The following is a 60948-nucleotide window of genomic DNA, read 5'->3' on the forward strand; positions in this document are numbered from 1 at the left end:
ATGATAAACAACAGCTATAGCTTATACCACTCAACAGTATCAGCACCGCAGTGCGGCAATATTAGCACTGCTTGGCAGCAATAACAGCACCACTTAAGTGGCTATAACGGCACCGCAAAGCGGAAATAACAGCACCGACTTAGCGGCTATAATAGCACCACATATGTGGCTAATATCAACATCAACTTAGCGGCTATAATCTCACCCAACTCAGCACAGCACAACACAGCACAACAATTCAACACACTTATTTCTCCCGACTCAGCCCAACATTCTATAGTTCCACTATACTATAATTTAACATTTTAATTCATCGATTCCAGCTCAACTATATACCTCTAATACAGCTAAACATTATTATCTCAGCTTTATCACCTAGTCAGCATGGCGTATACATCAAATACAACTTAGTTCAGCATACAACAACATTGATTAACAATCTCAGCGCAATTCAACATCCAACAGCATATATGTCAATATCTCCTTGCGCGCCCATCGCACTCGAGGTCGCGCACAGCGCGGCTCAACCCGAGAGCACAAGGGGCCAGCGCGCCCAGTGTAAGAGTACTCGCGCCTTGCGAGACTCAACCCGAGAGTCCAAGGCTCTCACGCGCCTGGTGCAATTCTAATTGCGCCCAGCGCCTACCAGACAGAGACTCTAAGGAGTCTCGTGCGCTCAGCGTGGCCTAACCCGCGCCCAGCATGGGGAAGGCAGAGACCTTCCAAGGTCTCGCGCCCGGCAATTTGCATTGCGCCCAACGCTCTCTTGGCAGAGACTCCCAAGGAGCCTCCGCGCCCAGCGAGTCCAAACGCGCGCCTAGCGTGGCACCAAAGTACCTAAGACATGTCACCATTGATATCACGCCCGGCGCGGCCAACCAGAGACTCCCATTTGTAAGCTCGCCCGGCGCACGCAGCTTTGCGCCCGACGGGCTTGCCTAAACAGAGTCCCTTGGTGGTCACGCGCCCGGCGCGAAGAACAACGCCCAGTGCGAACTCAGCAGCAACTCTCCCCAAGTTCGAAAATTTTCCAAATCCTGCAAAACTTAACAGCAAATCCACATGCAATCCAACCAAAAGTTCCCATTCTCATCAAATATCAATAAAAACAGCTTATTTTCAACATGCAAACACAAATCATCAAAACCCCAAAATTCCTTCAAAGTTCCAAATACCCCCAAAAATTCAATTTTAATCCATCTCAGCCAGAAATCATCCATTAACAAACAGCATAGGAGTATCGAAGACTCATTCCACGTCAAAAACAGCCAAAATAACTAGCTTCCCTTACCTCGGTAGAAGATTCCGAGCTTCGGGATGAAGAAAATGGAGAAGAGGGTTGAAGAAGAACTTGAAAAATCCGAAGGAGGAGAAAAGAAGATTTCGTAACTCAGCTAGGAAACCACAGCTACTCCGCACTACCACCTTGAATCAGCAAAATGAAGAGAGTGAAGAATGAGACCCAAGGTACAAGAGGGAGTAAGAGAAAATGAGAGTTAGAAAGTAAGAGAGTTGGGGAAAAAAGGAAGTCCGTACGGGGGGTCTCACACATAGATATCTTTTTAATTTTATTTTCTAAAAAAAACTATTAAATCAAAAGTGAAACATTGTACCACGCTCAAACTTCTGAACTTGCACTGCTTAATAATTTTTTGGGTTACATCTCCGTAAATAGGTAAAATATTATTTTAAAATGTGTTAAATTTTAATATGACAAATTTTGTTCCAAGAATGTTAAATTAGCATGTGTATGATGTGACAAGATAAGAATTTGACACATTTTCAAAAAAGAAAGAATAAATATCATTGTTTTAAAAATAAGAGACTAAAAATAAATTTTTACATGTAATATTACATGAACGATAAAATAAATAAATAAATAAATTGACCCTGATTTTATGTTAATGTGAAATTAATTGATTTAATCACAAAATTAAAAATACTTATAACTTTATTATTAATATTATTAATTAGGATGACACTAATTTTGATAATTATCTTTAATGTCCAGTTTTACGTGGACATATTTGTTTTTATTTTATTTTGAAATTATATTATTTTTTAAATTATTCATAAATAATTGTCTTACCTTTACTATTATTCAAAATGACTTTTCAATTAATATCTGTTTACTCATATTCAATTTAATTATTTTTATATTTATTTTAAAATAAAATACACATTCATAAATTCTCTCTTTTACATTCGTAATAAATTTAGTTTATACAATGTCATGTAAATAAAAAAAATTAATTATTGCTTTATTACACTATTTTATTTTAATGGATAATATCTTATTTAAAAAGAGATGAGTTATATTAATGCAACTTATATATTAGTACATTATTTATATCTACAAAAATACAGAATGTGAGAAGAGTATTCGAGTTTGAGCTATAAAAAGTAGAATTTGCAACCGACAAATATTATTCTTGTAATTTGTAAAGGAGATGTGACTTTTAATAAAATTGGACAATGTAATTAAATAAGAGAAAGCAAGTGATCCGGATGTGGCATCATATTTTTTATCTCAGAAAGTACTAGAGTTAACTGTTTAGCAATAAGCAATTGAAAGCCCGTTTCTACATTCCATTGTGCTAAGAATAGAATCACGTGATTCTAAGCAAATCAAGTATATAAAATGAACCACGGAATGTAAAAATAAAATTGGTAATAGGTCCTTCCCCAACGGAGCATACTCCGGATCTTAACATAGTAAAAGGTTCTTCTATGTGGATCACAAAACATAGACTTGAATCGGTTCCTACTTACTAAGATTATTTTGCTAACATTCCATGGAAAAACCATTCATAACCATGATATCTGTCTCATTCACAAATCACGAGAAGATAGTAAATCGTATAGAGGTATCTGTTTTTGTTTCTTGCTTATTCAGTAAACTTCTTACATCTTTAGTAACTGTTAGATTTATATAATTTTCAAAAACAAATCTTCAAAAGCCTTGTTACAGTATTTCATTTGCCTAGGATGGGAAATTTAATAACATTTTGACAAAATTAAGAGGTGTCATTTGATTATCACCATCAAAGTTTCTTTCTACAGTAGATAAATATTCAATAAAGTTTCCTATTCCTTGGAGAATACTAATTATTTTTCTGCATTTGCTCCCTAGTTTTCCTTCCTTTCTCCTTTTTTGTTGAACATTCTTTAGCAGTTTTAATTATTCAATTTCCCTATTCCTTATCTTGATGATCCATGAATTTTGGTAAAATTTAGGCCAGGTGGAATGATCATGCAAGATGCAGGTAGCATGGATCATAAACAGAAAAGAGAAAAAGCTAACAAGGAGGAAGATTGTGAAGATCTCATCAACCAATTGCCAGATGGAATCCCTGTAGCCATTTTATCTAAATTGCCAATAAATGATGCTGCTAGGACCAGCATCCTCTCAAGAAAATGGAGATATCTATGGACCTTTTTTTCTGGGACCTTAGAATTTGATGGTTCACCAATTATGAAAGACATGAAAAAAGACATTAAGAAGGCTTCAGGAAGACATTTGCAGATGGCAATGGAGATCATGTACGATGCTGAAAGGCAAACATATACAAGTTGGATCAATGAATTGTTGAGTTCACTCAAGAGTTCAACTCTACAAGGATTGAAGTTTTGGTTTCATGTGGGTACTGAGTGTGATACTGATAAGTGGGTTCACTTTGCCATTCAAAAGAAGGTTCAAAAACTTGAGTTGTATTTTGGGCATTCATTTGAATATGTTCTTCCGTTGCACCTGTTTAAAGTCGAAAGTTTTAATTCCTTGCATGTTTTGCGTCTGAAATTCATTACTGTGACCAAGGAGATGCTAGAGTATTTACTGTGTTGCTGTCCATTACTTGAAACGTTGAGCTTGGTTAGCTCAGTAGTTCCAAAAACTATTAAGGTTTCAGGTCCATCCCTCAAGCTGAAATGTCTAGAATTGGTAAGGTGTTGGGAGCTGGTAAAACTTGAAATTTTTGCTGAGAATTTAGTGTCATTCAAATACTATGGATCCCATTTGGACACAGAATTTAAGATCGTTCCAAGTCTTATGGAAGCAACATTTGGAGGATCCTTTGTGGAGTTCATTAAAGAAAGCTTTCTTCCACAAATAAAAGTCCTTAAATTGGATATTACACAAAACGTACCTGAAGTGGTAGCCTTTCTTTACCCTTACTTTCTTTAGGTTGCTTTGCTTGCCAACAAGAGTGGTATCATTTTTTCTGTCTTATTTTCAGATTTACTGGCTAAGTCAACTTCCCAGATTAAAAAGTCTCAAGCATTTGGAGTTGATTGCCTGTGTTGATGATGGCATCACACTTTGCGCTTGTGCATTGCTATTGAAGGTCTCACCTTCACTATGGAGGTTCACACTCAAGGTGAATATCCTTTGGCCTAGTTGCTCTAAAAAATACATAAACTCCGAACGGGATTCTTTAGTAACCTTTCCCAGTTCCCACGCATTCACACTGTATTTGTATCTGTTAGATGAAGATGAACAACTCGAATCTCAAATGTGTTTTGAATCTAATTTACCAAGACTAAATATGAGGCATCTAATCTTTCATTTGATCTTCATCCAATAGTTCCAAGTTGTTGACCATGTAAATGTTGGAAACGTTACAACAAGGAATCTAGATCCCTATGACTGTTTTGTGCATCAAACATGTTGAAAAACTAGGATAGTTGAAGATCTGAATTTGCCTTTTATGCATGTTGCAGATGCTAAATACCAAACCCAACTTTAGAACAGAACGCAAATTTACAATGGAATGTCAATACAGTCTCAAAGAGTTGGAATTGGTTGGGTTTTGTGGAGCAGCATGCGAAATTGAATTAGTTATGTACATACTTGAGAATGCAGTTGAGCTCCAGAAGATAACTATTGATACAAGGTTACCAACTAAACCGAAATTAAGACCACTAGGGGAGCACTTCAAAACTTGGGATCATGAGGAAAACAGAAAGCGGGCTAGGGGATTGCAGGAGAAAATACCACCTTGGATTGAATTTGTTTGTATTTGACGTAGTATTGGAAGCACAAGCTTCATAAGTACAGGTATTGAGGGAAAAAAAATTGGTGGATAAGCATCATAAATAGATTTGTTATTATCAATCGTTATTAAGAGAAGAACAGGTCAAGTGTTAACTGACTTCGCAAATTTTAGCTCAAAAGAGAAGAACCACTAAAGTGTTAACTGACTACCTACAATTTGCAATGCCAAACTAAAAGAGGGGTTCAATCTTATGTTAGTACATATGGACTAAAGAAGTAGGATTTTTTTTTTCTTCCCTTCTATACTACTAGTTTAGGGTCTGTACATATTTTATGACTTATGTTACTGCTTCCAGTGTTTCTACTACTACTACTCACCATAATATTAGTCAGGACAAACAAAGATTCTTTAGTGTTTGAATTTGAACTCGGGATGAATATTAAACATTATTCATTTTATTAGGATTACAGGGATCTACTAACAATCCACAGTAGTCTCTAGCTTCAATCCAACTTTTCTAAACAAGCAAATGGACAAGGAAATTCAGTACATATTGAAATGAAATTAACAATTAGATACCCTGCTCAAGCATTGCTCGGACCCTCATTGGAAGACCATAAAGTCGAATGAAGCCAGCAGCATCAGCTTGATCATATATCTGCCCACTCTCAAATGATGAAATGTCTTGCCTATACAGGCTGAAGGGACTTGCTCGACTGGTTACAGTAACAGAACCTTTGTACAATTTCAAAGTCACAGAACCTGTTGTGGTGTCTGTGATCTTCTGCATAAAGGCATCCATGGACTCCCTAAGTGGATCAAACCATCTTCCAGCATACACTAACTCTGCATATTTAAGGGCTAAGGAATCTTTGACTTGTATTGCTTCTCGATCAAGTGTCAAAAACTCCAACTCGCGTGCTGCAGCAAACAGGATGGTTCCTCCAGGAGTTTCATAAACTCCACGGCTCTTCATACCTACAAGCCGATTCTCAACCATGTCAATCCTTCCAATTCCATGCCTTCCACCAATCTCATTGAGCTCGGCAAGTAAAGATGCCGGTGAAAGCTTCTTCCCATTGATTGAAACAGGAAGGCCTGACTCTATCCCAATTTCCACATATCTGCAAGACAATGCGTTCTTTCAAAATGTAAAAGTACATCTTTATAAAAGTATAACAGAGACTTGGAGGCTATATTGAAAGTGAAATCACAAGAAACGAGCTTACTCTGCTTGATCAGGAGCATCTTCAGGGTCTACAGACATCATGTACATGTCCTTTTTAGGTTCATTAGCTGGGTCTTCCAAAATATCTCCCTTCAATGTCACAGATTGCAATTATCAAAAAACAGCAACATGCCATTTCCAAAATTCAACACAATAGAGCATGAGATTAAAAAATGGTGCATTTTGATTCCAAAAACAGAACATGACATTACATTCCATTTTATCCGCACAATAAGGGTGTGTTTGGAAAAGCTATAAAAATTAGATTATTTTAATAATCGATTATATGAATAATCAATTATTGCTATAATCAATTATAATCAAAACGGAATTCTGTTTGGGTAAGTTTGCTGATAAACAGTTTTAAAATGTCTAATTTTGTTTTGAACTTTTGATACAACAACAAAAATCAATTTTTATGTAGTTAATCAACCTAAAAGGAAAAGAGTTGTTGAGAAATAATCATAAACTTTAAATTTCAGCTTCATATAGACAGCTTGTTTTTCAAAAAAAAAAAAAACTGTTTATAAATTTCAGCTAATATCCCAAATAACCAGCTTTTTCACAAAACATTTTTTTTTATATAAAAACAGCTGAAAAGTGGGAAAATAATGTTTCCCAAACACACACTAAACATTAAACACTATCATAATCAACCACTCGCCCCCATAGTTGGATCTTCTCATGTTACATGACTCTCATTGTAGGAAATAGTGCTTTGTTGAGTTTGTTCTCTATCACCCCTCTTAATGGTCATGTAACATACGAGAATCCAAGAATCCAAATCCATTACTTTGAAAGGTCATCAAACTTTTACCTTAAATTCAATAAATGCTTAGGCCTAAAAAAATGACAAATCATTAGACATAAGCTAACTTCGACACTAAATATAATTAGAGCTATACTGAAGATAGCAAAATATACCTCATGGCTAAGGTGCCAAAGGTTCCTATCCCTGCTATATATGGAATTCTTTGTCACAGGAACAGGAACATTATGCTTTTTAGCATACTCAATAGCATCTTCTCTCCCTGTAATATCCCACTCCCTCCATGGAGCCACAATGTTGAGATTGGGGTTCAGAGCAAAGAAAGTGAGCTCAAAACGGACCTAAGAGTTTATATATAAATGTGTCAGCATAAAATAATTGACATGATTTAGTGTTAAGAACCTAATAGTAAGACATGCCTGATCATTTCCTTTCCCTGTACACCCATGGGCAACAGCATCAGCTCCAACTTCTTTCGCAACATCGACCATGGCCTATCAATCAGTAAGGGATCAATCAATATATGTTTATAAAAGGTAAAAGGGGGTTGAAGATAAGTGCATTCCACTATTATTATCACTTGATTCTTCTTCAATATACAAAAAAGTTAACACTGCATTAAGAGCTACCAGAAGAAATGGCTTTACCAAGGAAGATGTATATATTAAACTTCAAGCAGAAGTACCTTCGCAATTACCGGGCGGGCCATTGAGGTCCCAAGCAAATACTTCCTCTCATAAACTGCACCAGCACGCAGGCAAGGGAATACATAATCTTTAACAAATTCCTCCTTCAAGTCTTTTACCACTAATTGACAGGCCCCACTGGCTTTGGCTTTGGCTTCTAAACCTTCCAATTCTTGTATACCCTATGACATTTAGTATTTCTATTACATGCATGCAACATTTAAGCAAGAATTTGGATAAAGCAATTCCCCTGGTAGAAGTTTAAAATCTTAAAACACCTTTCCAATCACACAATTCACATAACAACAATCTTGGTTACAGAAAATGAATTCAAAAACGTAACATACTTGGCCAACATCAGCAGTGAAGCAAACTACTTCACATCCATAATTCTCTCTGCAAAACCAAAATCATTAAATAAAATATTATAACAAAAGAATACAAAATAACAGATAAATTGACAAGGATAAGATATAAGATCACCCATTTTAGCTTCCATGCTTTACTAGAAAACTAAATCATTTTTTATTTAAAACCCCACCAGGTCATCTATACAATCTCAAAATAGTCTCTGATCTGTATTTACCCCTTCTAATAAAAATCTAAACTTTTTTTTTTCTAAAGAGAAATCAGTGATTCTGTACCTCAGCCATGGAACAATGACTGATGTGTCTAATCCACCACTGTAAGCCAGAACCACCTTGTTCAATTTTCCGCGTAGGCCACCAGCCTTAGTGGTTTCAGAAACAACCTTTGTATCACTGCGTGCACCTGTGTTTAACAATTGCATGTCAAGTAACAAATTCGGAATTCGGAAAAGAAACAAATTCAAAAAAAATGGGCACCTGGTGTTTGAAGGGAAGAAGCAGTAACAGGAGAAGATGCTTCCAACTGAGCCATTGTTACACAACACAAGAACAAGACAACGAGTGACAGTGTGAATGTACAATGTATGTTAGAACTGCACCTTTCTTTTAAAGAAGGGTTTCATGTTATAGCTTTTTTTGTGTGTGAATTCCACGTCATAGCTTTATCGCAGTCATTTCACTATCGTTATTTTTATTATTTTTTAAGTCCGCTAATTTTGATTTACTTTAATTTAGTCGTGTTATTTATTTTCAAGTTCAAAACTTAAAATGTGTTTTTATATCGACATTTAATATTTGTTTTCAGTTTAATTTTGAGAATAATAAGCATGCATAATTTTTAAAAAAAAAATTACCCGACCGATTAGTAAAAAATTACTAGTAACATAATTTTTAAATAATTATAATTATTATAAAAAAAAATACAAATTTTATTATATATATGTTAGATTGTGATGGATGCGTGTTATCTCCATAAATTCATACATTTTACTTATATATACTAACAAATAAATAAATAACCCCACAAGAAAAATAGGTATTGTACCATAAAATAATTTTCTTTTAAATAAGCACAAAAATTTATAAAAGATAAAAAATAATAATAATAATAATAATAATAATAAATTTATTATTTTTAATCTTCAAATTTTATCATTTTACTTTTTTAGTTCATAGAAATCACAATAACAAGAGAGTTCAAACTTAAGGTTTAATACATTCTATTTCAATCTTTCACCATTAAGTTAACTTTAATAATTTTGTTTTATTTTTTAATATTAAATAAGTTATACAAAATTACAAATACACACCTCATTACAATCTCTAACAAAGAAAAAAAAATAGAAATCGTTGCTTTAGTCTTAAAACAGTCATAATTTATATAAAATAAGAAAAATAAATAAAAACCTATGAAAATATGTATTTTGTAAAAAAATTATGATTTTTTTAATATAAGAATATTATATTATAGACTTTTTTTTGTTCGCATTAAATTATTTTTCTAAATGCGTCACTTATTGTGATTAGATGATAATGTGTTCTTTTTCTTTAATTTCATTTAAAAAATTTATTTTATATGAATGTACAAGTACAGTCATTTTCAATTTAACTTCCATAGCGGGTTATTATTATTATACTTTTAATTCTTAGACTATCTCTAACAAAAATACATGTGAGGAGTGTATTTGACCATATTGAAGTGCCAGCGTAATAAGGACATGTAAGACACTAGATGCTTTGTATGGTGTTAATTGTTTTTTACAGGCATAGTAGAGTAGTAGTGTACTTTTAATGAAATAATAATAATAATAATAATAAGTTAGTAATAATTAATATTGATGAAATATAAGGTTAAGAGTTTATTTGTAGGACTAGTTTAATAAAGAAAATAAAATTATCGGATCAGAGAAAAAAATTTCTTGAATTATAAAAAGTGAAAATGAATAATCAAAATGATAAAATCCAATTAAAATGTATAAAAATAAAATGTTGGATCGGAGATGTTGTGAATAGTATTTTATACTAAATTCATTTCGCGGTACCATTTTCATAAATGCAGGAACGAATTTAATAATGATTATATGTATTTTAAATTTTATCAAATATAAAACTAGATTAAAATAAACATTGCGTCTAAAAAGAAATATATTATTTGTCTTTTTTTTTTAAGCTTTAGGTTTTACTTTTATGTTGTGATAAAATAGATAAATAAAGCTTTTACCTTTATGTTTTGGTTAGGTCCATGTTGTCTTGTCTAGCTATCTATTCTCGTTTGAATTGGGGACCTTACGGAAAGCAGGTACCATCGGTTTAGTTACAAGAGGAAAAAAAAATTAGGTGAAAAATAAGATAAAAAAAATTAAAAAATGTAAAAAATGAGTGAGTGAAAAAAGATAAGAATTTAAATAAAAATTAGTTTGTTTGGTTTTTGAAAGAAATAAATAAAAAAGGAGACTCATTTGCGGTTTTATTTATCTCTTTTATAGTAGTAGTATTGATAATCCAATTTTTAGCTATGGAAATCATATTAATTTTCATTTATTTTTTTCAAACCCAAAGTAATGTCTCCTTGTGGTTTGCTTTCGTGTCCAATTTTATGTAAACATATTAGTCTCTATATAAACAAGTTCAAATTAAAGTTGTGCTCACAATAATTCAGTTTAACTTTATTTTGAGTAATTGTCTTGACCCAATAAAAAGTAGCAATATAGTATCTTTTATTTTATTTTTAAATAAAATATTAAAAAAATGAAGTGTTTCTTTAATATTAGTAAATAATAAAGTGAATGTAAGCAATTACGAAATTCTCATAATCGATTACATTGGCTGTATTCATCAATTGATATTTCTTGACTCTTGTAACCGATTACAACAACGTGAACACAAACTAGGGACGACCATAGTAGTTCTCATAAAGCTTATGTTTAATCAATCATGGTTTGGAAGAAAAAAAAAGGCACAAGACAATAGTAGGTAGGCAAAGTAAGTTACGGGCTCAATGTCTCATCCATTTTCATGTTGAATAGCGAGAAAATAAAATGGACGTGCATCTCATGCATTTTAACTTTTTTTATTTAATATTAATTCGAAACATTTGGTATCTTTATATTTGTTTAAATATGATTAAAAAATAATAATATTTATTAAATTAACTAGTATTATTATCCTTATTATTTTGATGTATAGATTAACTAAACCATTATACCTGTTTCCGCACATCAGCCAGTGTTAGAGTAACCTAAGTAAAACACATTTGACTACAAACGTTGTTCTTACCATATAGCAAAACACATCTAATATGCCATAGAGATAGACTCTATAATACTTTTCCAGTGTGTTTGGAAACTCATCATTAACATAAAAACTATGTCCACTTGAAGCAATCTGAAGTAGCTTCCACATTTTTTTAGCTTATGGATATGGAAAGAGAGTACATATATGTACATTTCAAACATAGTTCCAAATTAACAAGCACTTTGTCAATTTAGAAATTCAATTCTCTAGATTCAACAGATATCTATCCATTAATTATGCAGAGTTATTTTTGTAACTATTAAATATATTATTAAAATAAATGAATAGCTATGATATAAAGAAAATATTTAATCTCAAATATTTACTTTTTTAATAAGTTAAAAATTACACTTTAAATCTCTTATTTGTAACTTTGATTCTCAATTTTTTACTTTATAATTTTAATTTTGTAAATTTTCTAATTTTAATCTCACTATTAAATTTTTCATTATTTAACCATTAGAGTTGTAACGTTCACAATACATACGTGATAATAAATTAAATAAATGGTATAATAATAACATTAAAACTAAATTGTAGTTTCATTTTTCACTCATGTTTCATTTTCTTTTTTAAAAATTAATCTACTATTTTTTTTTTATATTACTAGATATATCTATTTGAGTACAATGAAAGGCGAGTACATTATCTTTTCTGAATATATACCACTCATATTTTACTACAAGAATGGAATCATAGAGGTAAACCTAGCCAGAAGCAGAAAAAACAAAAAGACTCAATAAAATGAAGGGTGGCATCAAGTAAAGCAAAGTCCAACCAACCACAAACACCTCTTATCCAAAAACCAGCTTCTGTGACGCAAGTTAAGTTGAGCATTTATAATAAACATATAGTGGGCAGCACCAAACACAGCCTCGGCCACCATGAACGACTCCGTGGACAAACTGGTGATCTTCCTAGCAAAGCGAGACGGCATCGACAAGCTCGTGAAGACCTTCCAGTACGTGTCGAAGCTCGTAAACTGGCACGTGGAAGCCTCTCACCCGGCCACGGCGAAGCGCTTCAAGCAATGGGAAGTGGCCGCAGGCCTCAGCAGAAAGGCCTTCAGAACCGGACGCTTCCTCACCGGCTTCAACGTCCTCCGCCGCAACCCCGGCTCCACCCTCTCCCTCCGACTCCTCGCCGTGCTCGCTAACGCCGGCGAGATGGTCTACTTCTTCTTCGACCACTTTCTCTGGCTCGCCAGAATCGGCACCATCGACGCAAGCTTGGCCAGGCGAATGAGCTTCATATCGGCGTTTGGTGAGTCGGTGGGATATATTTTCTTCATCATAGCTGACTTCATCTTGCTGAGGGAGGGGCTTCGGGTGGAGAGAAAGATGAGAAGCTCCGAGGAGAAAACGGAGGAAGATGAGAAGGGGATTCGGAGGATTAGAAGCGATAGGGTTATGAGGCTCATGGCGGTGGCTGCGAATGTGGCGGATTTGTTCATAGCGGTGGCGGATATTGAGCCGAATCCATTCTGCAACCACACTGTCACTCTTGGGATTAGTGGCTTGGTTTCTGCTTGGGCTGGTTGGTATAGGAACTGGCCTTCCTAAACACAACTAACTATGCATGCTGTAATTTTTTACGTAAGTCTAATGGATGATGCATAAATACTTTACTTTAATCCTCTCTACCTTAATTATAAACTCTTGCATGCTATTTTCTTTCATCTGTTTTATACACATATTAGGATATATAAGTAGGAATAACCTTTATTTTACACTTAGTGATTAGTTTTATAAAGTTTAACTAAACTTAAATTTTAATTTCCTGAGATGATATACGTCTCTGTCGTAATAATTATTGATTATTATTGAATTTATTAGACCAATGATTATTAGATTATATACAAATATTTAATCTTTCAAATTTCATGTTCATAATGTCTAATTATATTTGATGTAATTAAAAAGAGTGTGTTATAGATTTCATATAATGCAATAGTTATAATAGTATATAAAAATGAAGAACTTTTATTTTACAAACAAATTTTATAAGATTAAATTAAACACATTTCTGGTTTATTAGGAGACAAGTTAATCGGGTCGCCCACACTTTAGCAAGGGTGTCAAAATCTTACGCTAGTCACCACTCTTTTGATTTTATTCCTCCATGTATTGTCTCTCTTATCATTAATGAAATGAGTTAAGTTCATTTGCTTCAAAAAAAAAAAAAATTAAACACATTTCTCTTCAAAGTTAGCTTAGCTGTTGCCCCATTGTTTATAAGAAGCTAGAAGTTCAACACAGTATATTTATTACATTACTACCATTCATGGACGTAAAAGGATGCATAGGAAACGGTACATTACTATTACTAACTATATAGGCACAGCAAATTGCACTTGGTAATGGAAATCACATGTGGCAACTTTAGACTCAACTTTTTTTATCTTTTGATTTTCACATATATTACATTAAAAGTAAGAGGAAGGCTAGTGTTATGTTATCGTGAGAATGAGTTGAATCTGAGTATGGTTAATAAAACTAGTACGTACACCGTACATGATAGACCACATGTTAGAGTTGTCCATCTTAGCATTTCTTTAACAAGAAATTAAAGAGTAGTGATGCATATATAAGAATCTTTAAAAGAATTTTTTTAATATTTATCTATTTTCATCACATCATTTCTTATATATTCAATTTTTTTCTCTTTCCAAATATCATTTTTCAATTAAATAACATATGATTAATTAATGATAAATATCACCGTACACTCGTCCCATGGGATGGATGTTAAGCCTTTCTCCGATATAGAAATCATTTAAATGAGTTTTATTGATTTTAACAAAATTATCTAACATGTATAGTCATTTTTCAAATTATGATCGTTATTTTAGCTTCATTCTCTAATTACATATGATGGCTAAACACATCCCTCTCAAGCATCGTGTGAATATGAGTAGTATATTACAATTCTACTTTGGAGTAAACTCTTGAATTAATTGGTTTCCAAAATTGTATGCGTCGAGCATTTAGTTATTGAAATATGAAAAATTCTTCGTTAATTATTCTGATTTTGAAAATGAAATTTGTTTAATTTGGTATCTTTCTGTGTAAAATGAAAATGACCAATAAGTTGAATGAAAAATATATCAAAGGCAAAGTAAAATGTCAATTTTCATAGAAGGATACAAATTTTTTAACTCAAATCACATGGCGAAGAAGACCTTGTTTTAAGAAATCCAACATGTATTACTTTGGTTAATATTTTTTTTATTTGAACACTTATAACAGATTTCAATTATTATCCCCCAAAAAAAAAATTAAAGCTCTTTTACAAGCTCGAAATAAAATGCTAACTTCTAAATTCTAAAAGAGTTTTTTTAGAACAAATTTATGCAATGGTTCGACTATTGCTTTGGAGTCCGAATAGATCAATTCTTTTGGGTCCGTCTTCAAGCATGATGCATTGTTTATCATAGGCATATAATTTAGGGAGACAGTCGTAATCTCAGGTACAATAGTAGTATCATGCAAAGAAGACAAATTCTTTTTTGGCGCGATACTATTGTACTCGTTTTAAGCTATTTTATCATTGACGTCAGTTTTAGCTTTTCAAAAATATCCTAAATCTAAACCTTATGTAGTTTAGATTCTTGACACATTTTACAGACATGAGTCCTCTCGAGTGACTTAATAAACAGGATTTTTTTTCATTCTATACTAATACTGTCACTACTAATAACAATAATAGTCAGAACAAAGACTTTTTGGAACATCAGAATGAATATTAAATACTAATTTTATTAGGATTCGAGAGATCTACCAACAATCCACAGTACTCTAGCTTCAATCCACCATTTCTAAACAAGCAAATGGACAATGAAATAGTACATGCTGAAATGAAATCAACAGTTAGATGCCCTGCTCAAGCATTGCTCGGACCCTCATTGGAAGACCATAAAGCCGAATGAAGCCAGCAGCGTCAGCTTGATCATATATCTGCCCACTCTCAAATGATGAAATGTCTTGCCTGTACAGGCTAAAGGGACTTGTTCGACTGGTTACGGTCACAGAACCTTTGTACAATTTCAAAGTCACAGAACCTGTTGTGGTCTCTGTGATCTTCTGCATAAAGGCATCCATGGACTCCCGAAGCGGATCAAACCATCTTCCAGCATACACTAACTCTGCATATTTAAGGGCTAATGAATCTTTGACTTGTATTGTTTCTCGATCAAGTGTCAAAAACTCCAACTCACGTGCTGCAGCAAACAGAATGGTTCCACCAGGAGTTTCATAAACTCCACGGCTCTTCATACCTACCAGCCGATTCTCAACCATGTCTATCCGGCCAATTCCATGCTTTCCACCAATCTCATTGAGCTCAGCAAGTAATGTTGCCGGTGAAAGAATCTTCCCATTGACTGAAACAGGAAGCCCTGACTCTATCCCAATTTCCACATATCTGCAGGGCATGATGCACTCGTTAAAAATGTAAAGTACCACGTTTTTAAAAGTATAACAGAAACTTGGAGGTTATATAAAAAGTGAAATCACAAGAAAGCTTACTCTGCTTGATCAGGAGCATCCTCAGGGTCTACTGACATCATGTACATGTCTTTTTTAGGCTCATTAGCTGGGTCTTCCAAAATATCTCCCTTCAATATCACAGATAGCATAACAGTAACAAGTCATTTCCAAAATAGTTCTTGGAGCTCAGTACATAAAGCACAGGCCTAGATCAAGATAAAGTGAAGCAACTTCTCGCAATAGAGCATAGAAATGATGCTGTGTATTCAATTTGATGATTCACAAGTTATAGAGACTTAAAATTATCGGAAGAAAAAAATGAGGGTCTGTTCAGGAAAAAAATACTCTATCTGGACTCAAATATAAGCAAAAAAAAAAAGTAAAATAATTCACACTAATTAAGCAAGTTAGTTAACATGATTTAATTTTGTTAATCTCATTTTAAAAATAAACTCCCTTCTAAATTGCCCTTCCTTGGAATTTGATATGAAGAATTTAAAAAGAATGTTAAAATTAGAATATCAATTAAATGAAGGATATTTTACAAACAGTATCGTTAAACAAGGGAATATTAGTTAAGAGTTACTTACATTTGACCACTATACATAATTTTTTGCTGCTTATATTTGGGTAGAGGGAGTACATGGAAAATGCATTCATAAATAGTCAACGAGGGTAATGTCTAGTCCTGGAATGAATATGAATGTTGGAGCACTTTCATACAATAAGTTGAGTTTAATTTTGAGCCATGGAATACTTGATAGTCTAGAAGAAATAGGAATGGAGACTTGATTTCAGATGCCAACATGAGACAGTTCAGTTATCAACATAAAGGTAGTGTTTAGTACTAGTAGACATGTGAGGTATTGCATGGTAAACATGTTAAAACAGGGAAACATTCTATGTTTGATGTATTACCATAATAGAACAAATAGAGCATGAGGTTAAAAAATGGTGCATTTTGATTCCACACAACAAACAGAATAATAGTAAACCACTCGCCTCCAAAGTTGGGTCTTCTCATGTTACATGACTATGGGAGGAGATAGTGCTTTGTTCTCTATCACTCCTCCTAATGGTCATGTAATGTAATATAAGAAGATTCAAATCCATTACATTCAAAGATCATCAATGTTTTGACCTTAAATTCAGTGACTAAATAGGCCAAAAGAAAATGACAAATCATTAGACATACCTCATGGCTTAGGTGCCAAAGATTCCTGTCCCTGCTATATATGGATTTCTTTGTCACGGGAACAGGTATATTATGCTTTTTAGCATACTCAATAGCATCTTCTCTCCCCGTTATATCCCACTCCCTCCATGGAGCCACAACATTTAGCTTGGGGTTCAGAGCAAAGAAAGTGAGCTCAAATCGAACCTAAAAGTTTACATAGTAAAGTGTTAGCATAAAATAAATGACATAATTAGTGTTGTGAGACTAATAGTAAGACATGCCTGATCGTTTCCTTTCCCTGTACACCCATGAGAGACAGCATCAGCTCCAACTTCTTTGGCAACATCAACCATCGCCTATCAATCAGTAGATATCAATCAATCTATGTTTATATAATGGGGAAATAAAGATAACTAGATAAGTATATTCCACTATCATTGTCATTATAATTCTTCTTCAATATAAAAAGAGGGAATACTGCACTAAGAGCTAACAGAAGAAATGGCTTTACCAAGGAAGATAAATATATTAAACTTAGAGCAAAAGTACCTTTGCAATTACAGGGCGGGCCATTGAGGTCCCAAGCAAATACTTCCTCTCATAAACTGCACCAGCACGCAGGCAAGGAAATATATAATCTCTAACAAATTCCTCTCTTAAGTCCTTTACCACTAACTGACAGGCCCCACTGGCTTTTGCTTTCGCTTCTAAACCTTCCAATTCTTTTATACCCTATTAAATTTAGTGTTGTTAAGATGATGCGGCATTGTAACAAAAATTGCATAAAGTAATTCCCCTCGTCAGAAGCTTATGACCTTAAAACACATTTTCCAACACAATTTACACAAAAATCTCAATTACAGAAAATGAATTTAAAACTCAGAACATACTTGGCCAACATCAGCAGTGAAGCAAACAACTTCACAACCATAATTCTCTCTGCAATGCAAAAATCATCAATAAAATATTATAATAAGAATACAAATATACAATAACAGGTGAAAGTGACAAGGATATCCACTGCTCAATATCCCAGTTCACATCCCAAATTCTTAAAAATAAGGATCACCAATTATAGTTTCCATGCTTTATTACAAAACTACAACATTTTTTAGTTTAAACCCAATCATATCATCTACAAAATCTCAAAATGGTCTCTGATCTCAATTTACAAATTCTAATAAATATTTAAACATTATTTTCTAAAGAGAAATCAGTAATTCAAAAAAAAAAAAAAGAACTCATCTCTAAGTCCCTGAGATTTGTCATTCAGATTTCAGAATATATGCAAAGAGAAGGAAATATCCAATATTGCAAACTTGCAATGGATGTCTGATAAAAAAAATGGGGTAAAAAGGGGGAAACATCTATACCTCAGCCATGGAACAATGACTGATGTGTCTAAGCCACCACTATAAGCCAACACCACCTTATTCAATTTTCCACGTAGGCCAACAGCCTTTGTGGTTTCAGAAACTACCTCTGTATCACTGCGGGCAGCTGCTCTAATAACTGCACATCAAGAGATTTTTAATATCATTACAGACACTAAACTTAAGTAGCAAATAGCTCCAAACCAATATATCAAGCAGTGAACACAAGGTGCCCCAAATGACCTCGTGTTTTCAACCCAAGCCCGACATATTCTAAGAAGCCACAAATTACCCCTTCAGAAACTATTTGTATATTGATGTTATGACAATATTTTGGTAAGGAATGCTGATTTTCAGAATAGAAGTGAAAACAGATGAATCAATTACAACAGATGAAGAGTACAATACAAAACACTTCATGTTAATAACTAACGCGGTTTTAATGAAAAGATTCAACTATAAAGAACAATGAGATACAACATCTTAATGACTAACACTAACTTAATTTAAAGATCCACCTTTATCAGACTGTACTATGTTGTTTACCCTGTTGTGTCAGTTTAGTTGAAAGATCAACAAAGATCTTATACTTTACCCAACATGAAAATTTAATTTAGATAAGCTCTTTTAAGCTGGGTTTAAAAATCAAGTGAATAAAGGTAATGCTATCCAATTACAGTTTCCAATGGGTAGGAAGGGGGGCTAAAGTTGGGACAAAATAATCTCACCTTGAAGTTTATTGGCACCAATTCTTGTTCTTAGCCCCAACTACATACAGCACAGAAATCCAAAATACCAAAATGAGGCCAACATAGCACCCATCAAAACACAAAGATAACAAAAATAAGAGAAAAGGGCTAGTAACACACTTTCTAACTCACTCTTTATTACAGGTTAAAATTTATTAGAAACTTACAAAATGAGTGTGACTAATGTGTGTTTGGGAAAGCTGAGAAAATTAGATTATTTCAATAATCAATTATTGTTGTAAGTGATTATAACCAAAATGAAATACTGTTCGAATAAATTTGCTGAAAAACAATTTTAAGATGTATAATTTCGTTTGGATACAATAAAAAAAATAATAAAAATAAAATACAAAATTAAAGTAGTAAATCAGCTTAAAAGGTAAAAAGTTGTTGATTTAAATTTTCAGCTTTAAAATAATCATAAAAACAGTTTACTTTTCAGTAAAAATAGTTGTTTACAAATTTTAATTGTTGTCACACAGCTTTTTTTTGTAAACAGATTTTTTCTCAAAAAAACAGCTGAAATGGGAGATTATAATCTCTCCTAAACACACTAATAATTAAATAGAAGCGAGACTCACAAAATTTTGTCAATTTCAATAAATTTTGGTCAACACTAGTAGAGACTAGAATGTGTGTTCAAAAGAGTGTGATAGACAATGTTCTGCTAGCATTTTTCATAATAAGAAATAGGCTCAAAGTACAGGCACATGCATGTAAAGATTAAATTTTAAGCTTTTAAAATGACCTCTTTGAACGTCGAAGGCTTTGCCTTCCAGAACTGATGAAACAGAAGGTGCCCTGCAAATAGAGATCAAATGAAACAAAAATAAAAAAGTAGAACCTTTAAGCATACACAATGATTTCCCTTTATTCAGATACTTCAAATCCTCTAAACTTGAGAAAACCCTGTCATGTCAATGAAAGTGAGTGAAGGGAAAGTTTCCCTAACCAGGATTCGTTAGCATTTAAAACTCAGGGGGTTTTCAACCTTTATCACCGTTCAAAACATGACATTTCAAGAAAGAGAGTGATACAGAAATCGGAATTCGAAAAAGAAACAAAATCAGAAAAAAGGGCACCACCTGTTGTGTGTAGGGAAGGAGAAGTGGCAGGATATGAAGACGCAAGAGATGGTCTCAACTGAGCCATTGTTGCACAACACAAGTACAGTGACAGTGCGTGGGTCAGTGAGAATGTATATATGCTTATTTCAGCGGCGTGTCTAAGGAAGAAAGGGTTTCAAGCGAATCAAGTCACACCTATTTTCCTAAGTTCTTTAAGAAGAAAAAAAATACATTAATTTTGTGTTGTTTGTTTTATAGGAGGAATGTCACCCATACTTTCTTTTAACATTTGCTCTGTTGTCTTGAATTTATTAAAAATTACACCTTTTAGTTAATATTGTGTCACTTTTATTACGTACATAAATTAAAACAATTTTTCTAATAAGTATTTTTTTTTAAAAGATTACTAGTATTTTAGTATTACATACTCGTTAAATATTTATTATATATAATTAAAATTTATAATAAATTATATATAAATAAATATTAGATAATATATAAATTATATTTAAGATTTATATAAATAAATAATTTTAAATATATAAATTAAGATTTGACTCTTTTAAAATGAAATAGTATATTTTAGAAGTATATTAAATTAGGATTTTAATAGACTTTTAAAAAAATTATCATAAAAAAATATTATGGTATTCAAATAAGATTTTTTTTAAGATAAAAATAGTTATGTGGTATTAAATTAAGACAATCAAACAAATTTAAAAGTCTATCAAAATATGGTGTATTCAATTAAGACTTTTTTTACTTAAAAAAAGTTTGTTAATATTCAAAAATATAGAAATTTTAATGGATTATTTTGAATAGATTTTGCATGATTTTTTTCCTTCTATTTTTTTTTTCTTTCTCTTAAATCTTTTCTTTCACATATTTTTTTCTCTACTCCTCTCCTTATTCTTATTTCTCTATTTTGTTTTTTTCTCTATCTCATTTTCACTCCTTTTTTTTATTCACCTATCATTTATCTCTTATTCTTCTTCATCTAATATTCTTTTTTATTTCTCTTTCTATCTCTTTTTCTTCTCTATCTTTTTCTCTTTCTCTTATTATTCATTTCTCTCATTTATCTCTTATTTTTCTTCTCTTGTCTTTTTTATCTATTAATTGATGTATAATTTATCAATATTTATTTTTTAAATTATTAAATATTTAAAATGATTTTTTGTATTATTAAATATTATTTATTATTAAAATTTTAAATTATTAAAATTTAATTGTTTATTTTTAATAAAAATTAATATTGAAATATTTATTAACCCTCAAAATGAAAATGTAGCTTTCAATTTATATCATGCATCATTTCTTATGATTGAAAGAATATTTAATATTTTTATATCATGTCTCATAATTTTTAAATCAAAGTCTCTATTTCTATGTAAAACCCAAGTTGAATTTGTATTAGCATATAATATACATAACTTTATTCACAAAAAATATCATTTTGATAAATTTTTAATTAAATTAGTAAACGAATCTTCATCTTCAATGTTACCAATTGATAAAAGTCATAATTTTGAACATATTATTTGATCTCAAGATATGTAAAAAAATGTTAATTAAAATAAGTTATTTGTCGAAAAATAAAAATTATTTGTTATAAATTTTAATTATAATATAATTTATATATCTTAAAGTATTTATTTGTTATATACTTTCATTATTTAAAAAATGTATATTATTTATGTTAAAATACTAGCTTAATGGTCAACCTAATGATAAAAGTTGAAATAATATACCCATTAATAATCATACATTTTAGTATGTCTCACATCTTAATTGATGAGTTTATACTCGATGGGAGTGGGACCTACCAAGACGGAATATGACTAGCATTTCATATTGTTTTACGTTAAAATCTATTTTTATATTGAGTTATTAGTTGGTTATTGTCATTATTGTGTTCTTAATTCTTATAAGTCAGGTTTTATTTTTAACATATTAATTTCATGATACTATTCCAATTTCGTTGATGCATAAAAGAGCTAATAGTATTATATATTTTTAAAATTAAAAATACAGCATGAAATTAAAACAAATGTTATGTATAAAAATGAGTTTAATGTGTTTTTTTTTTTTTTTTATAAGCTAAGAATTTATTAATCTCAAGAAAATTGTGTACAAGAAGTGCAAGTCATAATTATAAACAAGATGACCCAAAAATAAAAAAAAAATAAAAATTTAAGGGACACTTGCACAGGATAATGGGTTCATCAACCATTCTGGAAAAGAAGAAGACATCATTCTAGCAGCCGTACACCACTCCCACGATCTCAACTGTGCCATGAACACAATCTCTTCCACCTTAAAGAGTTTGTCTTTAAAAATGTTCTCATTTCGAGCCTTCCATAACTGTCATATACCTGCAAACCAAACTCGCTTAATACCCTTACTGCCACTCACCAATCCCATATATTGATGACAAAAACTCCTAAGTTCGTTGATAAGCACCCCTGACACTCCCCATCAAGCGTATAATCTGACCCAAAACGCGTCCACACAAGGAAGGTATCCACACCCATATATATGGCATGCTTCGTTCTCCTTCCTAACCAATGTGGGACTTCACAATCCACACCCACATCGGTTAGGAAGGAGAACGAAGCATGCCATATATATGGGTGTGGATACCTTCCTTGTGTGGACGCGTTTTGGGGTGGCATGCGTGCCATTGCCAGAAGCAAAACCGTGAGGGCTGCGGCCAAAGCGGACAATATCCACATGCGGGTTGCTGGGCTGTTACATTTGGTATCAGAGCCGGGACCCGGGCCGGTGTGCCAGCGAGGGCGCTGGACTCCCTTGAGGGGGGTGGATTGTGAAGTCCCACATCGGTTAGGAAGGAGAACGAAGCATGCCATATATATGGGTGTGGATACCTTCCTTGTGTGGACGCGTTTTGGGGTGGCATGCGTGTCATTGCTAGAAACAAAACCGTGAGGGCTGCGGCCAAAGCGGACAATATCCACATGCGGGTTGCTGGGCTGTTACATTTGGTATCAGAGCCTGGACCCGGGCCGGTGTGCCAGCGAGGGCGCTGGACTCCCTTGAGGGGGGTGGATTGTGAAGTCCCACATTGGTTAGGAAGGAGAACGAAGCATGTAACACCCAATTTTTTGTATTATTATTTTAATGGCATTTTCGTAATTTTAATAAAGTTATAGGGGTATTTTGGGTTCCGGAACGGGCCGTTCCAAAAGTGGAACGGGCCGTTCCAAATGTTGAAAATGTGAGGTTTTTGTAGTCCCAGAACGGCCTTGGAACGGGCCGTTCCGGTATGGAGAACGGGCCGTTCCGGAAGGAGAACGGGTCGTTCTGCTGAGATTGAGAACAGGCCGTTCTGGTTTTTTGGGAACGGGCCGTTTCGATTTTGGAACGGGCCGTTCCAGTTACAAATTTTGCTCAGATTTGAAGGATCCGGAACGGGCCGTTCCGAAATCAATACGGGCCGTTCCGGGTGCATCAGATTGCCTATAAATAAGGGCAGGGGGTGAAAATTTTTATACAGAGGAAGAAACTGAAATTTTAGAGAGAGAAAGAGAAAGAGAGAGAGAGAGAGAGAGAGAGAGAGAGAGAGAGAAAGAAAGAGAAAGAAAGAGAGAGAGAAAGGAAGAGGGAATCCAGAGGAGGAGGCTCTGCCTAAGTTTCAGCTCCGCTTATCCAGGTAAGGGGGGGAGTGAGAACCTCGCTCAGGGGTGTGGGGATAATTGTTGGATAGTTGTTTGTCGGATTGGCCCCAATCCTTTGCCGTTGTTCTGTTTAATTTTCTATTTACTCTACTTTGTTTTTGTTGAAGGTACCGTTGTTCTGTCCGATTTTTTATTTATTATACTTTGTTCTTTGTTGAAGGTGCCGTTGTTCTGTCCGATTTTTTATTTATTCTACTTTGTTCTTTGTTGAAGGTGTCGTTGTTATGTCCGATTTTCTATTTATTTTACCTTGTTCTTTGTTGAAAGTAATAAATGAATATGAAATTAATGTTAATAATAAATAAGTTTTAATATGAATAAGAATGCTCTCTGGATCTCTGTGAATACCTATGCGGACCTTAAGAGGAGTATTTATGACATGACCTTGTGAAATATGGACAAATGACATGAGACATATGAATGGACTATTGAGACATGATATGATTATGAGACTATGACAAATAATGACATGATATACTTGATGAAATCTTGTAATAAGTTAAATGTTGAGTTCATGAAATAATGAATGTATGACATGCATCATATGCATATATTACTCCAGGTGTGCCGCTGAGGCCGCATACCATTGATGCTAACAAGGTGTACCTTAGGGTCACCGACAGTTGATGATATGCTAACAAGGTGTACCTTAGGGTCACCGACAGTTGATGATATGCTAACCAGGTGTACCTTAGGGTCACCGACAGTTGTGCAGGGGTGCCTTAGGGTCACCAGTGATGATATGTGAAACTTCCTTATGGCGCCACATGCATGTATTTATGAGTTGAGTTCATGACATCCTAGCATGATAAATGAGTATATATGTGATATTGATTATTTATGTGTATTATTTACATATGACTTGTATTTGTTGTGTGTGTGTGTGCTATCTAACCTTTATTTCTGCATCTGAAACTGAGTGAGATGTTTCTCACTCCCTTGTTGTTTTTGTATATGTTTTAAATTATGTTGCAGATAATCAGCATCATGGGGATTTGGTGATGAGGCTTAAAGGCTTCAATTGGGCATGCTCTGATAGGATGTGACATCGGGGCATAGTTATTTTTAGTTTAATATGTTATTGTTTTAATAACTTTAGTTTCTCTTCTTTGTAATTTCTAACGAAGAGATAACGTAGATAAAGTTTATAATTCAAGGAAATTGTATGTTAAGAATTGTAATTTGAACGTTCTTGATAAAAGACCAGAATGAATATCTTTGTTATATTTTATTACATGATTTGGAAAATATAAATTGATTCCTAACTAGGAGGCACTGCCACCTTTACTGGAGTTAATTTATATTTCCTTTATTATTATTTGTATATATATGATTTCTTGTTTTTCACTAAATTGTATTGAAAATCTTAACTTCTTTTCTTTTATAATTTTTTTTACACTGGAGTTATGATTTATGAGTTACGAATGTGAATCTTCTACCTTGTGATATCTGAAATATTTGTCAACTATGAAAAATTTTATTTACCCAATAAGAAGAAAAGAACTATTTTATTGTTACATTTGTTGTATATTAATAATGGGGTAGAGGATGTCACATTTAGTGGTATCAGAGCAGGTCGATCTAATCGACCGTGAGTTATGAGTTTACTATGCTTATTTGATTTACTATGTTTATTTGGTACATGAATGATGGACTAAACTGATTGTAAAACTTGTTGGTATGCTAGTATGATGATTGATTATGTTTATTGATTGTATTATTTTCTTAGACTATGGCTGGTAGAAATGATCGTGCGATTGCCGATGCTCTTCAAGCATTAGCACAAGCTATGAATAATAACAATAGGACTGAAGTTACTCCTAACTGGTTGGAACAATTTCAACGAAATCACCCATCTACCTTTAAAGGAGGATATGACCCAGATGCTGCTATGAATTGGCTAACAGAGATTGAGAAGATCTTCAATGTCATGGATTGTCCCCTCACTCAGAAGGTGAAGTTGGCCACCTTCATGTTGACTGCTGATGCTCACTTTTGGTGGGAAGGAGCACTTCAGAGGATGATTGATGGAGGGGTGCACTTGAATTGGGACAACTTCAAGAAGGTCTTTCTTGAGAAGTATTTCCCGGATGATGTGAGAAGTCGGAAAGAAATGGAGTTTCTTGAACTGAATCAAGGGAATAACACAGTGGCAGAGTATGCTGCCAAATTTGACGCTTTGGTTCGTTATTGTACACACTACCATGGTGAGGGTGGTGAAAGAGCTAAATGCATAAAATTTGTAAATGGTCTGCGTCCTGAAGTGAAAACTGCAATTAACTATCAGGAGATATATCACTTTCCCACTCTGGTCAATAAGTGCAGTATTTATGATCGGGACAACCGTGATCGTGCTGCTTTCTATAAAGGAGTTGGAGGTCCTATCCGTGCTGTGAGTTCTAGTACTTCGGGTAGGAGTAAGCCTTACTCCGCTCCTACTAGATTTCAAGGGAATAAAGCTGCTGCTAATAAAAGCAAGTCATTTACTAGAGGATCCACTGTTAGTGCTACTGGAAGTGTTGGAGGATCTGTGTCCACTCCTTCAGGAAGATGTGGAAAGTGTGGACGTATTGGTCATAATCGGTCTGAGTGTAATGACAACGAGGTTACTTGCTTCAATTGCAGGGGTAAGGGTCACATCAGTACCCACTGTCCCGAACCACTAAGAACACGTGTTATTGGATCGAGTTCGCAAATTGAGCGTCCAAAGACTATAGGGAGAGTATTTGCTCTTAGTGGTGCTGAAGCTTCTCAGTCAGAAAATTTGATACAAGGTACTTGTTTCATAGCTGAGACTCCTTTTGTTGTACTATTTGATTCTGGTGCAACCCATTCCTTTATATCTGTCTCTTGTGTCCAAAAATTGAATTTGTCTGTGTCTTTGTTAGATTTTGATCTAGTTGTTGAAACCCCTACTAATGGTCCTGTGACTACATCCCTAGTGTGTTTGAAATGTCCCTTGACAGTTTCTGATAAGCAGTTTCTAGTTGACTTAATTTGTTTGCCTCTTAGTCAATTAGATGTAATCCTTGGCATGGATTGGTTATCTTCTCACCATGTCTTTTTAAACTGCTTTGAGAAATCTATTTCCTTTGGTGAATGTAAGAGTACGGAATTTCTTAGTGCTGCTGACATTAAAACTTGTTTAAAAGAAGATGAAAGAGTGTACATGATCTTAGCTTCCTTAACACTTGAGACTGATAGTAAGCTAGATGAGATTCCCTTAGTGAGAGAATTTCCAGAAGTATTTCCTAAGGATGTGTCTAGTTTACCACCTGAGAGAGAGATTGAGTTTAGCATAGACTTAGTACCAAGTACCTCACCTATATCTATAGCACCCTATAGGATGTTCCTAACAGAGTTAGTTGAGCTTAAGGAACAAATAGAGGAACTGCAAGAGAAACAATTCATTAGGCCTAGTGTTTCACCTTGGGGAGCACCTGTTTTGTTGGTTAAGAAGAAAGATGGGAGCATGAGGTTGTGTGTAGATTATAGGCAACTGAATAAAGTGACCATTAAGAATAAATATCCCTTGCCTAGGATAGATGACCTTATGGATCAACTAGTTGGAGCTTGTGTGTTTAGTAAGATCGATTTAAGGTCAGGATACCATCAGATTAGAGTGAGAGCTGAGGATGCTCCTAAGACTGCATTTAGGACCCGTTATGGGCACTATGAGTATTTAGTTATGCCTTTTGGTGTGACTAATGCACCTGGTGTTTTTATGGACTACATGAATAGGATCTTCCATCCTTACTTGGATAGATTTGTAGTGGTTTTCATAGATGATATCCTACTGTATTCCAAGACTAGGGAGGAGCATGTTGAGCACCTTAGGATCGTTCTTCAAACCCTTAAGGAGAGGCAGTTGTATGCAAAATTGTCAAAATGTGAATTTTGGTTGGATAGTGTGAACTTTCTAGGACATGTGATATCCAAGGGTGGGATAGCTGTAGATCCTGCTAAGGTAGAAGCTGTGTTAGAGTGGAGAACACCTAAATCAGTATTTGAGATTAGGAGTTTCTTAGGACTAGCCGGTTATTACAGAAGGTTTATAGAGAATTTCTCTAGGCTAGCTCTTCCTTTGACTAAGCTGACGAAGAAAGACCAACCTTTTGTGTGGGATTCTAAGTGTGAGGAAAGTTTTCAAGAGCTTAAGAGGAGATTAACTAGTGCTCCTGTGTTAGTGTTACCTAATCCTAGTAAGACTTTTGAGGTATTTTGTGATGCTTCTAAATTGGGTTTAGGAGGAGTACTTATGCAGGAGGGTAAGGTAGTAGCCTATGCTTCAAGACAACTTAAAATTCATGAGCAAAACTATCCTACCCATGACCTTGAGTTAGCTGCAGTAGTATTTGTGCTTAAGTTGTGGAGACATTACTTGTTTGGGTCTAGATTTGAGGTTTTTAGTGACCATAAAAGCCTTAAGTACTTGTTTGATCAAAAGGAATTGAATATGAGGCAGAGGAGATGGTTAGAGTTCCTTAAAGATTATGACTTTCAATTGAATTATCACCCCGGCAAGGCTAATGTTGTAGCTGACGCTTTGAGTAGAAAATCTTTGAAAGTGTCTTCTTTGATGATTAGGGAATTGAATATGATTGAGGAGTTTAGGGATATGAGCTTAGGGTGTGAGTTGACCTCTAAGAGTATTAAGTTGGGAGCTTTGAGAGTGACTAATAGCTTGATAGATGAGATTAGAGAAGGTCAGAAGATAGATCCTTTCTTATTGAGTCAGGTAGAGAAATTGAATCAAGGTGTGGAGAGTGAGTTTAGAATTGGAGTGGATGGAGTTTTGAGATTTAAGGATAGGTTGTGTATTCCTAATGTGTCAGAACTTAAGAGAGCAATCCTGGAAGAAGGTCATAAGAGTATCCTTAGTATCCATCCAGGAGCCACTAAGATGTACCAAGACCTTAAGAAGATGTTTTGGTGGCCTAAGATGAAGAGGGAAGCGGAGGAATTTGTGTATGCTTGCTTAGTATGTCAGAAAGCTAAGGTAGAACACCAAAAACCTTCAGGTTTGATGCAACCTCTAGATGTGCCTGTGTGGAAGTGGGATAGCATCTCTATGGATTTTGTAGTTGGGTTACCTAAGACTGTGAAGAACTTGGATGCTATATGGGTCATTGTGGATAGATTGACTAAGTCTGCCCATTTTATTCCCATTAATATTAGGTACTCTTTGGAGAGGTTAACCAAGTTGTACATCAGTGAGATCGTGAGGTTGCATGGAGTTCCTACTAGTATTGTGTCTGATAGAGATCCTAGGTTCACCTCTAGATTTTGGGAGAGTTTGCATAAGGCTTTAGGCACTAAGCTTAAATTGAGTTCAGCTTACCATCCCCAAACAGATGGCCAAACTGAGAGAACCATACAATCTTTGGAAGACTTGTTGAGGGCTTGCATCTTAGAACATGGGGGTAGTTGGGATAGTTTCCTACCTTTGATAGAATTTACCTACAATAATAGCTACCATTCTAGTATTGGGATGGCACCATATGAGGCTCTGTATGGTAGGAGATGTAGAACACCTTTATGTTGGACAGAACCTGGAGAGAATGTCATGTTAGGACCTGAGATAGTTCAACAAACTACTGAACAGGTTAAGATGATCCAAGAGAAGATGAGAGCAACCCAGAGTAGGCAAAAGAGTTACAATGACAAGAGGAGAAAAGACCTTGAGTTTAAAGAAGGTGATCATGTATTCCTTAAAGTCACTCCTTGGACAGGAGTAGGCAGAGCACTGAAATCACGTAAGCTTACTCCACGTTTCATCGGTCCTTATCAAATTCTTAAAAGTATCGGTGAAGTAGCCTATCAAATTGCTTTGCCTCCATCTCTTTCAAATCTCCATAGTGTCTTTCATGTTTCTCAACTTAGAAAGTATGTCCATGATCCTTCCCATATCATTGAGTCTGACAACATTCAGTTGAAGGATAATCTTACTTATGAAACGGTTCCTTTAAGGATTGATGACACGAGAGTAAAACAACTGAGAGGAAAGGAAATTCCTTTGGTTAAGGTCGTTTGGGGAGGAAATATTGAAGAAAGTGCTACATGGGAATTAGAAAGCAAGATGCAAGAAGCTTATCCATTTCTGTTTTCAGGTAAATTTCGGGGACGAAATTTCTAAAAGGAGAGGAGAATTGTAACACCCAATTTTTTGTATTATTATTTTAATGGCATTTTCGTAATTTTAATAAAGTTATAGGGGTATTTTGGGTTCCGGAACGGGCCGTTCCAAAAGTGGAACGGGTCGTTCCAAATGTTGAAAATGTGAGGTTTTTGTAGTCCCAGAACGGCCTTGGAACGGGCCGTTCCGGAAGGAGAACGGGCCGTTCTGCTGAGATTGAGAACGGGCCGTTCTGGTTTTTTGGGAACGGGCCGTTTCGATTTTGGAACGGACTGTTCCAGTTACAAATTTTGCTCAGATTTGAAGGATCCGGAACGGGCCGTTCCGAAATCAATACGGGCCGTTCCGGGTGCGTCAGATTGCCTATAAATAGGGGCAGGGGGGTGAAAATTTTTATACAGAGGAAGAAAGTGAAATTTTAGAGAGAGAGAGAGAGAGAGAAAGAAAGAAAGAGAGAGAGAAAGGAAGAGGGAATCCAGAGGAGGAGGCTCTGCCTAAGTTTCAGCTCCGCTTATCCAGGTAAGGGGGGGAGTGAGAACCTCGCTCAGGGGTGTGGGGATAATTGTTGGATAGTTGTTTGTCGGATTGGCCCCAATTCTTTGCCGTTGTTCTGTTTAATTTTCTATTTACTCTACTTTGTTTTTGTTGAAGGTACCGTTGTTCTGTCCGATTTTTTATTTATTATACTTTGTTCTTTGTTGAAGGTGCCGTTGTTCTGTCCGATTTTTTATTTATTCTACTTTGTTCTTTGTTGAAGGTGTCGTTGTTATGTCCGATTTTCTATTTATTTTACATTGTTCTTTGTTGAAAGTAATAAATGAATATGAAATTAATGTTAATAATAAATAAGTTTTAATATGAATAAGAATGCTCTCTGGATCTCTGTGAATACCTATGCAGACCTTAAGAGGAGTATTTATGACATGACCTTGTGAAATATGGACAAATGACATGAGACATATGAATGGACTATTAAGACATGATATGATTATGAGACTATGACAAATAATGACATGATATACTTGATGAAATCTTGTAATAAGTTAAATGTTGAGTTCATGAAATAATGAATGTATGACATGCATCATATGCATATATTACTCCAGGTGTGCCGCTGAGGCCGCATACCATTGATGCTAACAAGGTGTACCTTAGGGTCACCGACAGTTGATGATATGCTAACAAGGTGTACCTTAGGGTCACCGACAGTTGATGATATGCTAACCAGGTGTACCTTAGGGTCACCGACAGTTGTGCAGGTGTGCCTTAGGGTCACCAGTGATGATATGTGAAACTTCCTTATGGCGCCACATGCATGTATTTATGAGTTGAGTTCATGACATCCTAGCATGATAAATGAGTATATATGTGATATTGATTATTTATGTGTATTATTTACATATGACTTGTATTTGTTGTGTGTGTGTGCTATCTAACCTTTATTTCTGCATCTGAAACTGAGTGAGATGTTTCTCACTCCCTTGTTGTTTTTGTATATGTTTTAAATTATGTTGCAGATAATCAGCATCATGGGGATGTTGGTGATGAGGCTTAAAGGCTTCAATTGGGCATGCTCTGATAGGATGTGACATCAGGGCATAGTTATTTTTAGTTTAATATGTTATTGTTTTAATAACTTTAGTTTCTCTTCTTTGTAATTTCTAACGAAGAGATAACGTAGATAAAGTTTATAATTCAAGGAAATTGTATGTTAAGAATTGTAATTTGAACGTTCTTGATAAAAGACCATAATGAATATCTTTGTTATATTTTATTACATGATTTGGAAAATATAAATTGATTCCTAACTAGGAGGCACTGCCACCTTTACTGGAGTTAATTTATATTTCCTTTATTATTATTTGTATATATATGATTTCTTGTTTTTCACTAAATTGTATTGAAAATCTTAACTTCTTTTCTTTTATAATTTTTTTTACACTGGAGTTATGATTTATGAGTTACGAATGTGAATCTTCTACCTTGTGATATCTGAAATATTTGTCAACTATGAAAAATTTTATTTACCCAATAAGAAGAAAAGAACTATTTTATTGTTACATTTGTTGTATATTAATAATGGGGTAGAGGGTGTCACAAAGCATGCCATATATATGGGTGTGGATACCTTCCTTGTGTGGACGCGTTTTGGGGTGGCATGCGTGCCATTGCCAGAAACAAAACCGTGAGGGCTGCGGCCAAAGCGGACAATATCCACATGCGGGGGTTGCTGGGCTGTTACATTTTGTCCTTCTAGAGTAACCCCTCTCAAAAGGAGGTTATCCCGGGTAGGTAACCTGTCCGCTTCCAACTGCCACACTAAAACTTGAACCTTAGGAGGGATACCTTTGGCCCATATCGTATCATAAAAAGTGTCCACTTGAACAAGGTTTGACTTTGCTAAAATCTTATAAGCAGATGCCACCGAATATTTCCCTGACCTTAGGAGTTTAATGTGTTGTTAATATCTCAAATGTGATAAATGTGATTTTTATCCTTCATATATGACACAAATGCGATTTTTGTATAACAATTTTGAATCAGTGAACCACATTATTATGTTAAAGAATTTACATCATTGAGGTAAGAGGAGAAGTGAAAAAGTATTTCTTTATAGATACATACAAGGATTGTGAGTAGTGAAACTACTCTTAAACCTCTTAGATTATGTTGTATGCGATTGGAAGGTTATAAATATCTACAAGAATATTCTTTATTATATGTTTGATGGAATGAATTGTAATGTGTTTTGTGTATTGTGATTGAATTTGTTGTATACAAATTTATGATTTTGCATTTTGCCCATTTTGGTATTTTAGGGTTTATGTGTGTTTAATTGATATGCAAGAAATGTGTTTAATTGATGGTTTATGAGATAAAGATGTTAAATGGTGATATAATTTGTATTTAGAATCCCTATGTTGATTTGACAAGTTTTAGCACATTTGGAAAATTTGGAAAGGTATGAACCTCAAAAATTGCATAATCATGAAAGAGTTATATCATGAATTTGTATGAGCAAATTTAAGGCCAAGTGTCATGAGTAAAAATTTGCTTGAGCAAATTAAACTTACTTTAAAAACTAAATATTATCATATTAGGTTATATGGTTTTCATAAGATTTGTAATTATAAAGAGACTTGTGATATACGAAATCTTTTTATTTTTTAAGAAATCTTAAATCGAGAATTTTGATTTCTCATATTTGATAGATATAAAAAAATCTAAAAAAATATAGTTTATTAAGAATGATTTTAATCTTACTTTCTTAAAAAAAAACATTTTTATGGAGAGTTGAGAATTCAACTTTCCCAAATTAGGAGAAAGTATCCAATTTTTCCGAGTTATGAGTAAAGTTTTATGTATAAAAAATTATTATACGCATTTTAAAATAGAAAACCTAATTAATATTTTTATATTCATTCTCATTTGAACAATAAACACATTAATTTTATTAATTGATTAAAATATAATTAAATTAAATAATTCACTAGGCATGCTGTTTTTTATCACTGTTAATTATATTATTTTTTAAGAAAAAAATTGGTGTAATGTTTCATGTATAAAATTTAAATAAATTATTTTTTTATTACAAAATATTTTATTGCTATTAGGTTGGAATTAGTATTTTTTTATTTATCATTTTTCTCGTTAATCTAATAATAAAAATTAAATAATTATATAATTTTCATAAGATATAATATTTTATAATTATTTAAAATTTAGAAATTATAAAACTACATTACTAATTTCTTATTATAATTTTTAACTTCTAAATTTAACAAATTATTTAAGCAAAATATTCTTATATATGTTTTTTTTATTGTGTTATAGTTTACTTATATTTTTACTTTAATTGTTATTTTGATTATTAATTTAACTTTTCATCATTACGATATATTATAAAAACTATATTTTACACTTTAATTTACTATAATTTTACATTTATTTTAATCATATATAAATTTTTGATTTGTTATTTTAAGCTTAATATGATATTCTTTACATTAGAATATGTTACACCTTGCAAGGAAGAATAAATTCAATCTTTTGTAAAAAAAAATATTTATATAGCTATAAAAGTAATATTATAACTAAATATAAGAACCTTTATTATTCAAGAAATTTATATCAATATTTTTAAGAATATGTATGAGTAATCAAATGAATTTTAGTCATTATCAAAAATTATAATTTTCAGAATTTGTAATTTTCAAGAATCTTGATTCCCATATATATATAAAATAATAAAAATAAATAAAAATTCATACCAAACGATCCCAAAATTCCTAAATGTTAGACAACTTATGAATTTTAAATTACTTAAAAAGAATGTATAAAACTCAATATATGATCAAAATAGTGAGGAAAGGTTAAACTATTAAAGCTATAATAATATTTTGTATTTGTAATTTGAGTTAAGAGTAGTATCGAAACATCCTACGCTAAAAATGGACTAAAATTAGATGAAACTAAATTAAAAGTTAATTACTTTTATAAAATTTAAATACTTACACAATTGGTCATATAGAGCTACTAAAGTGTAATGAAAATGAAACGATTGCCTATCAAATGATGCACAATTATAAGTAAGGCAAGTATCATTGGTCTTGATGGATCTTTGTCTTAGTGAAGGTTGATGTGCATGGTTACCCATTGTGTGGTTATCAATATTTTTCATGTATGCCTAAGTTTCTTCGTATGTGTTTTACGTGCTAAGAGTTACTAATGGCATTAAATACATATAGAATTAAGAGCATAAAAGTTCTCATGTCAAGTTTCTTTAACTGTTGAATAAAAGTGCACTTGTGTAATGTTTATATATGCATGTTAAGTTTTACTTTATCTTCCTCTTGTCACTCATTTATTAATTGTTTTGCGTTAGGTTAAATGTCAACTTCCAGGTGAATACGTTGAGCATGCAAGATGTGAAGTTTAGGTTTCAATTTTTTATCTTTAAAGATTGCTTTGAGAACATGTGACATTCTCGAGGCATGACTATTTTATGTTAGTTATTTTAATTTGGACTTTATATTATTTGGTTTCTTTTGATTTTGATAACCTTTGTGAAGGTTGTTTGAGTGTTTAATTTCATTTCTTAATTTATATATTAAAGCTTTGTATTCAATTAAGTTATGATGTGAATCTTTTATCTATGTGAAAAAATTTAGTTTTATTAAATTAATTTCTGTATTTTTGATAAATACAAGAGAAAACATCTTGAGGTAAAAGGGAGTCACAATAACACTCATAAAAATCAACAAAATATTACCTTATTTTAATTTGCCCAATTTGAATATGAAAGTAATATGTTTTAATATTAACATTTATTGTATCGTTAATAAAGTAATAAATTACATATTTACTTTAGACGCTTGATTTTGTTTTTATGTGACCTGGCTATTTTAGAACTATAATGTTCTTCGTTATTGTGTAATTTATTTTGACTTATATTTGTTTATTTAAAATTGTAATTTTGACATAGCTTGATTTGTTTGAAAATGAACAACCAAGTCAGTTGTGTAAAATGCACTAGCTCCGTGAATGTGATTGAAAAATACTTTTTTCAAAATTATTCTAATTAATTATGATATAAAATCACACATGCCCAACAATCAATATGGAAGAGAAGTGATCCATGCAATGGTGAAAACTGAGTAGTCCATTTCCACCAAGAAAAAAAAATACAATGTCAATGAATCCATGAGATTTATTTTGTTCTCTTGTCTATTTAGTAAATAACAAGTTATCATATTTAATTATTTTTTCACTATTTCCCAAGCTCTCCTCATGTTTCTCATATATTTGCCTATAGGTCGATTTTCTATAAAGAGTAATTTATTATCTATTTAATTTGGCTATGACTTGTGAGACTCTCACATCAAAAAAAGTACCTAAAAATTGATAAATATATAAATTCATATTACAAATTGTCGTTCATTATTCCCTTATATGGTTTTATATAAAAACAAAGTTAGGTACACAAGGCCGAAAGTCCAACAATGACTCAAAACATATTTGGAACATATACAATATGAAGCAAAGGTCTATTTTTTCCTCTTTTTTTTTAGATGAAGACCTTGAATTTAAATGCTGCGTACATAAGGAAAAGTACAAATGAATCTAAAAATATATTTAGCTATGGCTTTAGATTTTTCTCTTCCCGTACCAAACTTTGAATTTTGAGTTTTTTTCTTCTAGTTTTATGTGTGTTGATGATGTTTGGACATAACAATCTGTGTTGTATAAAGTTCAATAGTTGTGATTGCAACTGTTTGTTTATCACTGTAACATGCTCTGCCATATTTGTCGCCAATACATGATTCTTGATACTTGTTTCCACTTTCATTTGTATGGTCATGGACATAGGCACATCTGCTTTCTGCCCAAGAGAAAATAGTAATAAAGAACAACATATTTATAATTGTTGGGAACATGTTTGTAGATATAAAGATAAAACGCACAACAACAATCTCTTGTTGCCTATATATCTAAATATACAATTATTTTTATATTAGAAAAAAGAGAAAACCTGTGAACCCCCAAATTATTATGTGTTGATTTGGGGTGGGGTAAATTATAAGGGATCTGACGTTCTTGAATGTTATTTATGTGTAAATTGCAAAAACATTTTACATGTAGGTTATACTACCATGTGTCACATAAAATTATTACGTGTTGATAAATGAGACTATTTAGAAAGAAGAGAAAACCTGTGAACTTGAAATCTTCTGTCTTGATAAATCACTACTTCTCAAATCAATGCAAGTTTGGTTTCCTTTGTGGAGTGGGCACAAGGAAAGAAGAGTAGTAGTTCCCTTGAATGAGTTAATCAACTGAGGATACTTGTCAAGTGGAGAAACATAATACTTATTGGAAACTGTCTCGTACTTTGATGCAGAAACCAATGCGGACCGTGAAACTATCACAAGATTAGTTACTTTCCCTGCTGTTAATATAATCATCAACTTAATATATGCATATTGGATTTTTTCCAAATATCATTTTGTCTCAAGAAATATTTTATACATGCTCAAAACGACTACCAACTTCTTCTACCATAAATGATATAAGAACAATAATATAACTAGACAAGTCATATTACCTTTTTGAAGATTAAACCTATGAATGACTTCCCAGTTGAAGATATCCCAAATATAGATCGTGCAATCTTCAGAGGCAGATATTAGGCATGCTCGAGAGCATGTTAAGGCACTAATGGCTCCGCTACACAGTTGAGTATTTTTAAGTCGATTACATTCAACCTCATTATATGAACTTAACTCAAATTGTGTAGAAGTTATGATTAATACTTTATCACTTAATTAAAGGAGGTTGCTCTCTATTACTAAACAAGTTGATTATAAAACAAAGCATTTTAAAACATTACAACGCCTACATCTAACTAATTTTGGAATCTTGAAATTTACATGTTTGGAAAACAATTATGCAATAATGATTCAATAACCAAAGGTTAAAAAAATAACTTTTTATTTTTACTTTATTCACAACTTCTATTATGAGGGTGAAATTATATTCTCAATAAATATTATGAAATGAGAAGCTTCAAGGAACATATATTACTTTTGTCCTTTCAATTCAAGTGGTTGAGCTACTGTACCCATGGAAGGACCTTCTTTCAAACCAATGTCAAGCTTGTTGACAATTATTGTTCCATTTTCCATTCCACAAAACAAAAGTCTTTCTCTTTGGTGGAGGGTGATGGAGGTTATTGCAAAAAGATAAACTTGAGTTTGCACGAGCCTTCCGTAGATAAAATCCCAAACCTACGATAAACATAAAATCTCATTTTAATATAAAATAGTATAATGAAATTCGTACAATGTAGGAGTAAAAATTTTAATGCAGATTTTCATCACCTTGCATGTACCATCAAGGGAGCTTGATACTAATATTGAGTTCGGTATAGTTAAAAGACCTGTTATGGATGACGTGTGTCCTGACAAACAATGTAATGAAGGTGGCGAGCTTGTTGTTTCTTCTATGTCTAACAAACTACCATCAAATTGAGTAAAACAAATGCATCAAAATAAAGGTGTTTAATATTTGTTCTATTAAATATATACTGATGAGGCCAAAAAGTTTTCTAGTGAAATAAAATTCATATTACCTAATCATAGACCAAACACAGATCGTGCCATCAACTGAACTGGAAATAAGAAAAGAATCATCATCTGAAAATGCCATACAGTTTAAAGATTTATTATGAGCTCTCCAAGTCTTCAATAATTTTCCGTTGGTCACCTACAATTCATCATATATAAACATATCAAGATTTTAACATTAACAAATATTCATCTAAACTTCATATAAAAGCCCAGAAATGAAAATTTAAAGTTCCTACACATACATTCCAAAGATAAGCAATTCCTGACAGAGCTCCTCCAACAAGGTATATGCCATCATTTGTACAACAAAGTGGTCCAACAGCCTCCACTGTGTAATTCAAAAGTGGTTGTTGAGGCTGAACAAAAACAAATAAGTAAAAATGTTTTTTTTTTGCATAATAAATATTTTTATTTTTTAAAAGGTAGGATAATAAGATACTTTCATTACATTATTGAATTGTCATAATAATCATAACGTGAGAGAAATAAGCACCGTTGTCGCTTGCCAATAATTCCTTCATTTTATATGGGGTAATTAATATTTACTAATTAGTCATATCCAATTATCTAATGGCATATATGGTCATTATATAACAACAACATTAAGTTCTAACCATTTACCTTTTATTTTGCAACTATTAAAACACGGAGAATGGATTTAGGCTTAAACTCCTTAGGGTCGAGCAAAAGTTCATAAATAACCTCGAGAACAAACAGTTAAAAAAAAATAATCAACCCTTATATATTAAATAAAAATCTTTATCTTATACAAAAGTATTTTTAAGAAATTTTTTCAATAAAAAAAATTTTAAGAATTTTTTTAACTTCTTATTTAATTTAATTTTTATTTATAATAATTATTTATGAATTAAATTTTAATATTTTTAAAATAAATTATCAATAAATAAAAATAATATTACGCTATAATATAAATTCTTTAAATATAATTTATACGTTTGAAATATCTATTTCTACAAATTTTAAATATGATATTTTATATATTCAAATACAATATTTATTTTTATATATAATTTATTATAAATTTTAGTTACATATAATAAATATTTAACATTTACAATCTAGTAAAATTAATAAACACTAACCAAAATCCAATGAGTGAAATAATGTGATCAATTGATATCTTTTTAGACTCATATTTGACTTACATTGTATTTATACTAAATGTTAAAGGAAAAAAATATATTATGATCAAAATAACTTTAATTTTCATTGAAAAATTTTAGAAAACTAGGTTTAGTTATGTTGAAACCTCTAGAGGATGAAATTTCGTCATGCTTCCCTAAAAATATTGTGTTTTGCTACAACTAAGCTTAATTTAAAAATTAAAAAAAAAAGATTGTGAAGTGATTTATGAAACACAATTAAACTTTTATTTAGTGTTTTATTTTTGTCTTTATAGTTTTTTATCCTTTTTCAAAATATCACCTCTAATTGGTCTACTAAATTAATATTTTCACAAAATATCCTTAAATAGAAACATTTGTTAACTACATAAAATAAATTAAATATTATAATTTTAATATATAGTTTTAAAGGTCTTATAGGAAAATTACACCAATTATTAACAAATTTAATATTATTAATTAAAATTTTCAATTACTTTGAGGTGGTTAAAAAGGTCTTATATATTTTTTTACTAGTAAAGTTTAGCTTAGCGTAATACATGACACCATCCAAGACAGCTAACCATCAATATCTTTTAGGATTTTCTATGAAATTTTGAATCCCTTACATTATTTTTAGTGCAAATCCACATAATAAAAGGATATAAAAAATAAAAAAATAAAAAAAAGTCAAATTTAATCTTATACCTTAGTTAACAGAAATAAAAAGACTTAATTAGTTGTGTCGCCCTTACAATATTAAAGGTCTTATATATTTGATGAAAGATAATGTTATTTTATTTGCATGGTCAAATAATTAAGATAATGTAATGCAACTCATTATTTTCATGATGTGTCTCAAAAGTACAGCAAGATTAGAAATTCAAAAATATGAAGAGAAAAAAAAAGATACGTTTCAAACAATTTTAGTTTGTATTAATTATAGTTGACTATAATGAGGGATCTAAATTAGATAATGGGAGTAATACTTTTTCATATATTTATAGTATTAAAAATTTTACATATAATTTTTAAAAGTATAAATATATATCATAATTAATTTTTACAAACTTTTATATCTAATAATCAATGATAAAAATAAATTAGGTCAGACTATGTTATATTATAATTTAGTTAGTTTAAATCTATTTTTTTTTTTAAATACATGTTTTAAATATGACTTATTTATCTATCATAGACATTTTTTATGTGTTTTGTTAGAACTACAATCCTAAAGATCTATTTTTTAATAATTTAATACTAATAAAAATATTAAAAATAAATATGTTAAATTGTATAAAAATTAAGTTTAATTTATTTATGATATAAACATGTTTTTAATATATAATATAAATTTTTAGATGATAATTTATTTTAAAACATATTTCATAATAAAATTTTTAAATAGAACATAAATCTTCCAATCTTTCTTGTTTTTGATTTTTTTAACCAACATATACAATCTTACAATATTTACTATTTTAAATTTTTTAATCAATGTATAAAATAAATAAAAAGCACAAAAGGTAAACATACATGTTGCAAAATTTATTTTTATCAAAAATTCACTTTTTTAATATATTACATTATATATGTGAGCATTAATATATATATATATATATATATATATATATATATAAATTAGTTAAACTTTTTTAAAAAGATATTATTTATCACATATGAGAACTAATCTCCTTCAAAAGTTTGACAAATATCAAATAAATCTTTCAAATCTATATTTTATACATATGATAATTTATATATATATATATATATATATATATATATATATATATATATATATTATAATATAATTCTTATTTTTTAAAATATACTATCTTTTTGGATAAATAAATATGTATGTATAAAATGGTTATCCCCACTCTCCTCCATGTAGATCTATCCTTGATTGACTTTCTCAATAATAACATTAGTTATATTACATTTTTTTATATTAAATCTTTTAAACTTCAAAACAATCGTTAAAGTAAGATAAAAATAATCCATTAAAGTTGAAGTAACTTGATAGATTACACAAAGTCTTATGTTTGATTTGATTTATAATAACATCAACTTGCAAAATGCAACTAAATAAAAAGTATTCACTAGTCATTATTTCCATGTAGTGTCTTAAAATCACAAACATGTTTAAAAATTCAATAACACAAAGAAAAATAAATATGAACATTTTAAAAAAATTATCTTGTATTAATTAGAGTTGACCTTGCATGCGCAAAAACAATATTAGTTATGGTGCGTTAATTTTATATTAAATCATTTGAAATACAAATGAATTCTTAAAGTGTGACCGAAAATATAACTAAGAGTTTACCTAGTGATAGGACTTTGGTAGCTTGTATAAAGTCTTAGGTCTTGTTTCAATTGATTCAAAATAACCTCCATTCAAAATATGTTGTTTGAAAAAAAGTATTCACATGTCATTATTTGATTTGAGAAGTTATAATAACTAGTTCGAATCAACTTTTAAGAAACTTTAGATGTGTTTTTGTTAAATTTCCCATTATAGTACCTATAAAAGAATAAAATAACAAGGTACAATCAATTAAATTTCTCTTACATGTTAAAATCAATTCATGAATAAGTTAAAATCAAAATTTAAAAAAGTTAAATAAGATGTATTTTTATATATATAAAAACTAATTGCATAAATTGATTTTAACTTATAAATAAAACTTAATTTATTTTACCTTCTTATTTTATGTCATAAGTACTTACTAAGAATTTTTTTTATAATGTATTAAGAAGTTTGTTTATATAAAGTCTCAATTTTCTCTAAAAAAAAGTCTTTGTTTAAGTTTCTTTTATATATTTATTTGCTACTCTACCACAACAATTGCATCAAGTACATAATGGTAATATCTGGTAAAAATGCTAGAACAAGATCATGCTTAGAAACTTGCAGTGTAGACAAACTTAGATACCAAAAGACCCCGATATTTTTAATTACCGACTTAAAAGTCAAATATAAATATATTTTTTTTATAAATTTTTTTTAATATATCTTACTTAAAAAAATGATTCAAGAACACTTGGTGCTCATATATGCCCCTATAGAAGAAAAAAAAAAGGTGTAGATGTGATAGGTAAATATGATACTACAAAAACAGAAAGTTAGAAAAAATAAATAAATAAAAAGGATCAACGGAAACAAATGTTCGTATATCATTACTTATTTACTAACCAACATAAAAATCGATTTCTTAGTGATGGGGCAAAAACAAATATCAAAGACTAACCTTTTTTTTTAGATACAAAATTCATTAAAATCAAAATATTACTCCTATATTTTTATGATCTTCTCCCATAAGATGACTTGCATTTCAAATAACTTTGGAAAGAAATGAAACAGACAAAACAATTCCAATTTCGTCCCAAATTTCAACAAAACGAGATCAGCATTTTAACAAATATAATTCATTTACTTGTATTATTTTCTCAAATTTTAAAAGTTTAAATATAATTTTTTTCCTATAATTTATCACTCGTTCACTTTTAGTCTCTAAATTTTTGTTGTCGTTTCATACCCTCTTCAAATTGCGAAACATCATTTTTTGGTTGTTGCTGGTGGCAAAGCTAAACTACTAGTATCCCTTCTTTAATGAGGTGTCCCATTCGTCGCTAATGCAACAGTCATTTTAATAGTCCAAGCACACTAGAATAAGAAAGATCCAAATATTGTATAGGTGTGAGATTGTGTAATTGAGAATGACTTAAAGGAATTAATTTGTACTATATATACTAACAAGATGTATCTACTTTTCGATAGTTCATCACATAAGAATTTAACAATTATGTGTGCTTGTCTTGGAGTAATTTAGAGATTGATGAACCTTTTGGAAAGTTTCCTAAAAAGCATGCAAGTGAGAATAAAAACACACTGAAAAGTCTTATGTTGATTTGTGAGGATGATCGTTAATTATAGAGGCAACCAAATCTATCAAAAAGAACTATCCATGAAGGGTTATGACTAGTAAAGGATTTTGACCAACAAGAAGTTATGTGAAGTATTGTGGAGTGAAGTCGTTGAGATGTCAAATTTGAAAAGTGTTACAAATGTTAGCAAAGTCCTCTCTCCCAATATGGTGTGGTTTGGGGATGAATCAGGCAAAAGTTGGTGAGTTTGTAATAGTTTGGATACACCAAAATGAGAGAAATTCAAAGATTTGTACAAGTTTAGATTATGTAATTGATGATGACTTAAATAAATTAATTTTTACCGCCTATACTAATAAGATTCATCTACTTTTCAGTAGCTCATTGCATAAAAATTTCGTAGTTAAGTGTGCTTAGCTTTGAATAATTTAGGAATGGGTCACCTTTTGAAAAAGAGTACAAGAGAAAACAAAACACATTGACAAGTCTTGTATTTTGTGGACATAGTTGTTGATTTTAGAGTCGACCAAGCCTCTCAAAAAGGGTTATCCACGAAGGCTTTTAATTGATGAAGGATTATGACCAGGGATGAGTTGTGTGAAATGTCACTGTGTGAAATATCACCATGTAAAATATCGTGAAATGGAACTACTAAAACGTTAAATATAAGGAGTGTTACAATCGCAATGTCGATAGTCTTGATGGTTTTGATCAAATCAACATAATTCTTATTAGTCTTAGAGAAGGCGACATTGATAATGATGCAACAAAGTGGACGACATTTTTGTGGCACATGAACTCCTACACAATGGAGGAGTAGTCAAGCGTGAGGTCAAATTCCCTCATGGTGAGATAGCGACCTCACAACTACAGTGGTCATTAAGGATGACCTCAGTGCTATTGTCAAGATCATGAATTGTGAGAAGATGTTCTTCATCGAGGGATTAGGCTTTGAGTTGGGATGCTTAGGACCTACTTGGTTTCATCATTTTCTATTTTCATTTTCAAATAAAATAGAAAATAAGTACAAAGACATGTTTACTTTTAATTTTAGTAAATGTTTTCTTTGAAATTTTTTTCAAAAGAATCCCAAAATTGAAAATGAAAAATATCATTTTCACTATTTTCTATACTTTTGAAAATGAAATAACATGCGATAGTAATTATTAAATTTATTTACGAACTTACTTCTAAGCTTGCATCTTGCACACATAATTTAATAGACTTATTTTTTTTATACATGTAGTTTAATCGATTCGTCTTACATTTTCTTTTATGTGTAAAGAAGTTTTGTTTAATACTTCTATATATATTATAAGTTTTATTAGATATATTTATTCTATAGAATTTTAATTACATATGTTGTTTATATTATTTACTTATCTTAATTAAATATATTTTATTAAATATAATTAATATTTAGTGTGATTAAGTTTTGGTTAATATATTTTAATATAAGAAATATCGTGTGTGTATATATGTGTATATATATATAAAATAAATATAAAGTATATTTTATTTTGATATATAATTATTACTTGTTAGATAATAAATTATTCATTTGATATAAAAAAATATAGGAGACATTTGCGTCCTTTGAGAGTAAAATTCACTTATTATGAAAAAAGAGTATTTAAATAAGATTAAACATAAGATAGAGTGAAAAAATATGAAATATTTACAAAATAATATTATTCTAATTCATGTATAAAGAGTAATTTTGATTATAAAATTTATATAAAAAAATACTTTATGAACTTTTATTGGAAATAGTCAAACCAAACATGTTTTATAAATATTAAAATTTAAAAATAAAAATTATTTTTCTGAAAATAAAAATAAAATATATTTTTTAAAACCAAACATACCTTTAGGATTTATAGTGTCAAGGTGCATTTTGAAAATTTATATTAAAAAAATTAATATCAACCTACCTAAATATATTAATATAATATTTATTTCATTTATCATATGAATTTTTTAATGATAATTAATAATAAAAATTATTTTTTAAATATTATAAAAATTTAAAGAAGAAATAAAAAAAAATATTGGAATCAAAAGTGAAAAAAAAATATAAAAACAGAAAATTATAAAGATGAAAATTATATTTAAATCAATTTTAAACAATCAATTTCTTCATTTGCAAAATTGTGGATATATTATAACCATGTGATTTATCACTACAATGTAAGAATCTGGATCCTAATTCCTCAATCCAATTAATCCACCCCCACAACAGACATTAAAAATCTGAAATAAAAAATAAAATAAAATAAAAAAGTATTTACCTTGTTGAAGGGCCAAACTAGAATGGCTCCATCGCCGATAGAGCCGTGTTTGTTAATTTGAGATGCGACGAGGAAACGGTTTCTCAAGCACAAGAAGCCGAAAGGTGGCGAGGCACAGGTTGGTATGTGAAGCAGTTTTTCTCCCGTTTCCAAGTCCCACATCGTGGCCCCAATTTTCATGCTCTTGTCGCTGCACGCCACCACTGCCTCTGCTTCTCCTCTCACCATCTCTTTCTCCCTCCTCTGCTGCATATTGTTATTGCACGCTACCTTCCTCAACACTAATCACTAATCACACACCCTTCTATTTATTTACTTTATTTATTTATTTTATGTCTCCAGTGGGAACAAAAACGACAAATGCAGTTGAAAAGTGATGATGACAAGTTTTGGTATTCTTCTGTAATTACTGTTGCTTTCCTCATCTACTGAGTTGGATTTGGATGTGCATGTTTCATGCTTAGTTGGTAAAAATATTTTACATAAAACCTTTACGAGTCGAGTCACAACTATTCCAATTTTACTATTGTTTTTAAATTGAAAAATGCAATTATTTATCGTGTGAAAGTTAATTAATTAAAATAATAGTGAAATAGTGATTTGAGATTATGTAATTTTTTTTTTTTCTAAGAAGAAAATGTACCTAATAAATCACTGTTGTGATATCAATTAAGGTGGAGAAGTAACGCGGTCAAACATTAAAAGGGAAAATAACACTGAAATGTATAATAATGACTAAAGTCAATTTAGTTATTTTTAAATAATTACTTTAAAAATTTATTATTATAAATATGTGAATTTATTCTAAAAATTCTTAAATTAAACATTATTATCTATTTAATAATTAGTCCATACTTTATATGAATTTATTATATTAATTAAATTTCATCACTTTTAATACTTCATAAGAAAATAATTTCAACATACAAACAAATTAAATATTTTTTTAATTGATAAGACATATTACATTAACAATAAAGATTATAACTAAGTCACCATATGTCTATTTTAAAATGACTATTATATTGACCTAACTGATATAATTTTTAACATTAAAAACATTCATGAATAATAGTATTTACATAAAATATAATATTTTACTTTCATTACTTCGAACTAAATTTTAATGATATAATTTTCATTAGTTTATACTAATGATATTTCCAACAGATAATCAGAAATTAATTTTTTAAAATCATATAATTATTGAGGTGAATTTTATCTTTGTTAATTAAAAAAATTCTCATTCACATAGTAAGATTTAGTTTCCTGCAACATAGTTAATAGATTCAACTATTTATCAGATATGTCTTGTTGGTGAAAATTAAAACGTTTTTTTTTTTATAATGAATTCTTATATATTAAATAAGAATCATTATTTTGAGCGAAAGTATGTTAAGAAGTTTTCTTTTAAAAAATATATATAAATTCTTTTAACTTTTTATCTAATTAAGTTTTTATTATTATGATTATTTATAAATTAAATATTAATATATTAAAATAAATTATTAATAAATAAAAATAATTTTGTGCTACAATATAAATTATTTATCATAAATTTAAAATATAATTTATATATTTAAAAAGATATATATTTATACAAATTTTAAATATAATTTGTATATTCAAATATAACATATATGAGTAAAAAAAATGCAATATATGAGTAAAAAAATAAATGTAATATAATAATTAATAGATTAAATAAATGCAATATAATAAATATTTAATAGGTTCAATAAATTATCTTGTCCTTGAAATTTTTGGAAGTTGTTGCTTAGATCTCTGCACTAAAAATTTTGAAATTAGGCTTTTCATCTTTAAATATATTTTTAAAATTTTAGTTTCAAGGATTAGAAATTCATTTATAATTTATGAATTATGTAAAAAAATTCTTGATACATATAGATGATGACATAAAATAAAAATCTAATATGATTGTTCATGTATGCGAATATACACAAATTAATAATCTAACATGATTGTCCATGTATGTGAATATTAAAAATATTTTATAAAATTCCATAGATTGTAAATAAATTTCTAAAGACTAAATTACACAAAAATATAAAAAGATAAAAAAAATTAAATTACTGTTTTTAATTTAAAAAATTAATTAAAATTTTCTAAAAAATTTAGAGAACAAATGATATATTAAACCTATTTAATACAATAGATTTTGAAATTAATAAGGACAGATTATAATTAAATATAGGTATTTTCTAAGATTTTTTTTCTGTTTAATAAGAAAGTTTAACTCTTTTTCATTGGTACATTATTTTATTTGTTGGAATTATATTTAATTTTTTAAATAATGTTTTTTATTTTAACAACAGTGTGATTTAAAGTTTCATTTTTAGTTTTTTATATTATTAATTAAATTTCTGTAAAAAATAATAATAATTAAATTTATTTAATCTATCTTCTAATTCTATTTGATGTTAAGTGTTATCAATACAATTATGTTTTGTTTAACTATTAGGATAAAATAAAATATATATTATGAGAGTAAGATAAAATAAGAGTAAAATATGATAAATTTTAATATTATAAAATATTTGATGCATACTAATTAAGATATCAATTAGTAAATTAAATAATATTATTATATTATATATTTTGTATTTGACATAGACCAGAAAGATAAATAATAAATTGTTTTTAAATAAAAAAAAAGGTTTAAATAGTTTTTAGTTTGGGTAAAGAGAGTGAATTCTGATTTTTGTTCGATCAAAGTTTTTCTTTATTTTTCATTCTTCTAAAAATTTTAAACATTATTTTTAGTCATTATAAAATATTTTTGGTCCTTGAAGATTAATAAATTTTAGTTTTGGTCCTTGAAAAATAATTTTCTATGATTTTCATGTCTCTAAAATTTAAATTCAACATTTTTTATTTCTAACAAAGACTTTAAGGCATGTAAATAATATTTATTTTAGTGACCTATAAATTATTTTAGAGGTGTCATATTCTAACATAGAATCACTAACAATTGTGGGAAATACATTAGATAGTCACTTAGCATTATGAACAAATAAGTGGTTAAAATGATTACACGGTAATTGAGACAAAAAACAATAATTAAAATTTTAGAGTGATAAAAAATAAAGAAAAAATTTACAGCGAGCAAAATTAAAGCTTATTCATTTTACATGAAGTAAAAACATATTTAAGTCGATAAAAATATTGTTTCTTTAAAATTACATATAATTTTATAAAAAAACAACTTTTTATATAATTTTTTCAAATTTATAAATTATAAAAAAAATATTTTTAATTATATTAGACAAAAATATTTTTTGACAGCCGTATTGATTGTCACAAGTAATAAAATGGATAGAAGTCAAAGTGTCAAATCTACATAAACTTGTGTAACAACTAGTTTATCTAATTCAACGTTAATTAATTTTTTTTATAAAATATTGTTTAAAAGTCCATAAAAAAGTAGATAACGTATTTTAAAGATTTTAAAATTATGCAACAAATGTAAGATACAAATTTAAATTAATTGATAAAAGTTGTCAAAGATTAATTTCATTAATCTTCCCATGTAAATCCTTTCAAATTCTCATTCAATTTCATAAATGAATCGGTTAATTCATTAACTCTCTATTTTACTTAAACCTTAATTTCTTAAGCAAAAAATTATGAGTTCCTTAAGGAAAATCTCAAATTGGCAAAGTTTGTTTAACAACTTACATTAAGGTTAACGACCTAAAAAATGATTAATAAGATTTATCTTATTCCTAATAATTATTATTATTAACATTTTTACCTAAATCATAACTCTAAAAGCATTTCCCAACCTCATAAAAATTGATAAAATCATGCGATGGATGATTAGACCATAACAAACATCAAGAGATATAGTTGCTCATGGCTAAAGCTTTTACACAAATGAATAAAAGATTTTTTAAGGATAAGTGATTACAAGATTGCTTCCACACATACTCTTTCTAATCTCTTTAAATAAAGACAAAAATATACTTTTCGTCCCTTATATTATTTATTAGTGTCAATTTAGTCTTACTTTAATTAATTGAATCAATTTAGTTTCACATCTTTAAAATGTATCTCAATGTTTAACATTCAGTTTCCTCCGTTTAAATACTTAACAGATGTGACATGTGTCATGTCACGTGTCATGCTATCATGCCACGTAACATGATACATGACATGACACGTGGCATTATGACATGACACGTGACATGATAGCTTGACATGTGGCATGGTAGCATGGTACATGTCATGTCATTATGCCACGTGTCATGACACATGTCATATCTGTTAAGTATTTAAATGAAAAAAATAGAAGGTCGAACATTGAGATACATTTTAAAGATGTGGAACTAAATTGATCCAATTAATTAAAGTGAGATTTAAATTAACACTAATAAATAATATAAGGGGTGAAAAATGTATTTTTACCTTAAATAAATCTAAATGTAAACGTGTTCTTCCCTCTTTTATAAGCCTTAATTTTATAGTATTTGACTGGGCCTTCGTCCATGTATGCTCGTTTAGAGTTTTAAGATTGACTCGCTTGAGCAAACTTTGATAATATGTCACTTTAACTTTATTGTGTTGATTCACTCAAAATGCCAAACTAATTTGCTCAAGTTAGCATGATTCTCTAAGAGTTATTGTTCATTTAGCTCGCTTAGAGCATTCACATAGTTCATTTAAGTGAACTTTTCATTTGATTCAATGTTGTATTTTGAAGTGGTTCGCTTTGAACATTCAAATACTTAGTCTAAGTGAGTTTGAAGTGGCTTGAAGTCTTTTTCTCGATGTGTAGCTTCATTTGCTATCTTCATGAGTAGTTCCTTTCTTCTTGTATGTCAACATTATATAAAAAAAAAACTAATAAAATTACTTAAGATTGAACAATTTCATTAATTAAATCAAATTAACTTAAAATATTACAATGTAATAAGAACAAGACTCTAAAATATAAAAACATATTCAACAATTGTCTAGATTGTATATGTACCGGAGGGATCCTATCGGTCACGTGGACCAACACGTGTCGTTTTGTTAGACACCCACGCAAACTGAACCACGCCCCCACGAACCTTAACGTTAACATCGGCTCGGCATACAGCCGAAGGAAGAGAAGAGTTCGCTAGTAACCTCGGCTCGGCTGAAGACCGATAAGAATAGCACCACGATGCGTCTCCATACGCTATGTATCGGCTCGGCCGAATGCCATAGAGCTTGGCTAACCGAACAAATGCCTGTCGGCCCGGCCAACGACCGAAGACACCCAGCAACCCAAGCATTTACCTGTCGGCTCGGTAATGAGCCGAAGGATAAAGCAAGGATTATGCCAATGATCACGATCAGCAAGGACAAGTGCATGATTAAGGCATAATCAGCCGATTAACATCGTATTACCTAATTCGGTAAGTGTCAGAGAAGGCCCACCATGTTCAGGCCCATGTCAGGTATTATAAATAGATCACACGTAACGAGGTATATCACTGTTCAATTATTACCCTAGAAAATCGTGTTTGTCATTACTTGAGCGTTGGAGTGCCTTTTGCAGGTACCTCCCTTCTCTGAAGAATCTACCTGAAGCTCTCGTTTGGCCCTTCACCACAGAAGATTATGAGTGTGCCCTCAGACAGGTACATTTTGGCGCCCACCGTGGGGCCGAACCGATAGCTTTTCAAAGACAGATTGAGCACTACGTTGAAGAGAATCATGGCAAAGACAAGGAGAACTAACGTTGAAGACCACTAGTCAGAAGATGAGCATCAGTCCGGGGCAGACAATGCCGAGATGGTAGACGAGACGAACCTGACCGAGATGGTACGCCAAATGAAAGAAGAAATGGCCGCCATGAAGCAGCAACGGGAGAAGGATGCCCGCGAGATGGTTGTGTTACGAGAGGAGAATGCTGCCCTCAAAAACCAATACCGTGATCCCACATGGAAGCCCTCTGAGACGACACACACTCAGGGGTTGTTTCACTCTCTCGGCCATCACACCTCCATCCCACACCACTCTATCGCCGCCCCAGGCAATCACACTTCAGTGCAGCCACCTGGCCGACCTGTACATGTCGTCCCGACCGGCACTCACCGACACCCGTTCACCCCAAACATTATGCAGTCCTCACTCCTTGACCATTGGAAATCCCTGCCATTGGACAAGTATGACGGGACGACCGATCCAGATGAGCACGTGGATGTGTTCCTAACCCAAGTCACTTTGAGCACCACAGACGAAGCGACACTCTGCCGAATCTTCCCGACGTCACGGAAAGGACGTGCGCTAAGCTGGTTTACTCGGCTTCTTGCTAACTTGATTGATTCGTTCAGCACGTTAGCCTCCCAGTTCACTATCCAATTCGCTACGAGCCGACCCCACCAGTTGACCTCTTTGGCGTTAGTCAGCATTCGTCAAGAGAAAAAGGAATCCCTTCGGGCGTTTATGAGTCGTTTCAACAAAGCGGCGCTCAAAATTCGGGACCTGAATCCTGCTGTAGCTCTGCACCATCTCACCACCGCCTTGAAACCAGGGCCCTTTGCCAACAACATTTGCAAGAAACCACCCACCGACATGGACGATTTGCGTCGGCGAGCCGACAAGTACATGCAAATGGAGGAACTAGCTGAGTTCCATAACCAGGCTAGGGCGGAGGTGGCGGCTAAACCTGAAAAGCCGGTCGAGAGTAGTTTTTGGAGCCGTCCGAAAGAACTGGTCCCCCGCGAGAAGCCCCCTCTAGGCCGAGGTACTCACAGTATACGCCCCTCAATACTAGTAGATCGGCCATACTAGAGCAAGCACTCGCCTCAGAGGTGCTAGCCGTCCCGAAAAGAGCTTCGACCCCTCCCAGGGCCGATACAACCAAATCCTGTAGGTACCACCGTAATCGAGGACATTCAACAGAGGAGTGCTCGGCTCTGAAAGATAAGATTGAAGATTTAATCAAGCAGGGGCAGCTGCAAGGTTTTGTGAACCGACAGAGCTCATCCCGATACGCTGATCGGTCCCGCCGACATGATCAGCCTGAACAAAGGACAAAAACACGCTCGTACAGGGAACGCAGTCGGTCAAGAGATCGAAGAGAGGAGGAACCTTCAACACAACCTCGGCGAGTCATCAACACCATAGCTGGTGGATTCGCTAGCGGCGGTTCCTCCTCGTCGGCACAACGGAGGCACTTGCGAGCCGTTCGGCACGTACATGCAGTGGAGAAGGCCCATCGCCGATTGCCTAGCATAACCTTTACCGAGGCAGATTTCAAAGGTATCGACCCGGACCAAGATGATCCGGTGGTAATTAGCGTGGAGATTCACAACTGTATTATGCGTAAGACTCTAGTTGACCAGGGGAGTTCAGCTGACATCCTTTATTGGAACATGTTCAAGCAGTTAGGCATCCCAGAAACTGAACTAGTTCCTTACGATGAACCTTTGGTAGGATTCTCGGGTGAGAGAGTCAAGACGAAGGGTTATATCAAGTTGTCGACCCGGTTTGGGTTTGAAGGAGCCAAGTACCGGGACGTTTCGGTTAAGTATGTGGTGGTTCACACCAACACGTCCTACAACATTTTGCTCGGCCGGCCGTCCTTGAATCGGCTCGGTGCAATCGTCTCCACTCCACACTTAGCTATGAAGTTCCCAGCCGACTCAGGACGAGTAATCACTGTCCATGCTGATCAAAAGACCACGCGAGAATGCTATTTTGCTAGCTTGCGGTTGCCAAAAATGAAGAATGAAACACCAAAAGAACCGAGAGGTGTGCACTCGGTATCACAGCAATCGGCCATGGACCTCGACCCCCGGATAGATCAAGATGAGAGGGTTGAGCCCATCGAAGACAAACAACCAATCCAGATGGGAGTGTCCGAATGCCAAGTCACTTACGTAGGAACCAACCTCTCCGAACAAGAACGACTGGCTATTAAGCAAGTGGTCCTTGACAACAATGATTTATTCGCTTGGCACCCGTCCGACATGCCTGGCATCGACCCTAATTTTCTTTGCCATAAGCTCTCCATAAGCAAGGAGGCAAGGCCAATCGCTCAACGGCGCCGGAAGGCCGAGGAAGAAAGGAAAGCATCAATCGAAGTTGAAGTAGGCAAGTTATTGGGCGCTCGATTCATCCAAGAAGTGCATTATACAACCTGGCTGGCCAACGTGGTCATGGTTAGAAAATCGAATGGAAAGTGGCGCATGTGCACCGACTACACTAACTTGAACAAAGTCTGTCTGAAGGACGCCTACCCGTTACCAAACATTGACCGGCTCGTTGATGGGGCATCCGGTCACAAATTTTTGTCTTTCCTCGACACATACTCTGGGTACAACCAGATCCAGATGCACCCTCAAGATGAAGAAAAAACTACATTCATCACTGAAACGGCTAACTACTGCTATCGGGTGATGCCGTTCGGATTAAAGAACGTCGGGGCCACCTATCAACGTCTAATGAACAACATCTTTAGTGACCAGATTGGCCGGAGCATGGAGGTGTATGTTGATGATATGGTTGTAAAGTCGAGCGATGTATCGGCGCATGCGCGCGACTTGATCGATGTATTCCAGGCGCTTCGGCGACACCAAATGAGGCTCAACCTCGAGAAATGCGTGTTCAGGGTCTCAGGCGGCAAGTTTTTGGGGTTCATGTTATACAGCCGAGGTATCGAGGCAAACCCAGACAAATGTCAAGCCATCCTGGATATGAAAAGCCCAACTACCTTGAAGGAGGTTCAGAAGCTAGCCGGTCGGCTTACCTCGTTATCTCGGTTCCTCCCTCGCTTAGCCGAGATAGCCAATCCGATCCTACTTCTGCTCAAGAAGACGGAGCGGTTCAAGTGGACCCAAGAATGCGAAGAATCTTTTCAACAGTTTAAAGAGCGGCTTAGCACGCCTCCGATACTGTCTAAATCGGCCGGTGGCCTAGACATGATTGTCTACTTGGCGGTATCAAGCAATTCTATAAGTGTCGTCATGGTACAAGAGGAGGACCAGGGCAGTCAACAACCAGTATATTTCATCAGCCGGACGCTGCAAGATGCCAAGTGGCGTTACCAGCTGTTGGAAAAGGTGGCCTTAGGGCTCATCTATGCCGCCCGACGGTTAAGATAGTACTTTCAAAGCCACAAGATAATCGTCCGAACCGACTGCCCAATTTCAAAAGTGATTCGGATGCCAGAGATTGCCGGCCGGATGATGGCATGGTCGATCGAGCTCTCAGAGTTCGACGTGTCTTTCGAGCCGAGAGTGATAAGTGTCTAATTAGTTTGATTTAATACTCACTTGAGACACTTATCTAGCACATTTTGTGTACATATTGATATTATTTTGATCTATATATACTTAGAATCAAAGAGGTGCTTTTGATTAATGTTAGTACAGGGAATAGGAAGCCTTTGATCCAATTTGGTGTTATTTTGTAGGTTTTGAAATCTGGAGGCAAACGGCTGAGCGCCTTGAAACGGCTGAGCGCCTTCAAGCCAGAGAGCTCAACAAATGCAGCAAAAGAGAGGCGCTCAGCCACTATAAGGCGCTGAGCGGATTTGGCCCTGGAAGAAGGAGTGCTCTCTGCCTCCTAGGCGCTGAGCGGATATGAAGCGCCCAGCCCCTTGTGCTTGCTTAACAATGAAGAATCTCTCAGGCGCTCAGCGGATTTGAATGGCTCAGCCATTCAGATTACTTCATGGTGAAGAATTCTTCAAACCGCTCAGCCGTTTCAAGGCGCTGAGCGGATTCTTCTCTTTCCTGCCTACTCTGTTTTAATTCTAGCAATTATAAAAGGGCAGGGGAGAGAGAAAAGGGGGAACAGAGACGAAAACAACGAGAAAAACAAGAGCTGGGAGCACAGGAGGAAGAAAGAACAGAGTGGGAACGAAGATTTGGAGGCTGGATCACTTGGGAACGAGGATCAACTCCTTTTCTTCATCTCTTCCTTTGTAATTTCTTCTTCCACTCCTTTGATCTTGTAAATGGCCATGAGGGGCTAAATCTTTGAGGATTGGTCTAGATGTAACTACTAACTCTTCTTCTTCTTAAATATATATATGCATTTCATTTTCATTACTTGTGTTTGATTCTTCTCTTAATGCTTATATCGGCTTGATCACCTGTTGTATGATTTTTGGTTTTTGAATCCGGTTGGAAAACGTTTTTGAAAACCCGAACTGAATCTTGCACCTAAACATCTCTTGCTCTAGGAATAGACTTGATTTGTTTAGTCACCTTGTTCAAGTCATTGCTCTTAATGCAAAGTGTTAATCATAAAACATAGAGGAATCATGTTTTAGATTAATTACTTTATGATTCAATTTTGAGGGATCTTGTTGAATTACTAAATGAACGTGGAAGTCATGAAGATGAAATCATATTTATTTTAAGGAAATTTAGGAGTTAGCAAGTGCTCTAGGGTCCAATCCTTGTTTCATATAATTGTTCTTATAACTTTTACATTACCGTTTTAATTTTGCCTCACATTAGCTCACTTCCAATCATATTAACATCTCTATATTAATCATTAGAGTAAGAATTACTAAATTCTCAAATCCCTGAGGACGATACTTAAATACTACATCGAAACTTGGTCCGCTTGCCAAGTGGAGAGATTGCGAAAATCTTCATCAGCCCCATCAAGTTGCAACACTTGGTCGATTTTGTCAACGAGCTCACTCCTCCGGGACGTTTCGAAGACGAGTCGTGGACCATGCATGTCGATGGGTCCTCCAATGCTCAAGGCAGTGGGGCAGGGGTAATTCTTGCTAGCCCTTCAGGCATCACAGTTGAACAGTCTTTGTGCTTCGACTTTCGAGCATCCAACAATCAAGCGGAATACGAAGCCTTGCTAGCTGGGATGTGGTTAGCAACCGAGATGGGTGTGAAAAAAGTCATATGCTGGACTGACTCAAAGATCGTGGCCGAACAGGTCAACGATAATTTTCAGGTCAAAGACTCGAACCTGTTGCAATACTACCACTTATTCCAGTGACTCAAGGATGGCTTCAGTGAAGTTCAGGTATGGCACGTCCTGCGAAGCAATAACGAACGAGCCGACCAGCTAGCTCGGCTCGCCAACAGCCGAAAGCCGGGGCAACTACGGACCACCATTCATCTTGAGATTCCCTCCCCAAGTGTAACGGCCGAATGCATGACAGTAAATGAAGCACCCTCATGGATCACCCCCATTCGGAACTATATAATTAACGGCGAACTGCCGACCGACCTGATGGAAGCAAAGAAAATACGAACGCAAGCGGCTTGGTACTCCATGGTAGCCGATGAGCTCTACAGGCGAGGATTCTCCACCCCGCTGCTCAAATGCATTGATGACCTACAAGCCGACTATGTGATGCGGGAAATCCACGAAGGTATTTGTGGTTCTCACTCGGGAGGGTGAACCTTGGCGGCCAAGGTCTTGTGAGCCAGTTATTATTGGCCGACTCTAAAGGGAGATTGCGCCGCGTTCATCAAAAAATGCGTGCAATGTCAAAAGCACGGGAATCTCATCCACGCTGCGGCTGCCGAGTTACACAGTATCAGCTCCCCATGGCCGTTCGCTTTGTGGGGTATCGACGTACTCGGACCATTCCCTGTGGCAAAAGAGCAGGTCAAGTTTCTCCTTGTCGTGGTGGATTACTTCACGAAGTGGATAGAGGTCGAACCGCTCGCCTGCATCTCTGCCGCCAACGTCTAGAAGTTCGTCTAGAAGAACATGGTCACCCGTTTCGGCATCCCGTACGCCATCGTCTCGGACAACGACCTTCAGTTCACGGACAAAAAGTTCAACTCTTTCCTCGAAAACCTTGGCATTCAGCACCGGTTCACATCAGTTGAGCATCCTCAGTCAAACGGGCAGGCTGAAGCGGCCAACAAGGTCATATTGACAGAATTGAAGAAGAGGCCAGGTTCGGCAAAAGAAGCATGGGCTGAAGAGTTACCGGAAGTTCTGTGGGCGTACCAATGCACACCACAATCAACCACCAGGAAGACGCCTTTTCGCCTAACATACGACGCGGATGTGATGATTCTGGTAGAAGTTGGGGAACCGTCATTCCGGCGGCAACACTTCCACGAAGAGTCTAACGACAATTCACTCCGAGCCGAGCTCGATGTTCTGGACGAAGTGCGAGTAAAGACACAGGTTGTGGCCGAAGCGTGTAAACAACGAATGAGCCGACGCTTTAATTCCAACTTAAATCCAAGAACGTTTCATGAAGACGATCTTGTATGGAGAGCAACCAGGTCGGCAAGACGCAACTCATCTGAAGGAAAGCTCTCTGTCAACTGGGACGGCCCATTCCGGGTACGACATGCACTCCACAATTGAGCATACAAGTTGGAAGAACTGTCCGGCAAGGTCATTCCGAGAACTTGGAACTTGACCCATCTGAAGACATACTATAGTTAAATTCAATTTTGTAATACCTAAACAATGTATATGTATCACAATGCACTCTTTTCCTTGACTGATCTTTTTTCCCCTTATAAAAACGTGAAAAGGGGTTTTTGGTCGGCAAGGTTTTTAACGAGGCATCAATTCATTAATGAATACCCATTCCACGTACTTAAGGTGTCAATTTTTCAGAATTTTTACAAGTCTTCCCTCCCGAGATCTCTCTCGGCCATGGATGCGGCTTACTGTTAAGTCTCAATTATACCTCTTTCTGAATGAGATTTATTGAACAATTCTACTCATTCTTTACACCATTGCAAGATAATTGTTCCCTTTTTGATTCATCTTTTGTGCAGATATAGCTAACCCATATTTAGCTAACAATACCTTAATACACCTCATTTTTTGTGCAGGTATTGAGCTAGAGATTTGAGGATTGAAGATCTTTGGGATTGGAAACTTAAGGAGCTTAGAAGCAGAGCAGAGTGGCTGCGCCGGGCGCAAGATGACCCCCCGCCGGGCTTGAGAAGAACAGAGTATTGCACCTCTGGAAGTCACACATGCGCTGGGCGCGAGACTCCCCCACGCCGGGCGTGATCGAGGCAGAGAGTACCTCAAAACTCTCTGGAATGTATTGCGCCGGGCTTAATAGAGAATTGCGCCGGGCTTGCTCTAGAAGACACCGCGCCGGGCGTAAAAGGAAATTGCGCCAGGCTTATATTGAGGCAGAGAGTGCTCAGAAGACTCTGCGCCGGGCGAGAAGACTTATGCGCCGGGCGCGAAACCCTAATCTGATCTCCCAGGCTCGTATTTGAAGCCATTTTCGAGGGTTTCTCCCTCATTCACACATTGGGCGCCTCCAGGAGCTGCGGAAGAGATTCCCAAGGCTTGGGATCGTTCGTGTGCGGATCTTTCCTTTGGTTCTTCACTTCTCCTTTCATCTCTATTTTGTATTTACCCTCATTGTTGAGTGGTTCCACCCATTTTTGTGGGGTTAGATGTAACCAACGTACTCTATTGTAATCCTTACGTTTTTAATGATATATATATATATGTATTGTTTCATTCTTTGTTGTGTACGTTTCTACGCTTAATGCTTGCTTTGGATTGATCACCCTTTGCATGATTTAAGGTTCCATTGAGTATTGGGAAATACCCTTGAAACTAGTTCTGGAACATATGCCTAGTGGAGATTGTATCTAGGGATAGAGCTTGACCCATTAGTAGTCTAAACCCTAGCCCGTAATGCGGGTGTAAATATTGGGTACTCAAGGGATTGATATTCAATGTCCGCACCTAGACTCTTTCTCTAAGGGATTATGTTTGAGTAAACTTATGGGTTGACTAAGCAATGTATGTAACAAGAGATTAAGGATACATTAGTGTTACGTTTGGTGAAATCTGACCCCCACAACCTCACAATACCACAATATCATTTCTAACCTTTTCCACTCTCAAACAAATATTTTTATAGCTTTCATTCCAGTAGTCATGATCTTTAATTCACATTCACATGACAAACTACAAATTGGAATTATTCTTTAGTCACGAATAGTCAATAAATGCTTATTTTACCTTCTAATCCCTGTGGATACGATATTTTTACTACTTGAACGGCCGGTACACTTGTCGTGTTTGAGACCGTTGATAGAATTAAACGAATTTACAAATATTAACAAAAGTGTTTCAACGGAAATCTCAACACTTACATTAATTTTTACAAGTCTTCCCTCCCGAGATCTCTCTCGGCCAAGGATGCGGCTTACATTAATTTTTACAAGTCTTCCCTCCCGAGATCTCTCTCGGCCAAAGATGCGACTTACATTAATTTTTACAAGTCTTCCCTCCCGAGATCTCTCTCGGCCAAGGATGCGGCCTCCCGAGATCTCTCTCGGCCAAGGATGCGGCTTACATTAATTTTTACAAGTCTTCCCTCCCGAGATCTCTCTCGGTCAAGGATGCGGCTTACATTAATAATTACGTCATCCCTCCCGAAAAAGAATATATCATATTACATCAATATACGGCAACAAGCAAAATTTAGATTCATTAGCAAGGCACTATCGGCCCAACAAAGTACATTAAAACAGGGCTCTATCGGCCCATCATTACACAAAAAAAAACAACAGGAAAAGCTTAAGATCCCACCTCCGGTTCCCCCTGAACCGGACCATCTTTAGGCGCAGCTTCCTCGAACGCCGTCTCCTCCTCATTCGGCCTAGTCAGCCGCGCCGGAGCTTCCTCGTCAGCTTGCTGGTCCGAGGGAATGGCGGTCAGGTCCACCAATTTACCCTGGAAGAAGTCCTTTGTCATATCCAGGTGAAATTCGGGGGGGAAGTCGCCAAAGTAGCATGCCTGCCGAGCCGCCTGGGCAAACCCAGCCTGATGCTGAGAGAGGACCTTGCTGCGTGCCTTCTCCCTATAGGCCCCGAAGGCAAGCTTCTCGGCATCCAGCTCCTTTCCCAGTATGGCACATTTCTCCGTCTCAATCTTCAAGGCTAACTCGAGACGTTGTACCTTCAGAGCCAGGTCATCGGCAACTCGCCCTCGGCGGTCCAGCTCGGCCTGATATTTGTTGTTGGTTGTTTGGGCGTCAGTCAGGGCCGTCAGCGTCTCTTGTAGAGACTTCTCTTGCTCAGCCAATTGCCGACGAAGCCCATCGGCCTCGCCGTTCGGCTCCATCACAATACTTTGTGCCAAGGCCACCGCCCGCACTTGGAACTCGCAGAAGAAGCTCCATTTATGAGCTGAACTCAGGCGGCTCAGAGCCCCTTGCCCCGATTCAGAGGTCAAGTCCTGGCTCAGGAAATCCTGAGCATTGACGTTGCTGGGCAAGAAGCTTGATCCAACCAAACCTTGCGGAACGGTCGGATTGGCCAAACATTGTTGTTTGGCCTGGCGGTTCTCCTCCTCGACCCTTGCTTCTTCGGGCCTTCTTTTTTCACTTTGGGGCCGGGTTGGACCCTTGCCCCCTTCCTTGGTTTGGCAGTCGGTCCTGCCCCACCGCCTTGGGGAACCGGTTGATTCCCTCCTGCACGCGCGCTGGCCGGGGCCTTCATGGCCGGAGCAGAAGCCACGCGGCTTCCGATCAGATGACGGATGTCCAAAT

The 60948-nt window shown here is 33.7% G+C and overlaps 6 protein-coding genes across 8 annotated transcripts; 3 read left to right on the forward strand and 3 right to left on the reverse strand.

Moving 5' to 3' along the window:
* The first annotated feature begins 2487 nt into the window (after positions 1–2487).
* LOC109801224 (F-box/LRR-repeat protein 13) lies at positions 2488–5420 on the forward strand. Its single transcript, XM_020362244.3, has 4 exons — positions 2488–2867; positions 3238–4153; positions 4236–4376; positions 4720–5420. The coding sequence occupies exons 2-4, from the start codon at positions 3248–3250 to the stop codon at positions 5020–5022; spliced, it is 1350 nt and encodes a 449-aa protein (XP_020217833.1). The 5' UTR covers positions 2488–2867; positions 3238–3247; the 3' UTR covers positions 5023–5420.
* A 7-nt stretch (positions 5421–5427) lies between these two features.
* LOC109801225 (argininosuccinate synthase, chloroplastic) lies at positions 5428–8680 on the reverse strand. The gene is made up of 8 exons (XM_020362245.3): positions 8523–8680; positions 8322–8448; positions 8025–8073; positions 7677–7859; positions 7411–7485; positions 7147–7332; positions 6224–6312; positions 5428–6118 (listed from the first exon to the last, which is right to left on the reverse strand). The coding sequence occupies exons 1-8, from the start codon at positions 8575–8577 to the stop codon at positions 5566–5568; spliced, it is 1317 nt and encodes a 438-aa protein (XP_020217834.1). The 5' UTR covers positions 8578–8680; the 3' UTR covers positions 5428–5565.
* A 3422-nt stretch (positions 8681–12102) lies between these two features.
* Positions 12103–12972, forward strand: PEX11B (peroxin 11B). The gene has a single exon (XM_020362445.3). It carries the CDS (start codon positions 12224–12226, stop codon positions 12899–12901), a length of 678 nt encoding a protein of 225 aa, XP_020218034.1. The 5' UTR covers positions 12103–12223; the 3' UTR covers positions 12902–12972.
* Positions 12973–15077: 2105 nt separating this feature from the next.
* Positions 15078–20408, reverse strand: LOC109801139 (argininosuccinate synthase, chloroplastic). The gene is made up of 10 exons (XM_083075435.1): positions 20211–20408; positions 19874–19926; positions 19105–19144; positions 18377–18515; positions 17894–17942; positions 17553–17735; positions 17285–17359; positions 17022–17207; positions 15866–15954; positions 15078–15761 (listed from the first exon to the last, which is right to left on the reverse strand). Exons 1-10 carry the CDS (start codon positions 20275–20277, stop codon positions 15209–15211), a joined length of 1434 nt encoding a protein of 477 aa, XP_082931561.1. The 5' UTR covers positions 20278–20408; the 3' UTR covers positions 15078–15208.
* A 15548-nt stretch (positions 20409–35956) lies between these two features.
* Positions 35957–45804, reverse strand: LOC109800993 (protein ROOT INITIATION DEFECTIVE 3). Of its 3 annotated transcripts, none has more exons than XM_020361948.3 (8): positions 45465–45803; positions 38398–38511; positions 38158–38291; positions 37907–38042; positions 37611–37813; positions 37132–37253; positions 36740–36972; positions 35957–36408 (listed from the first exon to the last, which is right to left on the reverse strand). In XM_020361948.3, the coding sequence occupies exons 1-8, from the start codon at positions 45714–45716 to the stop codon at positions 36166–36168; spliced, it is 1437 nt and encodes a 478-aa protein (XP_020217537.1). In that variant the 5' UTR covers positions 45717–45803; the 3' UTR covers positions 35957–36165. The 3 variants fall into 3 exon arrangements, with proteins under 3 accessions (XP_020217537.1, XP_020217536.1, XP_020217538.1); XM_020361947.3 differs by having other exon boundaries at positions 36740–36975; positions 45465–45802; XM_020361949.3 differs by lacking the exon at positions 38398–38511 and having other exon boundaries at positions 36740–36975; positions 45465–45804.
* A 5471-nt stretch (positions 45805–51275) lies between these two features.
* LOC145958105 (uncharacterized) lies at positions 51276–54565 on the forward strand. Its single transcript, XM_083074576.1, has 2 exons — positions 51276–52203; positions 52251–54565. Exons 1-2 carry the CDS (start codon positions 51276–51278, stop codon positions 54563–54565), a joined length of 3243 nt encoding a protein of 1080 aa, XP_082930702.1.
* Positions 54566–60948: the final 6383 nt, after the last annotated feature.

This window comes from Cajanus cajan, chromosome 5 (assembly GCF_000230855.2).
Source record: "Cajanus cajan strain Asha chromosome 5, NIPB_CcT2T_4, whole genome shotgun sequence".
Lineage (NCBI taxonomy): Eukaryota > Viridiplantae > Streptophyta > Magnoliopsida > Fabales > Fabaceae > Cajanus > Cajanus cajan.

Bases quoted from the DNA above. Each gene is read 5' to 3' on its own strand.
- LOC109801224 (XM_020362244.3), top strand. From the start codon at position 3,248: ATGATCATGCAAGATGCAGGTAGCATGGATCATAAACAGAAAAGAGAA. The intron at 4,154-4,235 runs GTAGCCTTTCTT...TCTTATTTTCAG, and splicing joins CACAAAACGTACCTGAAGTG to ATTTACTGGCTAAGTCAACT. The intron at 4,377-4,719 runs GTGAATATCCTT...TGCATGTTGCAG, and splicing joins TATGGAGGTTCACACTCAAG to ATGCTAAATACCAAACCCAA.
- LOC109801225 (XM_020362245.3), bottom strand. From the start codon at position 8,577: ATGGCTCAGTTGGAAGCATCTTCTCCTGTTACTGCTTCTTCCCTTCAA. The intron at 8,074-8,321 runs GTACAGAATCAC...TTGGTTTTGCAG, and splicing joins GTCATTGTTCCATGGCTGAG to AGAGAATTATGGATGTGAAG. The intron at 7,860-8,024 runs GTATGTTACGTT...TAAATGTCATAG, and splicing joins TCACTGCTGATGTTGGCCAA to GGTATACAAGAATTGGAAGG.
- PEX11B (XM_020362445.3), top strand. From the start codon at position 12,224: ATGAACGACTCCGTGGACAAACTGGTGATCTTCCTAGCAAAGCGAGAC.
- LOC109801139 (XM_083075435.1), bottom strand. From the start codon at position 20,277: ATGGCTCAGTTGAGACCATCTCTTGCGTCTTCATATCCTGCCACTTCT. The intron at 19,927-20,210 runs GTGGTGCCCTTT...CTCTATTTGCAG, and splicing joins TCCTTCCCTACACACAACAG to GGCACCTTCTGTTTCATCAG. The intron at 19,145-19,873 runs GTCATTTTAAAA...TGCTGTATGTAG, and splicing joins AGCCTTCGACGTTCAAAGAG to TTGGGGCTAAGAACAAGAAT.
- LOC109800993 (XM_020361947.3), bottom strand. From the start codon at position 45,716: ATGCAGCAGAGGAGGGAGAAAGAGATGGTGAGAGGAGAAGCAGAGGCA. The intron at 38,043-38,157 runs GTAATATGAATT...ATTTGATGGTAG, and splicing joins TGTGTTTGGTCTATGATTAG to TTTGTTAGACATAGAAGAAA. The intron at 36,409-36,739 runs GTTTTCTCTTCT...TCTCTTGGGCAG, and splicing joins AGAAGATTTCAAGTTCACAG to AAAGCAGATGTGCCTATGTC.
- LOC145958105 (XM_083074576.1), top strand. From the start codon at position 51,276: ATGGTACGCCAAATGAAAGAAGAAATGGCCGCCATGAAGCAGCAACGG. The intron at 52,204-52,250 runs GTACTCACAGTA...CGGCCATACTAG, and splicing joins GAAGCCCCCTCTAGGCCGAG to AGCAAGCACTCGCCTCAGAG.